Raw genomic sequence first — 72089 nt, 5'->3', positions numbered from 1 at the left:
CAAGAACAGAGTCACTTCACCGTTTCCACCTGAACGTTGTTCTATTTCAACCTGACAATGAAGCCAAATGTGAAGCCAATTCCACAGATTTCATCTGCAGCTTTGTCATATCACAAACAGACACTTTCCCAACGGTAATGGTTGAACGATAACAGCGCTTGGAGGCAGCGGCGAATTGTACTCCGAGGTGCGTCTAATCCACGTGGAGTGTCATCTCACTTTAGTTGGATAGAAACTCCCGGCGTTTCTCCGGATTGTTTTCCTAAAGACACAGTAAGACATCTAAAAACGGTCGTGACAGGCCAGGCTTGCATTAGTACGCAAAACAAGAGAACTGCAAAAAACGATGACAAATGTGACTCACGCTGCGACAGCCATACGTGTAACATTAATAACTCATGAAGGTCTGTTTCTATGCTCCCTGTCTAGATTCCCCCACGGATGAAGATGCTGCTTTCTGCTGCTTTATCTTTTTCATCACCTCAGCTCTTACACGCTGTCAGAAGCTCAAGATCCATAATTTTGTCGCCATTCCTTTTTTTTTTCCAATAATCGTGGTGTGTGTGCTTTTCCACCAGTCAATCATCTGCTTGTTCCCCGTCTTTAAATCCCAATGCAATTTTGACACTCTGCCGTTCACAAGCTCTGACGTGCAGCCCCATCAACATCTCATCTTCCGGGTCGATGAGACAGACTTTGCAGGAAGTCAATCAGCCATTCACCACTCTGTCAGACCCCACTGTGCTCTCTCTCTATCCGTCCATCCCTCCGCCCGTCCGTCCGCTCGTCTGTCTACCCATCCGTCAATCGCCTTCATCTGGTGTGAAGATAATGAAGAGAAACCTGCCAATTGACTAATTTAATACTAGTGTTGGATGAGGTCAAAGAAGATTTAAAAAAAAATAAACGCTTGGTTTTGAATGTGAATAAATCATCACTAAATCTGTCAGATATCTAGTAATAGAGAGGAAGACAATGATACATAGACGGTACAGAATTTAATAGATTGGGGAAAAGTGAGTTTTTGTCATAATGGATGGAAATTTGGACTGGAAATTACACAAACTACACAAAAGGGAAAATATTAAAAATAAATGCAGCATTATACAAGCTGAATAACTTGTTGGATGACAAAACACATTATATAATTCTCTGATTGCTCCATTACTGACTTACTGTGTTGGAGTTTGGGGAAATGCCAGTCCAAACCAACATCCAGTCAATACTCGCACTAATAAAAACAGCAGTAATCACTCAAAGAAATTAAAAAAAAAAAAAAAAAAAAAAAAAAAAAATAGTACAGATATCCAACAAACCAATTATCCAGCCAGTTAAAGTTACTGAAACGCCAGGATATAGTATATTATAGTATGCTGCAAATTATAAAGCTCAGAAAGAAACTGTATCCATCAATGTTCAGAACAGATTTGCAAAAAGAGAAAATAACTTGAAAGTAACAGAAATATTCACAAAACCAAAATTAGAAACAAAGTGAGGGAATGTTGCTTTTTGGTAAAAGGGGTCCAGTTATGGAACAATCTGGATAATGCATCAAAAGAGTGTAACTCACATACCAGAGACAAAAAAAACAACAACCCCCCCCCCCAAAAAAAAAACAAAACATAAAATGTAGTTTAATACTAAAATATAAAGAATCACTGTGATATGAAACAGAGTAGTAAAGTATGAGAGTTGCTGCAGGCCCTGTTTGTTTGATGTATTTGATGCATATAATTGTAGGAAATAAAGGTCCAGAGCATATAAGCTGCTTATTCTTTTCGTGCCCTTTTATTCAGGCATTTGAAACTGTTTGTTCTGTATTGTTTTGAGCTGATTTTTTTTTTTTTTTTTTACAATGAGTTAAATAAACTAAACTGGCTAAATATGATTTTTCTTAATTAGTTCTTCTAAATAGTTCAGTGCATACATTGCATTATCACTTCCTCAAAGCTGATCAAAGCTCACACTTGTTTTGCATCATTTTTTAATTCAAGCCATCATGTCACCAGAACAGATGAACTTGAAACCGTTCCAAGCTGGAGATTAGCCCCAAGGCCAGTTTCCACAAGTGCAAGTTAAAATAGCAGGAGATAGAAATAATACCAATATTTGCGAAAGATTTGATAAGAGTCCATTAGTCATAATGCAGGAAGTGATCTAAACCTATTTGAATGATACTGGAGGCTTCAATGTCAGCATTGTCTCGAAGTTGGAGCTTTGAAAGTCACTCTCACAGGTCTCATCAGTGGCAGCTGGTGGGAACATTAATTGCCAATCAGTTGATCCTCGCAGTTTGCAGAGGTTAAGACCATCTCATCTACTTAATGTCATCCGCTGCCTCTCCCTCCTCACATTGATCGAATGTTGTTTAATTACCAGCCAACTGTAGAGACTCAATGAACTATTAAATAACTTAATGATCTGGCACTTTCCCCCCAATAGTTTGGATCCGTCGAAGCGGCTCCGCACACATAATATACAAATGACTACCGGAGGTGAATCAGCCGTGCTCCCCTGTACTCACACCAAACACACTGTAATTTAGTTTCTCTGGAACACAGAGGCCAAACAAGCACCCTGGAGATCAAAACACAACAGAGGAAATTGTTGTCTAAGACCTGCTCTTTAGGAGGGTTTAGAAACACATATACGACATTTATTAAGCGCGGTGGCGACTCCTCGGAGCTTTCACCACTGATCCGTTTGAATTCACCTGCATTACACGGGCCCTCCCCGGAGGTGTTGTATCACCAAAAGAACAGGAGCGCGTTGGCTTTATGGATCGGCGATGAGATGACTGCCACGGAGCCTTGCTGTGTCAACACTTTCGGAGCGGGATTCGCTGCCACTGTTTCATGCTGTTGCTACCTGCTTTCTCTAGCCGCTTAAGTGGAAAACTGAGCGCTGTGGATTATTAAAGGCATCTAAAAGGTAGCCGTAGTAAGTCGGTGCCACTGGAGAGATGTCAACCCAATCTACACGGTGGCCGAAGGCAGCTTTCATCTTACTAAAGATTCTTTTTAGTGCTTATCAGCCTGGAACCTGGAGAGCTCACACTGTATGGTATATGCAGCTCGCCAGCCGGCCGGCCGGCCGGCCCGCCTGCGTCACCGCCAACAGTTGCTCAATGCAAATGCACGAACATCTCGCCATAAATCATTCAAACATCTCTGTGATCCTACCAAAGACTGAAAGGGAATGCACAATGTACACGCTTCTTACAGGACCACTCCGGCCCTTTCCAGCCAATTAAATGCAAATTGCACATGATAATATTACACTGTGACTGTGGCCCACTTTCCAAAGAATACCACTCGGCCACAGAGCAAAGAAACACAAGGCTTCTTTTTGGATGGAGTTACATTAATATTGCATGGTAATGCCTTGGTGAGAAGGGACTGCTTTGAAATGTCTTACTGTTGGAAGGTTGAGTTGGTGGATGACGACTCTTGTTTTTTAATCCAATGCAGGACCATATTTGCACGGTTCTCTCTGTGTTTGCTTATCTCGAGCTCACTGAGCTTGATTTTCCAAGAGTATTGCGAAGCCAACGAAAACAAGAAAACAATGCATTAGTCATGAACTTTGATGAAAATACACCCCCGGTGGCAATAAGAAATGTATCATGAGCATCTTTTGTATGGTACACCAACAGATCACTGTAAAGTTGACCCAGATAGTTTTATCACAGTTCAAAGGGTTTATTTGAGTGTTATTCACACATTTGAAATCAGTTTCTGTTCAAAACTATGCATTTTTTGACAAATAATCCAAATTTAAAATGGTACAATCATCCATCAGACCCAACCCCGCCTTAATTTCTGCCAATAATGAGGATAAAACACTCATTTCTGCTCAATCGCTGACGCATGGGTAAATATGAAAGCTTTCATTTTATGTTCCAATGCTAATTTTAGTTGAAATAATCGCTCAGTGCTTTAAAATGTCATGAGCTCTATAATTGCTGTTGTCACTATTGCTTTTGTTGTGTGTTCTTTGTGTCTCGTTCCACTCGGGTCCAGTGGCCTTGCCAACAAATCAATAATAAATCAATGAAGATTGCAAAAGGAAGAGTGTGTCAGACTCTTCTCTTGCAGAGCAAATCTATGTGGCACTAAAAGGCTCTCGGATCCGTCTCACTGCAGACCTGAGCTGCTGGACAGGACACAAAAATCGCCCAAATTTCAAAACTTCTTGTACCAATGATGATCAACGTAAACTTTTTTCTTTTATTTTTCTTGCTGTGCCAACGAGCCTTTCCAGTTCCTGTGCTTAAAATGAGCAACCGAACATGAGGCCATTTCCTCTGAGAAGTTAAATCACATAAGTTACAAGACAGCAGGTCAAACAACAACACGGACACTAGTGAAACCTCTCTCTGTGAATTCACGTTCATAAGAAGAGGGAGAGTGTAAATCCAAAGGCAGCTCTGCAGAGAGGCTGTATGTACAAGTCACTGAAGCAGGTTATCAATGTCTGCCTGTCAAAAAAACATGACAACACTGTTTGAGCCACAGTCACCATGTGGATAAACCGATTCCTCCGAGCTGGACTGGGTTTATTCTTCAGACAAAAACAAACAGAAGTCAGTTACTTCCACTCCAAAACTCAGAAAACAGCTGGGACTTCTGAGAGTCACAACTGGAAAGCAGCAATTATGGTTAAATATTAAAATGATAAACATAATGAAGGTGTGCGACTTCCACAGAAATGCTGAATTCTGGGCTTGAATGCAATTTCAGGAATAGTGTTGTGTCTTTACTGTCTTTACTGACAGACAAACTTTATAAAATGCATAAATGACCCAAATAAATGCCATCACCAGCAGTGGAGGTGGCCCTGATCACCAGGGACAGAAAAGAATCCAACTTAACAAGCTCAGATAAGACAATATGAACTTTACACATCATTAGTAGAGCTCTGTACTGAAACTACCTGATTGTATGTTAAACTCAATCAATGCCATTTATTTGTTACTGTTAAAGTGTTGTGTTAATGAGTGAGCGGCTCTGAGAGCTCTAGATTGGGCATGTTAGTGTATTTATTCCCACTTACACTTCACACTTGATTGTAAGTTGCTGAATATATTTTCGTCACACAACAAAAGGCACTTCGTTACCGGGCAGCCAACAAAGTGTGAAAGGTATGTCTGCTGAATACCCGTCACCACTTGACTTTGTATCCAAAGACAATAAAGACGCAGAAGGTGAGCCATTCATCGTCAGCCCTTTCCTTGGTGTTGTGGCACACTCTGACCATCCACCCCTTCTCTTTCCTCCAAAGAAAACCTTTCCATTCATCGCTGCTATGCTTCAGCATGACCATCCATCTTCAGCAGGTTGCAACAAGCCATTAGCATCAATGCATCATACATCTTTGATGTGTGTACAATAAGGTGCATTGTGCAATGTCCAAGTTGAGTTGGATGATTTATTTAGTCCCGTAATTTTGAACAATACAGCTGTCTCATGAGGGAAATAAAAAGCTTCCACATCAACGATGATGATGGAGCTGATTATCAGAAGAAATGCACCTGCGCAAAATAGCTTCCGGTGCTTATGTAGGGGAATCAAGTCAGTCAGAGCTGTAGGCCATCCCAAAACTTCTCTTCCTCTTTGTACAGTCCACTGAGAAAACCGGCAACTGCAAATGTGTAACCCATTTAATGCATGGACAAAGAAAAAAATTTTCAAAATCTTACTTAAGAAAATATTAAGTGTAATTATTGTTTCAAGCAAAAAAGTAAAAACTAGAGATACACACTTTTTACACTCAAAGACCCAGTACAAATGGACCATATTTTCCAGATGAGGTGCAAATGATTTGAAGCTGGTAATGGAGAGACATCAACCACGTTTTATATACAGCAAAAACTTTGAATTAGCCTCCAAGAAAGATTTTGGATGCCTGGCAAAGCATATGAAGACATTTATTTTTTTTAATGAAATATTGCACTGTGGAAATATTTTTTGCAAGTGGTGTAACTTTTATTTGTGGCTTTATAGTGCAAATATATGGTGTCTAATTAGTGTCAGTGTGATGAATGAGAATTGAGATGTGCAGAAACATCTTAAGTGGAAGGTAATTAACTGAAAAATGCTTAGTGGACAGTAAAATTCAGTTATTCATCCTGGGGTGGATTTGAATGTTTGTAGTATATTATATGCTCTGTATTTATATAGGTTTCTATGTAAAGAGCCCTGGAGTTGCATCCTCCTGTAACTGTGCTGCAGCTGTGTTGTCTTCGACTCAGCTCTGTAATAACACACTTCGCATCTGCTGGAAACAAAGACTGATACACATGTAGTTATTAGACACACACTGAATATTCCGGGCTTTGTGTGAAATGGAAACTGAAGAAACTAAGAGCACAAAGTGAAATTTTACTTGACCTCTGAAGCTGCTCGTCCACACTGACTCAAAAATAGTAATTACACTGCAGTGATGTGGAACACCAGCAAACCGCAGAAGTGAAGTTAACGGAGGCATTCTCTCCAGGAGAAAGTCAATATTCAAACAATTATAAGTCAAAAGTTCACGCAGTTGATCACAGGAACAATGCTGAGATGAACACACGAGATGGTAAATTATATAAAAGACGATGCAGCTGGAGCCTTGCCATATCATATAATGAGCTGCGGCAGCGTTGAGTGCGCTGCACCTGGGCAGCTGTTTGGTTTCCCTGACTTCTCCTCCATTGCATCAGCACCAGAGGCCGGCATTAGCCAGTTTGAGTGAAATGTCTCAGCAATTATTGGACAGATTGCAATGACAGTTGGCACACACATCCATCATCCGCCCGGGGTAAACCGGACTCACCTCAGCCGATTAGTCAGCGTCGTCTTCAGGTCATTATTTTTCAGGTTTTGTGTTGGAGTTTGATTTATTAACAATAATCTACCATGATAACATTTTTCCAACCCATAAGTTTTCATAATTGGAACTAATTTGACCGCAACAATCTTTAAATAATAAACCCTTTAAAGATGTAAAGTTTGTCAATACACTCATGTCAGGGCCAACGATCCAATTCCAATATTTCAGTGAGAAAAATGTAATTAAATTCAGGGTCTGAGATCTCAAGATGAGACAAATGAAACCATCATTTAGTCCCCACCCCCTCAAAAAGAAATCATAAGTTCATTCTGAAAATATTCACATTAAATGGAGCATATGCAATACCTACTATGACCAACAGCGACTTTCTTTGAAAACAAAACGGTAATCTGAAATCCTTTGAGTGATTCCCTTCACACTTCAACAAGCTGCACAGTTCCTGCAGTCTTCAGTGTGCTCGATTTCACAAACGTAACATTTACACGACATGCTAATGTAATTTGCATGCAGGAGGGAGCTGGCTTTCAATGAAATATTTAGAAGCAATTACAAGTTTATTTCTCAGTCTGTCGTCTGTGAAAGCCTCAAATCTCACTAAAGTCGCACAAAAGTGGACAAATAAGGACTTTAAATGGAAAAAAAAAAAATGCATTTGATTGGGGCCTTGGATAAAAAGTCTTATAACGCTACCAAAGTGACTGTAGGTATGTCCTAGATTTAGTGTTTTTTGGATATCATTTAAAGACTTTCTGTGCTTGCGGTTTGATGCAGTGTCATTTTTTTAGGCATAACTGCCAAACAGTGAAGGTGTGAATGAAATGCATCTGAACAAAGCTCCTGTGTAACAAATGCACTGTGACAGCTGGTGCATATAGAAGAAAATAACTGAATATCCTCTGCCATAAGTGCCTTAGAAACCATGTCCTCCTGCTGTGGATAACTCAGAATCAAATAATTCCATTACCAATGGATCATGTGGGCATGAACATTGTAAATAGTGAAATAAGGAAACTAAACCAACAGGGATTTTTAAGAAACAACTCTTGAAGTGATCAGAAATGTTTTGAACAAGTGAAAACTTTTCCACTGCAAAATGCAATTCTTTCTCTGCTGTCCTCAGAGAACGTTAGAAATTATATTCAAATTAGAAATAGGATATTTATTGCATGGGATATAGTGTATTATATATACTAATAGTAAAGATACAGAGAATCATCCAATATTCACTCTGATGCAAAGTATGCTCTGCCTTCAGAATGAGAACAAAAAAAAACAAACAAAAAAAAACCTACTGAATAAAAAAAAAATGGCTTCAGTGTACTTTTATTTTGTTGTAAATGAGCTCAAACCGTTTGTGTATAACGTTTAAGTGTCACTCCAGAATCAAGGTTTTGATTGGTACTATTGAAACTCTGGTCCCTGGTCAGCAACACACTGTTAAATGACAATGGCAGCTTGTACTGTGAACCGTTTGAACTGGGTCACTCCCGGCGTGCAGAGCGGGCACAAAATGACCATGCCGCCTGATGAGAAATACTTGAAATTAGCCCAGAGGACAGCGGGCTCATCGAAAAGGAGAGAGCCATCAGGTGCTTTTAATGACTATTTATCCTACGGTTCAGTTTGCACGCTTCCAGAGGAAAAGGCACAGAGCCAAAAGCATGCAGACTGTGAAGAGAGCAAATGGCCGGAAGGAAAACACGCAACTTTGTTTCTGTCCCAAATTACTGAGATGCGTCTCCTTTGAACAGCTCGATTTCTGAGTTTCAAGTCATCTCCAGAAAAGTGTTCTTCCTGCAGCCGAGGCTACCAATTTGCAAGACAAGACCTTCTGCCTTTGAGTGACACAAGCGCAGGTACAAGTAATTTAAAACTTGCATCAGGTACCTCGGTGCATAAAAATTTGGGATTACCAAAGCAGCATTTCCCAATGCCGTCATTCCCTAAAGATGTCCTGTAGTGCTTGCCCACCTTCCCTCATCAGCCTCCTCCCCTGACTCCCAGACTTCTGCTATTGTAATGCAGGGAGAGAGTGGAAAGTATTGAAAGCCTTGTTTTCAGCTGCTGCTGTGTGTGTCTCTGTTGAGTTTTTCCTAATTACCTCCCAAAGGAGCCTTTCCGCTGTCAGACAGAGAGAGCGAGGAGGCTGAGAGGAAGCCGGATAGAAGAGAAGAGGGGAGACGATGTAGGGGAAAAGATGGGAAGAAAGACGGCACGTCGACGGGCACAGGAAGACAGCGCTACATGCTGAAAACAGAGAGAACGAAGGGAAATAAAGCACAGGGAACAAAAAAATAAAAAAAAAAAAACAAGAAAAAAAGACGCTTGCATGCGATCATCCATTTAGCTTCTTTCTGCTGTGCTGACTGTCACTTCGGATCTGGGAAACAGGTACAACGCTTGCATCTCCTGTACAGGGTTTTTAAAAATGCATTGAGCCACCGTGGAGCCACAGTATCTGATCACTTCCTGACATCTGTGTTGTTTACTCAACTAGATCAAATATACAGTACACCTAATGGGTGTCTGATAAACTATCTTTAATCAGTCAATATTGTGAGAGAGAAAAAAAAAGTGAAATCCAGAGAGTGTTGTGCTCGCCCGCCTTGACGTCAGTCTTGCAGAGTGAAGTGATGCGAACTGATCCCAGGCCACGAAACAGCAAGTTGGACACTTCAGACTCAGGATACGTACGATTGGACTGATCTGACGTTATGCGAAACTCTGGTGTATCCTTTGCAAAACTGTGCATACATAAGAAGTATCATTTGCATTTTTTTTAAAAATAATAATTGTTGGATTGGTGTTTCATGACTTTCAGTCCAATGAGACAAGATGAAAAGACATCTGAAATATTCAATAAAATGACCTTTTTATTTTGGTGATTGCTCTTCAGTGTCTGAGCTCAGGGACCGATAAGGTAACCAGAATAAATCCAAAATGACTCTTTGAACAGTAAAAGTTCCAGACATCTGCCTTGAGCACACATAAATACACATATGCTGCTACAACTCGAGATTGGAAATGTGACATATGCACTTTTAAGTGTGCATATTGATGGAGCAGCTTTGGTCACAGCAGGAAACAAACAAACAAAAAAAAAGTACCATGGCTTACATAAAGGCTTGACTTCATGTTTGTGTCCCTATTTTTTTTTACTTGAGTCAGTCTCGGCTCCTTAATATCTTGGGATTTCCTGGTCTCGGCCTTGGCTCGGCCTCTGGTGAGGTGATATTGACCACAGCTCTAACAAATCGAATCAGAAACAGCAGCAATGAAAAGACAACACAAAACTGAGCTGTGGCTCACTTGTTCTGTACACATGCATGTTTAATGCACACTAAATAAAGGCAATCATAAAATACCAGGAGGAGATCTTTGTATTGTCAGCACGATGTTCTAAAAAGCCATATGTCTAGGATATGTGTCGTAACTGAGTTCATATAAAAGACCATAAAAACACCCACAGACTCAACACGCTGTTGAGGTCTGGCTGGGTTGAAAGCAAAGCTAATTTCTGCTCTGGGATTTTACCGATCTTCTTGTTTACTTGCACCCTCACCAAGAGGGAAATTCAACAATTAGCCAAGAGCTTGGAAGGGATGTCAGCACTTCGGTGGTCCCGGTGAGCCAGGAGGCATTTACCTCACACCTACGTAAATATGTGAGAAATTAAATGAGCGTGCTACACGCTACACGGCAGCACAAGCAGTCCTGTAGTAGTTAGTTAAGAGTGATGAACTCGGACAGCTACCAATAGTTACTTCAGGGTACTCGTGGGTTTAAGTGAGGTTAGCTGCAAAATCCTTTAGGGAGTGTAATGAAACAATGGATTACGTGAAAGATTGAGCCTTTCCGCCAGCCGAAGGGAAGAGTCACTTTGGACAGACTTAATAAAACTTCTGCTTTTATCTTGATCTGTGACATTTGTCACCAAAGTAATTAAGGGGAAAATTGCAGACAAGTTTAAAGAGCTTCAGCTTTGGAAAGGAAAAATGGGGCGAAACCTCATACTGACTTCAACAGAGAGTTTTTTTTTTTTCTCTCTGTTTCACATAAATTGGCTCGAACCTTTAAAGCCGACAAGCATGATGTTTCCGTCTCTTGGTTACACAAACGAATATAATAATCTGCCAGCGTGGGTCTTATAAAACAGGGTGATCACAAGTTCAGTGGGTTGTTTCATTTTGACCTGGCCCTCCTAATTTTCAGAGGATTTGTGATGCCAATAATTTTATACTGCAGTGAAAACGGTTTCTATGCCACAAATGCATCATGGGAAAAACTGTCTTCCTCACAGTTGGAAGATGATTTCTTTTCCAGGTTATTGTAACTCATTTATTCCCTTGCGCATTCAGCCAAAACCAGGTTACTGGAATAACCAGGTCTACAATGGAGTTCTTTGCGAAAAGAATTGAGGCCAAAAAAAAAAAAAAAGTGACTTCACACTCCAGATGGGGAGGGTTTTTTTGTTTTTTTTAATTAACATGTTATGTGGATACAACATGCTTTCCATCTCAGCTAATTGTCACTCTAGCAGCACCAGGCTTGGGACTTCGATTATTGACTTCCTGTAAGAGACAAGAAGCTGAAAACAAACACATAACAGTACATCTCTTATTTCTTGGCTTTCACTTAGAGCTTCTTTATTCTAATAAGAATCATATCACCACCGACCACAAGATGTGGTTGAGCGATCAATGATGCAGGAATTACAGTTGTTTACTTTAACTGCATGTTAAGGATATTGAAAGGCAGCATTGGGATATAATACTGAAGCTCTGTTTACACAACGCTTCTAGTGGAAATGCATTGTCTTCAGAAAAGTTACAGATTAACACGACAACATTTTGAAAGCGATGTTAACATGCGAGGCCACTATACCACCACACACACGTGCACACGCAGAGATGAATGCGCTTTAAACATTAACAATGATGAGAACATGGATATTCGTGTGGACAGACGAATAAGCTGGATTACTGTTACGAGTGACTCTCAAATGTAAAATTGCCAAAGTTCCAGGAGAACGTGAACAGGAAGTCATGCCACTCTGGAAGACACCGCTGTTGGTATCGTCCAACTACTGTGCAGAAGAATTTATTGTGGCCTTGGGGCGCATGCATAGTGGCAGAGTTTCAGAAAAGCTGTGTTTTCCTCCGTTTACAGAGTCAGAGTGTTTTCAAAAAATTGAGTTTCAGTGGCTCAAAGCACAGTTTTCAGATAAAATAAAATGCAATACACAAAATTTTTTTTTTCCTTTCTTTTTTCCAAATTAAACACACTGTTGAGTAAACTGGGCCCGAGTGCTTTGAAAATAAGCACAATAAAGAAATCTGTTGTTCTGGAAAGTGACAGTTTCACTTTTCTTTGTTGTAACTTAAGTTAGTGAAAATGTACCGTGCCTTCAGCCACAGTGAGATGGGACTGGCTGGCTGGCTGGATGGACAGATGGATGGATAAATTGATGGATGGATGGATTCTATACTAGACCTCTGAGTTTGACACCTCTGATCTCAAATTTCCCCAAAATAAAGGAATATTCCAGCTAATAGTATCATTTTAAAGAGCTACATTCCCATCACTGATATGACTTTGAAAGTCAACAACTGCACTTATCTAATATTAAGTACATATTTATTTGCTTAAAAAAATGATATGCATAGTTGTGTTATGAATCACAGTTTTTGACTTTGATGTAATACCTTTCACTCAATTAATAAAAAGTGTGGCAACCTAAAATAAAAGCACATTATATGGCCAAAGTATTCCTGTCACTGCTATGGGAGCTGTCCGTGGTGCTAGAAATGTTCATTTAATTATTTCAAGCATGTGTAGCCTATATAGAGAAGATGGGAGCCAAATGTGACAATAGGAGCATCTGTTTAATTATTACACTGAGTACATTTTGAAAATACAGCCTCCAGCCAGAGCCCCCAGCTTGCAGCCTCGTCTGTAATACATCATTTTGCAGTGCTGCCACTGGATGCAGGTGTCATATTAAGCAACCTGCCAGAAAGTAATACAATATTCTCACTAAAACAAGAAGGAGAATGTGAACTTAAAAAAAATAAAAAAAAGATGCTAAAAGATGTGTGTTTTTTTATGTCATCGTCCAAAAAAAAACCAAAAAAAAAAAAAAACCCAAATGGATTAAAAGAAATGCATACTGGCTTCTACAGGATGGATGTTTACTTACTAAGTGCCACAAAGTAAATTAGAATACTGATTCGTCGTTGGAGATTTGGATCCTTGGGTGTTGAATGGGAGGTCTTTGTGTTGAATGCGTGTCTGATGCATCCTCAGAGCCGCTCTTTGAATCACATTGAGAGCAAACCTCAGGCCAAAAGAAAGCACTCCTACATTAAAATAGGGCTCGGGTGTTATTTCAGAGTCCTCCTACACTCAGTATTCTCTTTGTGGGCTGCAGTGGACAGTTGCAGTTTGAAGCATAATGCATGAAGCTTAAATTGAAAATGCAGAGGAATGTTTTTGGAGATCTTTGTGTGTGAAAAATAAGCCGGGTAGCTAAGCTATCTGGGTTGTATGTGCAATGTAGCAATAATCCATTTGGATGCAATGCAGGCTTAAGTACACACTGACAAACCACCTGTGAAGCTTAACCAATAAATCTCCCGCATGACATATCTTGCTGAGCCCGGTCCAAAAACACCATTTCGCTATGTTGATGCCACATCTTGAAGGTATTATGTAATATGCCAACGCGGAGGATGACTTCGCTCCATTACACTCCCTGTTATCTTATATATGAAAAATTAATGAATGTACGCCTTATCTGAGGAGCAGTAGAAATTTTATTTTGACTCATTACCACATTAATTGTCAGATTTTTGGAGCTATAAATGCTAAAAGTTTCAAAGCCACTGCAGTGCTTTCAGAAAGTCTTTTTTTTTTTTTTTTTTTTTTTTTTTTTAAGTTATGTGCTTACTTGGCTTCCCAGACTTATGTATTATGCAGTGAAGACAGTTAGGAGATCTAATCAAGTGTAAATGGAAAATAAGCTTCATGTACACAGCTGATTTTTATCACAAGTCTTGATGTACTTTTAATTATTGATCAATTTCACAGCTTCACAAACACACACTCAAGTGCAAGGTGCTCGTCCACACCATCCAGAGCGACTCTGGGATGGAAAAGCTTGTTCTCTGAGCGTGCGAGTCTGGATTAATTACAAAAACAAACTGTAAAACCCAGTGACGGCCCAACAGTAAAACTACATCTTTTCCAGAGTTTCTGCAATTTTTGTGAAAACGGATATAATTTTCAAAATGTGGTGTAAACATTAAACTTCTCTGAAACACAAAAGCGATGCGTTTTTACATTAAACGTCATGTAGATGTGGTCTAAGGATGAGGAGTTTAACACACCGTTTTTTGGTTTTTTGGGGTTTTTTTTTCAAGTAATTTGAGACAAGACATACTGTAAGGTAGTGGGGCTGACGTATCTGTCTTGAAATTTATTTAGAACTTTTTCATATTCACAAAAATACATACTAGTATCAAAAAAAGGTAACTTAACAATAAAAACATCACCCAATCACTCTCTTCCTCCCACCCAACCCAACATGCATTAGATAATACATAAAAAATAAAGAAATAAAAAAATCTGCAAGTTTTACAGACATAACAGAGCAATACCAGTAATACACTTCCTGTATGTGTGTGAAGGCGTTTCCTCAGCAGCCTGATGTCTATTGAACTGTTTTGTGAAGAAACACCAGGTTCCAGATTTTAAAAAAGTTTTGTGGCTTACCGGCCAGATCATACCTCAGCTTTAGCCAGACTGAAAAACATAAAAACCGTTCAAGACTTGGCTTAAGACCTTTCTGTTTAGTAAAGCTGACAGTTTGGGCTGGTTCAGGCCTCCCTGGACCATTTTTCTTAGTGAAGCTGCTGGAGGTTAAGACCATTGGAGGACCTGCACTGAGCTTCTCTTCAACCTTCAGTCTGTCTGTCCCCTCCTTTTCTCTCATTCTATCCCCTCACCCCAACCAGAAAAGCAGAAAGCTGCCGCCTCCAAGCCTGGTTCTGCAAAAGTTTGTTCCATTTAAAAGGGAGTTTTTCCTTTCCACAGTCGCTTATTCTTGTTCATGTGGATCTGTTGGGGTTTCTCTGTAAACGGTGGTGTTGTAATATAAAGAAAACCGAAAGCTGAATTGAATTGTAAAATACCTGTTAACTCATTGAAGCAGTTTTCAAAAGTAGGAGCAGATTCTGATTTCCATCTTTTCAAAATACATCATTTAGCTATTATCATGCCACATGTCAGAGCAGAGGATTCATTTCTTCCATCTCTAAAGAAAGTTCAAATAGGCATCAGGACTGATACGATGATCATAGTACAGTGGAGTTCTGCTGAAAAAATATTGGACCAGAAATGATAAAGATGAGGGCAATGCCATAGGAGGTGAGTGAGAGTGCCCTCTGCTTTGCTCAAGGGCACTCTTCTTGGGAAAAACTCAACGAGCTAATTCACATGAACAATCATAGGGGACGATGCCATACACATGCAAGCTTCTTTCTAAATAGTTACTTCATATGTTTAATGTATGTCTAATCTACACTGATCTGCTTTGTTTCATGAGGCATGTACTTCACTGTGTATTCTATAGAGGTTTTGGTTTCAATTAATGTTAAATGCAATATTCAGCTTGAATGAATCAGATGGATGTGTATTCACCAGCAAATAAATATTCCACTAATAACTTATAACATCTAAAAATAATTTGCAATAAAATGTAATTTAAAATGTTTCAATGTAATCAAATATCAATGGCCAATGCATGCACTGCTTTAAGTTACAATCACAAAAAAAAACATTTTTCCTGTAGTTATTATCTTTGGATATGGTCCGTTTTTGTGAGAATATTCACCAGTTTCACTCTCCTCTTATCAAAATCCACTTCCAGCTCCTTAAAATGTCAGGACGACATGCTGTATTATTCCACTGGTCACCATAGTGAAGTCAAAAAAACACAGATTTCATGCAGTTTTCCAGGCTTTTGTTCAACAAATACTACTGACTAATGTCATAAGATTTAGCTTAGAGCTAAAAACTGGGTTTAAATACAAGGAATAGTGAGAATTTTAACGTAATGCATGAGCTTTTTGAAGAAACGGTCACATTTTATACTCATATGTTTGTATACTTAGCGTAAATCCTGTCTCAATGTCACAAGTGTGTCTTGTTTCTTTCTCGCAGACAAAGGAACAAACACGCTGCGAAACGTGGTAATACCTTCACTTTGACATGAAAGCCCCACAGAAAGCGGGAGAAGGCTGAAACACGGGAGCGAGCGGCCGCTGGTGGGGCTTCCCGCTGCAGGAAATTCAGCTACTGTATGGAGGAATCCAAGGTGGGTTTCTCCTTTGTGAATTTACTCATGGAAATGAAATGGGATCAGGCAGCGGTATTTATTTATTAATATATCAAGCGTGGGGCATTACCTCTGTGGCATATTATTTTCTTTTTTCCTGGTGCCCCCCCACACACACCCCCGCCCCACCACTCCGCTCGACAGGCGGCATTAGTAAATGTGTGCTGACAGCAGAGGTTACCTTGAGCATTCTGCTGGACCTGGGGGCTGTATGTCTTCATTTACCCCAGTATCTGCAGATGCCAGGAAAAAGGGAAAGTTATTTTCTGTGTCTGGCCCAAAGGGAAAACTGAGGCTAACGATCTTGGCCATGTTGATTGTTACCTCGCTCCTGGAATAGCACTTTACTTTTCGGAACAAGCGCCTGGGAATGCAAGTGGGAAGGATGAGAAGGAGTGTGTGTGTGTGTGTGTATGTGTGTCCAGTGGAGACAGCAGAAACGATGGGTCTGGATGGGAGTGCTGGGATCACACACACACAGACACACACACACGAGGGGAAAAGCTCGTGAACCCAGGTGCCAGGAGTCATGAGTGTAGTGTGATTATACTGAACCTCAGCTTCCACCTATTAATCATCAGGATTATTTAGGTCAGCCTTGATGTAAAAACCTCCCGTAAAGTTACTACAGAGTCGCAGGTTAGCATGACGTTAGAAAACAGCTGCTGAAATGAACAGACAGTCAGCAAACATCATCCTTCAAGGGTGATACTCAATTTTATTGCTACACAGGGGAAGAAAAAAAATAGAAAGAAGCATTTTACTTCTGTTTGTTTTTTTTATTTTTATTTTTATTTTGGCTCATTATTTCTCACCAGTTTTGATCTCAGTCATTTTCTAAACGGTTATTTCTTCCCTTTGTCGGGGTGAAATGGCTCTCATTATTCATCTTTTTAATTTCTTTTCCTCCCTGAACAGTTATTTCTCATTCATTCTAGTAAACTGCATGTTGACATCCATCCCAAACAGTGTGTACAATAGTTCACAGTTTTCACAGTAACCATCTGCTCATGGCTCGCTGTTCAAACACAGATATTTAGGTGATTCTCAGTCATTCTGGCACAATTCTCTCGGCTTTTTCTCTCATTGTTTGTGATTCGAAAAATCCATTTCGTATGTCGGAGTATATCACAGGGACACAAAGAATTAATATTCTAATATTCACAGCATGGAGAAATGCGTGAGTAATTGCTGAAAAAAAAAATGAAGTGAGAGCAATGAACCTGAAATGTCCATCAGCCTTTAAATAGACATGATGGAAAATTATCTATCCAATCCATATCGGTTTGCAAAAATTGTGTTTTAGTACATTTCAGAGTAACACACTGGTAGATCATTAATGATCTATGTCCTCCATGAAGGTGGTTGTAGAGCTGCTGTCTCTCTACAGCACATCCTGCGAATGAAATGAAATGAGTGAAAACTGGCATTTTTCAGACAAAGCTGAGATAAACAGATGTGACAGTTGGATAAATGTTGATGCAACTTTAAATATCTGCCCAATTAAAATACTGGGGGAAAGGGGGGGATGGGCTCATAGACACGCTGTGTTGAATCTCCTTGTTTTAATAAAAGTGAGACATGTCAGTGAACTTGCCAAACAGCAGCTGCTGACTGTGTGCCTTGGCCGCGAGGACATTTAGCTTTTGCCTGATTTATTTCTTTATTTATTATTTGGCAGCACAGTAAGACATCAAGTAGTTACAAACTGTTCTTCACAGGAAATTCAAGCTTTGAAAGTTCCCTTTAACACATTCTTTTAAAACTTCCTGTGTTTTTAGACTTGCTACATAATTTATGCGATTAAAAAAAAAAAGTCTTCTGCTTCATAATATTAAGATGTTAGAAGATATTTTTAAAGCGACTTTTTTGTTTTTAAACTTCGCCTTCAAAGCACAAACTTTAAGGCCATATCGTGTTTTTTCCTGCATCCATGTTGCGATGATGTGAATCTTTTGGGGTCTGTCTGCAGACGAACGAAGCCCCCCTATCATGAACACCTCAAGGTCATCTTCCAACTGCACGCTCTTCTTCAGGCTTGGTAAACACACAGAGATGCCCTCAAGAAAAGCTTCCTCTATTGGGTCATCTGACAAAACACCGTGTCCCCGGGGCAGTTGGGAAAAGGTCAAAAACATATGACACTCACATTACCATCACAAAACAGCAAATCACGTAACCTAATTAGCACACACCAGTGGAGTTTGTCTCTCATGTCTTCAACAAGCAGGCATGAATCTTATTCTGAAAATTAAAGAATGGGAAGAAGGTAAGAACTACAAAACAACTCAGTTTGTCATAAAAAGGTAAAATTACATATGATTACAAAACATAAGAAGGGGTTCATGTGACAAATGATACGTTCACTGTGTTCGAATCTGTCATGCCACTCGGCCAAAACCAACAAAGAAGTGCTGTACTTGCTGCTGAAAGCCATTATTTTCCAGGGTGCATGTGTGGGACATGTCTGCGTCCACAGAGCCCTGATTGTATAGATGTGCACTTGCATCAGCAGTTCACTGTCTGCAATTAAGTCCACAGATGTCTGTACGATAGCATAATTATGGCTTCAGCTTTAATCCTATATGTGGGATGGAGAGTCGATGGACCACTTGAATGGATAGACGAGTTGTAAGCTCCAAAGAAAATCCTTGAAGTAGCCCCTTGCTTAATGGATAGACGTTCAGATGGACAAATGAATGGTGGCTGTGTAGATGGATGATAGACAGATAAATGGTTGAATAGATAGGCAGATATTCAGGCTGCAAGCTATGAATCAAATCCTCGACGCCGTCCCTTGCTTAATGCCGTTGTATCTTTATCTGCGTTGAGCACAGCAGTGCCCTGCAGCTCTTTATTTTACCCAATAATGGAATAGATAAAAGGCACAGGTGGATGGTGGGGAGCAGAATTCTCAGCCACCGAGCCAAAATGAAGGGTTATAACAGTTAAATACAGGCTGACACTGAGGCAGCTAATCCTGGGGCGGCCATTATGGAGAAAACTAATAGGCACATCAGTAATCAGGGGCAAATTCATTGGTTTATCCCAGTTTGAAAAGTACCTCCAGAGAGCAGGCTCTTTCCCAGTGTTCAGTAAGAAATGTACACTTTATGGCCAGTCTGCGAGGTGCTACGGCAGTGAAAGTAATAGGTAATTATAGTTTGAGTCAAAACCCTTCTATTCTCATTTCTTAAAAAAATGATCAAATTACAATGGTAGCCAATTATTGTAGACCATACCCTGCTACCTGCTCTAATTCTCTCTCCTGTGGAAGAAAAAAGAAAAAAAAAATTGGCTGAATTAATAGGGGAATACAGCCAAATGATAAAATATTTAAAGGAAAAAAGAAAAAAAATAATAATAAACAGCACAGTGCAGGAAAACAGAAAGTGCCTGACAGACTGTTTGAACAGACCAACTGGAGTGAAGAGGAGAAGAGACATTGCTCGACTTAAAGCTTGTTGGAAAAACATGAAAGCACAGGCTAAAGCGGGAGTTGCTCATCGCAGGAGGAGGCCCTCCCTCACAGAAAGATGATGCGCCCGGCCGAGGAGGTAAACAACCCCGTCCCCCAGCAGACAGAGCCTCTTTAAAAGATCCATTACAGTGTTCTGGATCAACGCTACAGCGGCATAATGAGGCCACATTAAGGGGGGGAAAAAAATGAGACGATGTTTTCTCTGTTCTTCATTTAATGATTAAAGTCAAAATGCTGTGACTGAAGTTGAAGTGTCAGAGGTAACGATAAAATAAAGTGAAAATAAAGTCAATAGAAGTCTAAAGTTCAAATATGCTTGACACTAATTATACAGACCGATACCTTTGGACAGGTATCTTGCCAGGGATTCTGTGTATTGGACAAAATCACACCATTGATGGCCTGTGGGGGCAGTGTTGTGCACTGGAGCTCATTTGACACCAGCAAAAGGACCAAAGAAAGACAATAAGTTACCATAATTTACTTGAGTCATGTATTTGATGATATGTATCACAAGTGTGTGTGTGTGTGTGTGTGTGTGTGCGTGCGTGCGTGCGTGCGTGCGTGTGTGTGCACGTGTGTGTGTCCGCGTGTGTGTGTGTGTGTGTGTGTGTGTGTGTGTGTGTGTGTGTGTGTTCTCGTATTTCTATCCTTGTTGGGGCCAAATGTCCCCACAAGGATAGCAAAACGTGAAACGATGTGCCTTGTGGGGACCTTTTTCCGGTCCTAAGTAGGAGAAACAGTGTTTTCTTGACCATGTTGTTGTTACTGAAAAAAGTAAAAGTGCAAAAACATTTCTTTAGGGTTAGGCTTTGTTGTGGTGTGGGTTAGGGTTAGGGTAAGGGTCAGGGTTAGGGGCTAGACATGAATGGGAGTCAATGGAAGGTCCCCACAAGGATAGAAATATGAGACTGTGTGTGTGTGTGTGTGTGTGTGTGTGTGTGTGTGTGTGTGTGTGTGTGTGTGTGTGAGGTCCCAGCATTCCGATGCAGACCCCATCGTAAAACATGAAGATAATGCAAAATGCAAATGAGCTGTAATTCTGGGGAAATTCCCGCAGGGGGCGATGATGCTGGTTTCAAAAAGAGACCAGGGGCCTTACCTATAAAGCTTGCGGCGCACAAAACGAGCCCCAAACCTTGCGGTGCCGCCCCTCTGCGCCAAAGCAGGTACCTATATACATTTTGCGAAGGGAAAAAATGCGCGTGACTTTGCGGTCCTCACCGCCAACAAAATAGCTGCCGTACTGGACCGCACAATTCAGAAAAACTACGTGGAGACAACTAAGCAGAAGGAAACGGAATTGAAAAGCCTTTATTTGTCCCGCATGGGGAAATGCAGGGCTGCAGCGGCAAGAAACGTAGAAAGAAAAGTAGAAAAATACAAAGCCCAACCATACAAGGAAAAGTTAAATATAGTTTGTATGCAAAATTAGATATAATTGCATAACAGGAATATACTGACCGACACAACTAATTATTTAAGTTGAATTAAATATAACGGAAATAAATTGGAAGACACATTTAATTAAATAATAAATAGAAGCCGACAGATATAAATCAAACTTAATTTACACCAATATCCAAGACAGATATAACGAAATAAATAACAGACATAAGTTCGATATAATTTAAATATACATTTAAGACAGACAGTGAGTGGTGATGAGCACATGAGGGGAGACACTTTGAGGAAATCATGTTCAGTGCGCTTTGGAATGTTTCCATCCTGTACCATCTCCTTTCTGCATCTTCTAAAATAAACACAAAATAAATAGTTCACAGTGAGCAATCAGACACATCACATATAAACATGTACAATGTCTTAGTCTCTGCACTTACAAATACCGACTGTCCCTTGTATGACAATTTTTCTCATGATACACACTTCAAATTGTTCACAATTAAATGGCAAATTGACACAAAAAATGTTTGCTATTTTGCCATGGCCATATCTGACGTCCGAACCCGAATCATCCCGGGTTCACAGCCTCTATGCTGCAGCGCATTAAATCCCGCTGACTCCAGAGGCAAAACAATTTAGATAATGCCTGGACGCACAATCATACTGTGCAACCATTTCCACTACATTTTTATGTTAAGTTTTTTTTTTTTCCTTTTTTTTTAAAAGGTGTTTCCGCAATGTTGAGACTCTATGAATTATGACAACTCACCTTCAAGTCGGACCACTTTTTTCACTTCAGCAGTAGTGGCCCGATGGCTCTGACCACGTTGTGGTCACCTGCTCCCACTCAATATTTTTCCGTCTGTCCCTCCACTGCTGTGTCCTCCAGAGAGGACAACAGACCGGCTCTCCACCTCACCAATAACGGCAGCAGCATCACCTCAATCCTCCTCAGCGGCAGATCCACCGCCTGCATGCGGCGCGTCTCACCTGCCGGCCGACACTTGTGTTCTGCAGCGAGACGCTGATCGCCTTGAAAAGGAAAAGCTGCGTTGTCCTCTGCTGAATGTGCTATTAAATTGTAAATGCCATGATTATGCACACTTTTGCTCATTTGGCTGATCATAAAGTGTTTTTCTATCGTTTTCGTTCGTTTCTTTATGTTTGGAATAAGATTTAAAATGTTGCTTTTTTTTTTTATTTGAGTGCTTCAACACAACCCGCCCGAATGTCATTAAAATCTTAATTTTTCGACACTTCATCCGTCTGATCTGCGATTATCTGCAGGCTCCGCGCGTGCGCCTCACCGTCTAATATACCCAAATTTCATTCATGAGTTCATTTGCATACCCATATATGGTGCCAAGGGGTGGAGTTGGGGCGCGATTGTGGGTGTGATCGGCCACCGACACGTTCTCCGCAGGATTTGAAACCGTGACTTGGAAATTGCGAACAGCTGTGCGGCGGACTTTTTTTTGGCTCCCGAATTTTTTTTGCGGACAGAAGTTTGCGTTGCGTTCCCACGCACCATTATTGTCAGATTTTCCCACAGGGTTTTATAGGTGAGGCCCCAGGTCTCATTGACACTCATTCAAAAATGCAGATATTCAGAGTGAAAATAAAGGGCCGGTTTCAGAATATATTCTGGTCTCTGTTATGATTTTCTACTAGCGTGCTGGCTTCACCAGACTCTGATTTTCAAACAAATCATCTGGTTGTTTGTTTTTTTTTTATTTTCCGAGTTAAAGTGTTGCATAAATCGCCCCATCACAGCGCCTCCTCTGTCCACGTGATGCGGTCACATGACAGGCTGGACCAATCACATTTCCATCCGGTTTCAAATGTTCAATATGGAGACGTCCTGCTGGACTCGCTGAAATCTTCAGAACGGGATTATGGAATGCTATGAGTGACTTCACGAAAGGTCCATCCACTGTACGAATCGTATTTACTATCTATGGTGTGTACATGAGCGTATCTATGAGCCTTTGATACCAAAGTGAAAGGAAAAAGACAGAAGTCTGAATTTCAATGTTAAATTTTACTTTTCTTCCTTATTCTCGAGGTTGTTATTTCTTCAGTCTAATTTCCACTCTGTAAGGCTGTGTGTTGCCATGAACAAACTGAACACATTTTGTTGTATCCTCTTGTCAAATTGTTGATTTTTTTGAAGATGGCTGAATGGTTCAAATAATCTGACAAAGTCATAGAAAAAAAAAACGCCTCTGCATATGACGGACTTTACTATTTAGCCTCACCGTTTCGTGGAACTCCACTGCAACTTTAAAGATGAAATGCACTCTGATAGTGGTTGAAAAAGAACTGCCTTTGTGTAGCACAGCTGCAGAAGAGTACAAAAGAGCAGAACCTTTGCAAAAACAATCACTCTGTGGCTGATAAAGCACTTGGTAGACATTTTCCTCCTGATGCCAGATACGTGGGTTACCTAATTGTCCTGACATCTTAAGAAAGTCTATAAAATGTCAAGGGACTTAAGTGAAAACACTTTCATTAAATGCCCGATGATGCACAAATACACAGCGAACTGGAAGGCATACATCATTCAAATGAACCTTGATGCACTGCTGTTAGTGCACTCAATTTATTGAATTGAGTTTAGTTTTAATTTGCATCCTAATTTGACCCTGGCACCTCTGACTGAAGCTGAGGGTGCTTTTATTGCTCCCCACTTTGTAACCAGTCAGTTATTCATGAGTACTCTGAATACCAATGGTTTTACTTCTGCCAACACAGAGAGGTGGAAACATTTCAGACGAGGGGAGCTGATGTGCTCAAAGTGTGTGAGGATTTCACATTTGTTTCATTGTAAACCACCTACGCAAAGACAAGATGAAGGTCTGCACGTTTTGCTGAAAGAAGCATTGTCAACGCAGAAGTGTTTTAAAATACAAAATAATGCCGTTGATGCATCAGGAGTTGAAAGACGACATCTTTCATCCACTGAGTTTAATGTGAACTTTCCCAGTTGTGAAGATTTTAACACAAGTTACATGCTTGTGTACTCTCAACTGAACTTTATCATAAACTGACCTATATTCCCCACAATGCCTTTAGGCAAGTCAAAAGAGTGAGCCTGAATGAATGATCCTAACTGTAGGAGGAGGATGCAACAGTTCTGCTGGAGTTCTTCCAGTTTCAAAAGCAAAAGTCACTCTACCCACTCAAAATGCAACTTGTTATAAACCAGAGCCTCATTCAACTGTGAAGAAAATCAGCGGGGCATTTCGTGTGTGTGTGTGTGTGTGTGTGAGTGTGTGTGTGAGTGTGTGTTTTTACTAACAAGGTATGACAGGTAAATATTTGATTGAAGTGTTATCAGGGTAAAGTGTGTTTTCATTAGTCCCACAGATATGGGATAGCAGGACAAAAAGACCTGACAAAGACACGTGTAGATTTTTGTCAGAGAGCAACAAAATGATATAATCAAGGTGATGATGAATCTCACTGAATGACAACTTTTTGACAACATAATGTGGTGATACAGGTAAAAACAACCCATGGCATTATTTTCTTGTCTTTCAAGGCTATGAGTCTGATTTACTAAGCTCCTGCATGTCCATTTGCATACATTCACAAATAAACTGCATTTACCTGCAGGTGATCCATTAAGCAACATTATGAGCGGCATCGCTTCCAAACAGGGAAATCCAGAAGAGGTTTTCTGTGTCTGGTTTACATGATGATGTGCTGCAAATGGTTTTCTTTGTGTTTATTTGATTGTGTTCACTAAACTGAAATGTAATACCATGGAGTTGGACATGATGATATCTAACGAATGGCTTCATCGCTGAATATATCTGTAAGTGGAGTCATTTTAACCATGATGCAATCTGACTACCGAGGAAATTAAAGGAGCACTAGATGAATTAGCCGAAGACGTATCGACTGTTATAACAGCGAAGCTCAGCAGACAAAGTTTTCTTTGTCCAGTTACTGACAACGCTAAATGATGTGTATTTTCAACATTGCTGCAAAATATTTTATTTTGCTTTCCTCCTTTGATCATTTCACAGTCAGCTGAGCGTGGATACAATTTGAGAATGTCTTTTTGTGAGTCTGACTGTAGAAACCCCACAGCTGCAAGTTACCCTGCAGGAAAATACAACTATTTCTTTCTTTCTTTCATATAAATAGTTTTTCCATTTTATTTTCTTTTGAGATGCAAGAAGAGCTTTATCTGTTCCGAAGCTTTGAGGAAAACAAACAGCTGGAGTTGTGGAGGTGAGACACGCATTCATCTAAGTCGCAGACCACAGACGGATAACTCCTGGCTTTGTGCATGTGCTTCACGGCTTCTGGAGGATGACGAGAGCGGCTTTATCTCATTGTTCACCTCAACGTATTTCTCTCATTGGAGCGCTGGCATTCACTGCCATGATAACTCACTCCGCTCGAGTTGCTGTCTGTATCTCTCCTTGGCTTTATAGAAAGCCCACAGGACCGTCCCTTCTGCTTGCCAATGCCAGCCACACGCCGAAACCCGGGCCGTCTCTCTTGGTCTTTTCAGTGATTTTGTCCTCGTTCCCTCTCCATGCCTCCCCATGGTTCCCCATGGCTCTCGTCGGCAGTGGCAGGTGCACTCGGGGGGTTTTGGAGGGTGTTTGCCAGCATCTTGAATGAAGCCATTATACCACTGGCTTTCAATGTACCTCCTGTCCCCCCCTTCCTCCTCATGCCATCTTAGGAAAACCCACTATCATGTCTCTTATGATCTGCAGCCCTCCAATCATAACTTCTCAGCGCCAGATGAGTGGGGGCTTATAAAAACCTCCTTGTGGGGGGGGGGGGGGGGGGTCGCGATGCCCTATTTCAATCAGCCGCACCACCACCACCACACACACACACACACACAGATTTACTACATACACAGAAACTGTGTAACTTCAAGACAGTCAGGCTACAGTGACAGAGAACAAGACAGACACACGAGTCTGACACCACAGCTTTCAGAGGAATTAACTGCAGAATTAAGCTGGTGAACGGAGAGGAAAGAAAAATGAGTCAGCACAGCCTGTCATTGTCATTAGTCTAGCCTAACACCACGGCCGCTGTAAACCCAGAGATGAGAGTTAGCTCTTTCAAAAAAAAAAAAAAAAAAAAAAAAAAATCTGCAGTGTTTTTATCAAAACAAACATGTTACGCAACCACCGACGATTGCTATGCAACAGCAATCCAACCTATTTTCAGCTTTTGGGAGCTTTTATATCAGCTCTTCTAAACATTCAGTGTCTTTACTGGATTATCTGGTGCACAGGATGCAATGTATTTAATATACTGAGCTTTTGGGATATTACATGAGATTTATAGTCACAATAAGAAAAACTGGGAGATAATTTGGTGTTACACTAATGTAAAGTCCAAATATGTGCATTGCGTAGTTAAAGTTATCAAATTAAAATACTTGTTATTGAGGATCTCTTGGGTGCGGTATTCTTTTAAATTTATTTATAAATACTTTTTTAATTGAAGCTCTTTAATTAGTTTAAAAAATATAATCCTATCCAAATACATTCTTGTTTTCCCTGTGTTGCAAAGCGACTGTGAACCACGTTCACGATAATTAATCAACCTCCTGAACTATTTCCCGTGTGTGTGTGTGTGTGTGTGTGCGCACTGACTTCAGCAACATGCTCTTTGTCATTTAGTGTGATTGCAGCTCACCCCTTTGTCCTTGGAGTGATGAAGACGCAAGACGATTATTGACAACTGCCACACACAAAAAAAGCCATTTGTATTCAGCTGTTCCAGAGTGCCACGCTGCCTGAAACAAAAGCTCTAATGAATTGGATTGCCAAATGGAAATAAGCATGCATTGAATTCAGTAATTTTTCTATAACGAGCACTGAAGGCGGGCCCCGGTTTAGCGGGGTCGCCTCGTACTGATTCACTCGAGTGCTTCTGACCTGATGGGTTCCAGGTCACCCAAGATATTGATTCTTATAATCAATGATAATCTACAGGATGAAGTCACCTTTCTTTTGATGTCTGCGATTTCTATCCTTCAAATCCTTCACTCATGGAAAAAAGTTTGTTTTTAATGTATTGTGTATTTTGTACAAAACCTTCTATTGCACCAATTATGTAATCAGATTAACTTGTCCTGATTATTTATATTGGGGTACTTTACCCTCTAAATCCCTTCTGCCATAGCGACTCTGTAGATTTACTGAACAAAGCCCGAAATAACATGAGCTTATTAGGTAAACATTCTTATTAGTAGAAACCTACAGCAATGTCTGTAGTCACAAAACTAAAGTGGTGTGAAATTAGAAATGTCAAAACCAAAAGACCTGAAGAACTCAGTAGGAAATATATTGATTTCACACCATTATAACAACCAACATTGAACTCTGTGTAATAATGGTTCTGAAAGAAAAAAAAAACAAAAACAAAAAACTTTGAAACTCCACTTGGGTGCAATAAGGAAGAATGGTTGGCTTTGAACCAAAGCATCTAACTCTATGAATAGAATTCATCATCATTACAGATAATTACTGCACTCTACTGGTAATAGTTTTTTTCTTCTTCTTCATCTTTCTGTTAATTACTTCCCTTTAATCAAAATCGAGTTTCTCCAGAATTGTATGGGAATAAAGTCATGCAAAAATAACAACTGTTTACCATAATTCTCACATTTGTGCCATGTTTCATAACTCTGTTACACCATGAGGACACATTTACCCAAATTTCCCTAAAATTGCTTCTGAGTTTTTAATTTTAATGCAACGAAGTGGAGCTAATGTTGCTATGACAACATTCCTTCTCCGATCCTAACTCCAGGTTGATTGAGACGATGTGCAAAAATTGCTTGGAGCATTTTTGAAAGCATTCCTGTTGTTTAACACCCAGTCAGTCACATAACGGGGTGTGAAAGGAGCCTTTCAGAAAAGAAGGAAAAGTTGTCTTACAAGTGATGGAGGCACATGCTCAGCAGATCTGTGAAAAACAATTTTAACAAATGTAAAAAAGTTCAAGCAAAAAATCTTCTTGAATACGGTTTGCTCTACAACCACAAATAGAAGCTATAAAGCCAGAAATCAAAACATAAAAGTCTTAAAATACAATGCATTACAATTCCTTTAATTCTATCTATTTTACAAACCATCCCATCCCTGAGCTCACACTGAGCTCTAACTGACCAAATTAGGTGGAATGCGGTTTATTGATTTTTTTTTTTTTTTTTTTTTTTTTGGTTGCAGAGATCAACCAGAACCTTTGATATATTGGAAACAGTAACTGAAAGAAAGACAGAACTCACTTTGCCAGCATCTCAGTTTGCGTTAAACCCTTAAACCTTTATACCCGCCCATGAAATGCACGTGTGATGATTTAATGTGACGATCTCACATTAAATCAAGGCGTCTGCAGCCTTTCTTTGGCAGTATACACTGACAGGTTTTAGTGGTCACAGAAAGACAGGTCAGCAATCATGTGATTGCCACTGAGCAAAGAGAAGGAGAGAGGTTAATCCCGCGAAGGTGTTTCCATCGTGTCTTCCTCTCACTTGGAAATGAACTTCATCCTTCATCCTTCGTTGTGTATTCATGAAGGTCCTTTAACCATATGCAAGCACCACTTTCCATTTCGTCCTCATTGCCAATGCTGTTTTAAAGGAAGACGCCCTCAGATGGGCAATTTGTTAATTATTAATCAGCCCATGCACTTATGCACAGTACTGGTGATTGAACATAAGCTTTTAGGAGCCCATGCAGCCTCGTTCCCATCCACATCATGGTTTGGATTTGAAGACATTGACGGAGGAACAACGCAAGTACGAGCCAAATTGCAGAGCTGCCCTTTGCACCAGCAGGGGGTGGGAAAATGTACCGAGCTGAACTTTGCGGGAACAAAAGCCTCCGCCCACCCACAGCGATTCACAATGATCTTTTATCAAACAACGCTGTGACATTGCCCTCTATCAAATCGGTTACCCATCAGCCATCACTCCAATCCGGGGATTTTAGAGTTGGCACTGGTACTCAATCACCTGGTGCCTCTGTGGATTTCCCCAAATGTACTGATCCTGCCAAAGACTCCATTGCCTTATTAAAGCGCAGCGGCACAGCCAGAGCCATCCAGATGTAGGATGCTGCAGCCTCGGGGAGGCGAGCGAGGAGCCCGTGACAAGTGAATTCATTACACCACTTTGGTTGATGGTCTTGTAAAATAGAGTGTGAGCTGCCGCTCAAAGGTCAACTGTTCACGCATTTTTGTTGTTGGGGAAGGATCTGAATGACTGAGTAAGCTAGTGGCAATATCTTGACCCTTCACCTTCAGCAGGATTATTGATTTCCCACGAAGATTCTCGGGCCGTCTGAGTCGGGAGGGGCGGGTTGTGTGACAAACACTTTCAGGGTCAAGTTGCCCGTCTTGAATAGCAATTTTCACTTTTAGAGGAGAGGAAAAAGGACTTCCTCGAGATTTTGTTGGTGTGCTACAAAGCTGTGCCTCATATTCGGTTGACTGCTGTGGTCACACATTCTCAGCCTCGTGGGCCAAAGTGAAATCGGAAAAACTCGGAACGTTTCTGTTTTAAGAAGAGGGAAAGAAAGAAGCTCAAATTCACACAGGAGGACGAACCAAAAAAGAATCAAAAGCAAGAAACGAGACCTTCCTAAACAAAGAAGGGGCATGGAAATAGCAAAACAGCCTAAATGAGGGAAAAGAGCTAAAATGGACACAACAGCTCAAACGGATAACAGCTGAAACATCTAACTGACTGCAATGTGTGAGATTACTAAAACAGCTGAAATACCGAAACAGCTCAAAAGCATACAATATCTGGACTGGCAAAAACAATAATAACATGTCAGCAGTTCATAAATGCACTCTTTTATATTTCATAAAATGCAAGCGGAACTATATATTTTTCTGTAAATATAGCAAAAAACTTGAAAAACCCCAGACAGATTTAGTGAAAAGTGTCCAAAACATGTCTTTTTGTCCATCAACACTACAATCTGCTGCTCTAACTGAACACGTCATGACTGCATGTTTTCCATCTCACATTGCTAGAGGATAGTTCGTAAAGCAGCTTCTGTCGTCAAATTATTTTTGGAAAATAGTTGGCTTGAATTCTAAGCAGCCTGATGTCTCTCACATCCAGACTGTTTGAGTTTGAACCTGAACAAGGTCCAGCGATCCATCTTTCCTGGGCCTGTAGACCAATTAGTCACTGACAGTTGAGTGAACAGCTGTCGAGGATCAAGCGTGGCGCCATGCTGGGCGACAAAATGCAGAAACCAGCCCAAAAACTAACAATCACACGTACTCTTTGACTTGAGACATCAAGCGGATCCCATAAAGATTAAAAGAACTATAATCAATACACGTCGCTCGAGGTTGAAAAAGAATTCAGGATCATACAGAAGAATGCAGAACACATTTAATGCACACAGTGCAAGACTTTGTGGAAAATCCAATATCTATTGCTGGACTATAGTCAAAGTGTAATTGATTAAGCTATCAGCAATAAACTGCTCACACTCCGGTCCAAACTCATTATAAAAAGAACAAATGTTGACACTTTGAACACACAGCAAAAATATATATAACCAAGAGGCTCATTACATACTTTAAGATATTTAATTGATCCCTGGGTGATGAAAACAATTGGCTGGATCTGCTCGTGCTTTAACTCCATGTGCCGAAAGTGCAAGCGGAGCAGAAATGCAGTAATTGCCGGGCAGCTGCAATGCAATAAATGCTTAATTGGTCAGTGTTTTGTGATGTAGGACAGAACATCACGTATGACATTCTGCACAATGGTGCCATTCTGCCAGGAGTTCAAAGCACAGCAAGGTGAGAGAAGAAGCAAGGCTGCAATTACGGTGCAAACTCAACGCGTGGACTCTCAGCATAATTAATAAACCCTTTACTGTAGCGGGGTCGCCGGGAGGTCGCTGGGAGGTCGCCGGGAGGTCGCCGTCGTCACGGAAGTATCGAAATAAGCTTTAAGATGAAAAGGAACCGAGTGACTATCTGTCAGCTGACCCTGACCTTCCTCCTCCTACACCTTCAAACTCTATAATTATTCAGCCCTGTAAAGAAAGTCATTTGTAGATTAGTGAATAGGTTTAATTGTGTGTCGCTCCCAACTGACGAAGCCATTTATTCACACAGGTTTAGGCGTTGAACACAATGTTAGCAGATTATTCACACAATGCTGTGCAGAACGCTCATTCTGTGTTTTTACAAATGCGAGGATGAAGAGGAGGTGGGCCGCTTGACAGCGTCCGCGCCTGCCAGCCCGCTATCAGGGAGGATCGAACAGTGAACGCTCAGAGCGGGAGGCGCGTAATGAGGAACGGCATATGTGTTGATGCATGTTGCCTCCGTGCTGGATGAAAGCACACGGCGTCTTTGTCACAGCTTACTGCAAGAATTATGATTCACGCTTTCGGTGAGTGGACCGCACGGGCAGGCCAACGGACCGCCAATGAATAGAAACGCCATGAAATACCAAACACTGTGTCAACGTGTCAAAGCTGATATCAGACCAAATGGTGGAACAATTTTTCACAGTGAATTAGGTCAGAACATTTTCAAAAAAAAAAAGAAGAATTTTGATAAAGAGTTTGTCAAAAACTGCCCAAGCAGTGTAAGAAGTGTGTGGATGTTAATTAAGCGAGCTGGGCAGGACCGTGTCACAATATTATGACTGTAATTCCCCTCAACAAGCATTGGGAGAGATTAGATATTTATTAATTGCATTACTATTACTAATCCCCGTAAGACTGTGACTATGACATTTTGGAGGGTTGATCTTTCTATCCGGTTAATCTGTCTGCATGGACAGGAAAGGCTGGCCCAGAGGCTGCTGGGAAGGGACAGGTTGGGAAATTCCAGTTCAGGAGAAACAACCAAGAATCTAATGAAACCAAAACTGTAGATACATGAAAAACAGCACTGTCAACATATTATCAAATGTGTGGAAGACTACTGGAATACATCTCTGCACGTATGGAAATAAAATTGGTTTGGTAGTCAATAGATATGTATATTTCAGTTTTCAACATGTCATTTGTGAAAGTTTAGATTTATCACAGAATGCATCATTTAGATATTCTCTAACTTACAAAATACATGAATGATCACAAAAAAGTAAAATAAGATTGAATTTTTTTGTGTATATAATTTTTTTCTGTGCATGTTTTTGTTGTACAACTGGAGTTTCTTCATTCATAGACAATGAACTTGTAGTCATAATTCATATTTCTTCGCTTATAAGGGTGAAGAGCTGATTATCAATACATCACTTAACCAAAATAAATTCAACCCGATTTTCTTCTACATGCTGGTTCAGAACTTTTTGTTCTCCGTTAATGTTCTCCTATGTGAGCAGCATGAACATTGCAGAATGCCGAAATTCAATAATATGACGTAAATATTCGACAGTCATTTAGCATCTCTTTGGAAGGTCGCATGTCTTTTCAAATTCGACAAACTTATTAATACTTTACATCACATTGTAAATTGGACAGCGTCGAACTGTATTTCTGCTTTCGCTTGAAAACATGTAATCGGGGCATAAGCAAACACGCCTTGGTGTGCCACTTTAGCATCTATCAGTCAGGAATGGCCACGGATCAGTAACTTCTGTAATTTTGCATTTTCTCAGCTCTTGTTGTGGATGTGAAGCGTGACGTGGGGACGGCAGTCCTGACTGCGACGGCTGTGCATGAAGCTGGTGTCTGTGGCTGCAGATTACGGTTTGTTCATGTGTCTCCTGTGCTTACATTTGCTGTAACGTTCTTTTGGCTACAGGCAAATTTCATTCCACCAGACGTGCTGCTTACGTTATCTCACGTGTCGCTTACGCTCTTTTGTCAATTAATAATAAGTTGGAATTGTTCATTATTGTTAGAGTTGTACTTACAATTTTCCAAGACCACACAACATTAAACCACATTAAAGCACGTGACTCGTACAGCTGAAGTTATCCTCGCAGGCTGTTAAATTATAACGTCTAGAACAACCGGGAGTACATAACGTCTTATTTGCTCTTACGCTGTGAAAACCGAATCACTCCCACATCCTGACTCCATGTTTTGATTATCCACCCAGTGTCTCAATTTGTCCAAGTGAGATCATAAATTAGCTTGAATGACACCGAAGTACAGAACTTAACAGCCTTGAAATAACCGTTGAGCTTTATGCAATTAATGCTAATATTAAGAGCAGACTCATTCCAATTAACAGCATGTTTACCAAACGCCCGGCGCTGACAGGAAGAGAGACGCCCCGGCGAAGAGACGAGCCAGTCTCTAATCAGTGTGTCAAATCTTCACTTGCAGCCCTTCAGACAGAGAACTGCGCAGGCTGAACTCTGTAGGAAGCACCACCGCGTTGTCCTGACAGTTTTACTTTGTGAAAGATGTGACGGTTCTGAAACTGCCTTTATGCTTTACAGCTTTTACCCTCTGTCGGCCGCCGCCTGTGTCTACAGGGAGAAGCCAAACGAGGATTTAGAGAGAAGCAAATATTGACAGCCTGAGACTTTACCAATCGATGCCTCAAAACGTCAAACAATTGCGCAGAACTTTTTATTATCGAGTAAACGAAACATGTGTTGCCAGTTTGTGGTTGAAACACTACTTCTTTTGCAAGTTATTTCACAGAATTTCCCCTGATCTGCAGCAGAAGAAACAACACAATCTCACATTTTAAGTTCCTGCTTGTTATGATGTGCTCAACCAACAAAAAAACCAATACAGTCAGTTCATACATTCTAAAACGATGCAGTAGACCGATGTTCACAAATGCCTTCAGTGCAAGTTATTAATGTATATGTGGCCGTAGGAAATACCAATAACATTAAATATGCAAGACGTGAGCCATCTGGAAAATATGACTTCAAAAAAGTTGAGTTTTCTTCGTTTATGCTCGGCTACTCTTGAATGAGGATCAATGCTTTGTTCATTCAGCCACCCACCCCTGACCTGTCTGCCTGTATCAGTTCTTTAAAGAAACTCTGATCAGACAGAACACAAAATGTATCTATTGAAAGGAAAAAAAGATTGACAGTATAACAAAGAAATGTGCAGATTGTTACTATTTTAATGTGAACTCTTATTAAATGACTCACGCTGAGTCATACTAATGCATTCTGCTGTTCTCTGTGTTGGCATTAGTTTCCACCAGCTCCATTTATTGTGGAATTTTCTTATGAATAAATGAAATCTGAAATTAATCCGTCAGTGAAATCTACAGTAAATCTTCCCCCATGTTTTTACCGAAGACTATTACCACCGTGTTGTCTGATTTTATGGCCCCTTCTCTCCAAGCCCACACTATAAACAGTATTTTAATGAACAAGTGAGTGAATCCAGCTCCTGGTGATTTTCTGCACCGGAGAACACACATCCACAGTATTACAAGCTCAGCAAGAATGGCGTCAACAGAGAGCGAGTGTGTGCTTTGTTAAGATTGCCAGAAATTCGAAATGACAATTGGATTTACTTAAGAGAGTTATTTCGTCGTTGCATAACTGCAGGGGGAGTGGCAGGGATGGTGTGTGAGTTTTAGGGCTTGTCTGGAAGTAATACTGACAGAAACCAAACTCAAATGCTTTTCTGTTCAATGTGGACTAAAGCTAACAGATGTAATCCTGTCTTACAAGTCAATAATTCCAAAGAGTAAACAGTGTTCAATTGGAGTTAAAGCAGGTTATTATTATTTTAATTGTGTAAATTAAAATTGTAGTTCAGCCTGCTGGACGTTCCAGGCTGCAGGGGCAGAGAACATTCACTCCCGTTTGCCAAGTTCAGTGTGAATCTTAGGAACAGTCAATACAATACTGCCATTTTGTCCTTATTATTATTAAAACATCTTCTGAATGATTACAATGGAAACAAACGGCAAAAGGTATGTAGACATATCACCAGAAACTACTGCTATATCAGGGGTGTCAAACATAAGGCTCATGAACTAAAAACAGACCCACGACAAGCTGCCATGATGTATTTTTTCACAAAAGCCACAATAATATACACACATTTCAATAGATATGAGTTTTAATGTTCATTGGTTTACAGGTAAAGGTCATTATATCAATAGCGTCCTAAATAATTAAGGTTATTCTAGCAGTTTGGGGAGCAAACACATGCATGGTGCCTGTTAGAGCAGATTTGCATATGACAGAAACTTGGCAGGGGTTTCCTCTCTCTGAGTCCCTTCCTTGTTTACATTCGCTTTCACTGCCGACTCAGACTGACTGACATCTTGGATTCCCGTAACGTCGATGCAGGAGTTTCCGAAGGGGTTTTTTATAAAGTGCAGGTCTCAGAGGTAGCTTGACAGCTGTGCTGAGAGTCGCAAATGACATGGCCTCATTGGAAATGATTTCTGTCGCTGAGTGATGGAAATATCTGCAGAGGGGCCAAAGAATAAAGCCTGACCCTCTCTTTGTGTTTGCCCAGGGACAGAGTGGAGACAGCTTTGGCCATGTTAACCTTGAATAAGAACGCATGTAAACATCTTATCGCTTTATCCGTGAGGAAGTAATAACACACTTGATTGTTTTGCTGTCCTAGCAATTTAGACGAGACTTTTTTCTTTTCTGCATTTCCAGCTAAATGCTCAGCGACTCTCCAAGTACTTGAGATTCATGTTTTCCCACTGGGATCAAGTGGCCCTCAAGTCAAAAACCCCAACATCGGTGAATTAGCTCTTGTTCATGAAAGACTTTTCGCCCACTAATTCGGTTTTTACAGGACTCAGCTTTTATGCAAACTTTCTGCTTATTAGAAGAGTTTGTTCTCCTCGCTGGCTGTTTTTACTGTCTCATCATCCAACCAGAAGATGAAGTGCTTCACAGAACAGAAGAAAGAACAAGCTTTAAGTAAGCATGCAGAAAGATCTCAGTGGATTCTTTCTCAATCTGCGGAGTTTGCTGAACAGTGATTATAGCAGAACCATATTTACACTTCATGAGGTGCGTGGCGTGAGCCGGCGCTCCAGTCCTCCGTGAATCGGCTTTGAACTGAGACGCCATAAACTCTGTTGCGTCAGCACGTCAGCGTTACATTGGAGCGGACCGCGAGACAGGACAGTAAATTTGAAAGGTTTAAGGGTGATGAGAAGCCCTGAATGTGAGGGTGGCCTCATCTGTCTCCTTAGTCATGTTTGCTGAGCTGGTGGTTTCCACTTTAATAACTCAAACCCCGTGTATAAAGGAAATGGACCTCCCTGACAGGGATCAGCTCCATCCAGGAGACAGAGAGCAATGGAGGGCAGAAAGAAAGGATGGCGGCACGGAGATGGAGGAAATCTTGGAGTAGTTTGAAAAAAAAAAAAAAAAAAAGACTACAAAGCCAGTTGTGGATGAAAGTGACTACTTGCTCTGTGAATTGGAATTGGAAGAAGGGCAAATTGTTAAAACAGGTATAGAAGGCCAAGATACCCCGGAGAACACTCGGGGGTGACTGTAAGAACACTAATTTACACCGAGCTACGTGGAGGTAAAGGAAAATGACCTGCGCAGAAGATAATATTAAAGCCCATCAAAGTGTTATTAGCAGAAGAACATTAACAGCTCAAACCCTAATAGCTGCAAGATGCTGTAGTGTTTATTAATTCATGTGATGTTCGCCCTTGCGTGCCTTGCAACAAGAAAGGCCATTAGAAAAAAAAAAAAAAAAAAAAAAAAGATTTATTCCTTTGGGAACATATTTGCACCCAGTCATTTTATGGCAGTTTGCCTCGTGTGCTTTATGTTCGGTGAGCAACGTCCTAATTAAAAATTGAGGCATGCGACAGAGGTCAGGAGGGGTCACAGATTGATTAAAAATTACCTTCTAAAAACCAATTCTGAAAACATTCTTAAACACCTTGTGTGCTAACATGCATCACAAGATAAAGTTTTATTTATTTTTTTTTTTTTTAAGATGCTGCCAAGCAGGACTTTCTATTAAGCTATTCCAGTTTCCTGTCACAGACCAAAAACATGCAATTAAGACGAATCGGTGACTCTAAATTTCCTCAAAGTGTGAAAGTGAGAGTGAAAGCTTGAGCGTGCAAGATGGATACTCGTTTTTAAACATTTTTATCCATCGAGAGTTTGTTCAAATTTTCACATGAATTCATCGGACTTAAATATTCCCAGAACCATATTTCACTGTCACAGCCGCCCCCCGTTACAAATACCCTTCTGTCACGGTAATAAATCTTAAACTTGTTTTTGACTGGATTGAACAGCAGGACGAGTGCAGAAATGACACTTTTTTTTTTTTCTAGGTCAGCCCAAAAGTTTGCATCACCCTAGTTCCCCGAAAAAATATCCAACATGGTTCCTCTACTGGTGCATCAGCTGCCACTGAAAATGAGAAGCTGGGAAAAGGAGAGATTTGAATCACACATTTCATCAAGCCTTGTGTATCATTTTAGACACTTTTATCCATTTTATCTTTTTTTTTTTTTCTCTCACTATAGAAAGTCCTTCTTACGTTTGATGATTTCATGTCTTCCAAAACAAAACGCTGCTGTAGATAATGTTGAACTGGATTCTTAGATGATCTTACAGTGTGTGCAACAGGAGGAGATTGATCCATCCATATTCTATCTGCACTTTAATTAATAAGCTTCTGTAGGCAGAGTACACCCTGGCTGAAAACAGGTGAGGAGCAGGCTGCATCCCGGAGGCCATCAGTCACGCTCACACCTGCATCCAATGCACCCATTAATCCAACATGAAGGCGTTTGGATCATGGATGACTAGTGAAAAACGATGCTCAAGGAGAACATGCAAACATGCAAGAGTCTGCAGACTCAGTTATCTAAAAGTCTCTTGCTTCGAGCCAGCCGTGCAAACGACTCCTCCACCGCCGACTGAAGGACAGAGAGTGCAAACTGATTTCCCTCACCGAGCCTCTCGTGAGGTGAAACTCTGCTTTTATCTGAATACAGATTAAATGAAAGATGACAACTAATGAACATCTGAACCTTTCCTACTTTTTCCTACTTCTTATCTTAATATTACAGTTTACGGCTCATATCAATGTCTTCTGGTTTACATGAAAAGGCGGTCTCAGACCTCCAGACTCCCTCGTATGAACCTGCGGTGAGTCAGTATTCATCAGCGTGGCCACTTTTTACTGATTTATTCACTTTTTTTTCCAACAAGCAAAAGCTTTGCATAACTTGTGCATTGCAGACACAAAACTTGTGGAAACTTTACTAATCCATCATTGCCAAAGAACAAACCGACTTGTAAAACATGGAATGAATAAAACCAAATTTTACTGAAGGACAACCATTATGATCTCCTGCTGGTGAAACACTAACATCCTGGAAGCATCCTTCAAGGATTTAGGAAACAGGAAACTATACAATTCTTTCGCATGATTGTGTTCTCAGCCAAAGAGAAGGGCAGAACCCCCCTTCTCATCGAGCCTCAGCGTGAATGATTCAAGGAACCCAGAGCTGGTGAGAGCGCCTCAGATTTGTTATGGGGATTGTGGGTATTTCTGTGCTGTCCAAGCTGGAATTGTTTCTGTTTCATTTTGTTTCAAGGATGCTGACTCTTCCAAAACGCTCCTGGGCGTGAAACTGCATTAATTTGTCAAAAACAAAATGATCCCAGTAAACGGCATTGGGCAGGAAATGGCCAAATTCTCTAAGCTACAGTTTACTGAAGTTTAGATCAAATCTCTGAGATGAAGTGTTCGTGCACGGCCCAGAATATTAAAAACCCGGGAACCTAATCCGAATATCTCCCTTCTTCCTCTTTAAACTCAAATCACACTGCAGGCATATATCATTCAGCATGTTGCCGAGGAACAGCTATAAATCTGTACTGTTGACATCTTCACTCTTGCTCTTAGCCAGCATTGCTCTGCACTGGGGGAAGGAAAAAAAAAAAAAAGCATTGCAGAGGAATCAAAACAAATTGATGTGCTCCTAATCTGCATATTGATTGGAACTTCATCAGGCATCCCTAATGAGTACACAAAAATACAGACACTGCAGATGAGATTGGTGATTATGATGAAGTTGCCATTCAGAATTATAGGTGACTCTCCAAATCAGCATCCACATATATTTAAACATAATCATTTACAATGTTTCTTGTTAGGATCTACACAGGGGGACCGCTCCCCGCAGATCCGGATGCTTTGAAGCGGATTTGAATGGTAACAAGTCATGTTTATAGCAGAAGTCAATCAGGAGTTGTGCCGAATTTCCTGTCAGAAACCGCAGGATAAATCATGATCAAAACGCAGACTTCCTGTCCTTTTTATGGAGTATGGTGCGCTTGAGGCAATGTGATAGGAAGCAACCATCAAGTGAAAAGCAGCAATACAACTGTTGGTTGACAGCTGAGCTTTCCGCCGCCTAAAACAGCTGCGTGGAGTCATTTCTGCAGGTCTCTGGTTGTAAATCAAAGTCTAAAGCAATTCTTTTCACGGTATAACGATGCTTCATCAAACCAATAAAATGCACGAATGTCACTGCCAGATTCCCACAGACTCAATCGAATACTTCATTCTGAACCAAAAACGTCAAAATTCATGGTGAAACTCAAGGGGGGAAAAACAAAAAAAAAAAACCTTAGGCTCAGTGCAGTCGGTTGGATTTATTCTTCAGGGAACAGAAACGCCCGGACATGGTGATCCATGACATATTTGTTGAGATGAATCAGTCTGGAGCAAAGTGGTTTGTCTCAGCCAGCATATACTGGAGAGACAGAGAGAACGAGGGACATAAATTGACAAAACTTCACCATTGCATCATAAAGTCAGCAAACAATAAAAACAACGGAACAAAAACACAGAAGTGAACCGGCACTGGCTATCCATTGTGACAAATCCCTTGGCTCTGGGGGTTTGTGCCTGAGAGACTGTACATATTTCTGAGAATTGGGAGGATTTCAGCCATGCAGCGTTGCTCGTGTGTCCTCTGTCCCCTGTGTGCAGTAATCCCATACCGAAGAAAGCCTTTTTCTTCCTCCCTGGGCACACATGTCCCCTGGTGTCCCCGAGTCGGCCACGGCTGCAGCAAACCAATTAGGAGCTGCTCCGGAGTTCCATCCTCACCTGACTGCCAGCCACCTATTTTCAGACACACAGTGTTGTTGTTGTCCCACACTGAGGAGACCACCCCTCCCACGGCCTCCTGCAACTAACCCACTATTAACTTCACTAATTAGCCGATGAATGGAAACAATTTAGAGAGACAGCTTTTTTACTGATTGAAATTAGCTTCACTATAAATCAGAATTTCTGTCTCCTTTTCAGTTTACAGAAAGAAAAACATTCTCAAGAGATCAAGTTAATTATACTGTTAGAAAATTAAACTATTATTACAATTTTGGATATTTGAAAATATTTCAGAATATTTTTAACTACCACGCTGTGTGCGGGGACCCCATTTGGATTCCACTGGGAGCAGGAAGGGCGTCTGGTTGTTTTGTAGCACTCGAGACCGATCTGAAGATCGATGGAGTGACGAGTCATATGGCGTTATTAATATAGTGATTTTGGTTTGTGGTGATTTTTACGCTGGTTTGTTTAAATCCAATGAAAATACAAAAACTAAAGAATTCTTATCACTATGATTAGCTTGAGATTTATCCATTAATAGCATCTATATAAAAAAAGAACAATCTTACAGTTAAAAATGAATTGTCTCATTCCTCGACTGCAAGCAAGGGATGCTTCTTGATGCTTTCCAGTAATGCCACTGAGCAAACTCTTAATATTCAGTCAAAAAGGTAATTTACAAAGAAGAACCACTCTTAAATGTATCAGTATGCTTTGGGAATATGATGCTGCACAAGGTTATACAACTTCAGAGACTTGTTAGTCATGTAGAAACAGGAAAGAAAAAAACTGTTTCTCATAAAGGTCAGCGGCAGAATAAAGAAGCAGAGGGGAAGCTGCTCAGGAAATAAAGAAATGAAAAGACTTCTGAATGCTGAATTCATACAAAGAGGAAAAAAGGTTTGGCAGCTACTTCACGATGCATTTGGCTGAATTCTGATAATAGGCTGTGCATCGATTTTTAGATTGAGTTCATTGACTTTCTGACGAGGACCTTCACCTGAACAAATGTGGCCACTTCCGCACGCCTCCCCCAGCTGTAACAAGCCTGTGTTTCATTTAAAATTATGAGGTCAGAGTCTTAATGCTGAATTTCACACTTCCGAGCTCTAAACAGGACAACAGAGGAGAGTTTTGTGTTTGGGTGCAAAGAAATCTGTGTGACAGACAACTGGTGAGTAATTTATTTCCTAAGAGTTGTGAAATCTGTATTTTCCAGACTATATGTTCCATCTGAGTAGCATTTGCCAAAAAAAAAAAAAAAATCCATCATGAAGAGAATAAAAACAGAAAGTCAAACTGGTGTGGAGGACACAGATTTTTAACTGCATCAGGTCAGTTTTACCCTACTGATGATGTGCTGTTGCAATAGTAATGCTGCCGTTGAAGAACTGTATGAATTTGTTTCTCTTTTTCTGTTGGACAAAATGTTGCTTTTCCTGTCAGTCAGTTATGCTTTTAATGGACGTTTTTCTGAGGAACAGGAGCAGCATTCTGTTGTGTTGTTCAGTAGGCCCAGTGGCTAGTTACTGGGAATATGGCCAGTCAAACAACTTCAAAAAAAGTCTGAAGTCAAGAGCATTTGGGGTTAAAGTAAAGTTGAAAATGTGATCAGTTTTTTTTTTTTTTTTTTTGCACTGTCACAAATTTTTGCTTTCTACAGGGTAAATATCAGTGTTTTAACCACAAGTTAGAGAAAGGAAGCCATTTCATGACGTTGTATTGCTGTCGTCAGATCATTACAACCATTCATGTTTCTTTATTGTTAATCAACTGATGCTTTCCCCTTCCTTCTATTTTAGAGCATTCTTTGTGCAAAACCCTTCCAAATGCAAAGCTTTTTGGCCAGACTATTGTTTTAATGCAGGGTGCATTAAAACCGGGCTTCAGAAAACAGATAATAGTTCAGCTTTAGAGAAGAACAAGGATGTCTTTCAACATCATTTATCTCACTTTAAGTTAGGACTTGCACTGGAACAGAAACTTCTGAAATGCATGTCCTTTTAATTACACTCTTAATTTGTCATTGTACTATACTCGTCAGTGGACATGAAGATTGTTAAAATAATGATGCAGATCAAGAAATTAGTAGATACCAATGAGCCAGACAAAGGCATAACTCACATGTGAACACAGGAACACTCAGAGAGTCTTTTAAATCATTATATTCACTCCAGTTTTTGGTCTGTGTGTGCTTCCATTCACTCGCAGCAGGTTAATGTACGACCGAAATGTCTGCTGCCAAATTTCAGAGTGACATCAAGAAAACTCCAGCAGTGTAAAGGAGAAGCAATGCACTTAAAGGTTAACAGCTCAAACAACTGTCCGTCCAAGTCAGGAAAATAGAGGGTTTTTATACAAAGATAATCTGTTCACCATGGCAACAACAGTGCAGTGTAGCCCAAGGCCGGCTTAGTGATTTGGCTTCTGAGTGCCAATATAGTGGGCAGCCAGTCATTGCTTCGGCAGAAATAACTGTCACTGCAACATCAGCACTCAATAGCTCTCTCAGCCCACACTCATTTCCTGCTATTCACATTTGTAAAACGTTGCGCCGCCACTTGGCAACTGTCAATGGCGTTTAAATTCCATGATAGGTGCCTACTCAAAATAAATGAAGACATATCAGAATAAGCTGTCATGTTATGGTGCGATCCATGCACCAGATTAGAAATTATTCATAATATGTGTCATTTTTAAGTCATTTTCTTTATTTTCATGCAACTGCCAGTTTTACGCTGCATGATCCATCCCCTTTTGTGGCTTTTCTGCCACCATTATCTGGCCCTCGGGGTAGGCTGGTCTATGAATCACAGCACACCCAGTTTTCGTCATAAATGAAGCCAGGCTATCGCAGGACTCAGTCAAGCTCACTCAGTTTGAAACCGCCCTCCGCACAACTCCCATCTCAAAGGATCTTTGATGGGTCACTTGAGGCCAAGCGCAGCAAGTCACCTGAACCTAAGCATTGACATTTATCACACTTGCAGAGCTTTCCGAACCACTGGGAGATCTGAGGGATGCATGGAAGAGATAATACAACAACAATAAAGACTTTGACCTCCCAGGGGGGAAACCAAAGCCTTCCACTTAATTATAAACACCTTCATGTTTGCCTTGCCTGCCATGCCGTGTGGGGCTGTGTGCTCTGCTACCGGCCCAAATTCTTCACCTACCAAGAAAAACAAACACGACAATACGCTTCCAGCTAATACTGAATAAACACACGATCACACTCCCCATGTACTCATGTTTCAGTCATGGTGAAAGCACTTTATAAATAAAGATGTTACGAAAATAACATTATGACCATTTGACCAATCCTGGTTCTTCCTTTGACCTGCTGAGGCTGAGACGCCACAGGAACTCTGTGGGTGTGTGGAGATATCTGGCATGTACTGGAAGTTGTGAGGCGAAGCATTTGTGGAGTTTGTTTGTCCAGTGCATGCTACATATGGTGGATTAGGCTGAGAAGCACTGAGGGAATGCTGTGTTAAAGAAGTATATGAAGGTCAACAAATTCCTGCGACTGACCAACAGGGAAGAGTCTCATATTAAAAAAAAACATGAAATGAATTGTGGCATATTTGAAACTAGCAATACCCTTTTCGGCAATTTGATCCTGAGTACCTCTCATGCTGAATTGTACAGACCGGCCTTCACCCTCTCAGTAAGCCTTCATTACAAATGACCCTGTCACCAGTCCAAGGTTTTCATCCTTGACCCACTTGTGGTGGAATCTGAACAGCACACCAAAAGGCCTGCACAAACTCAGTTATGTAACCAAATCACCCACATTTTAACATGCGCATCAAACATGTCCACTCAGAGAGCGAGACGTTCCCTCACTGACGAGGAAGTTCAAATCATGACCGGGTCGCTGCAATGAGCTGGTGTCATTGTGCTCACCTGCACCTGCCATAATTTTGTGGCTGAACTTTGAACTATAGATGCAAAGTGGTAGAGAAAGCCTAACAAAAATCTTCTTAAGCATAAATAGAAACAACACTCATGGACCCATTACTGAACAATCCTGTAGCTAAAGAAAAAGAACAAAAAAAAAAACTGAAAGACAATTAAATCTATGTATGTTGTCATTTTTCCAGATTCAAACAATAGCATCAGGTCAACTGGACTTGGCTATATATCTTAGAAAATATTCCGGCCTCATTCAAGTGTCTCCATCATTTCATGCTGCTCCATAGAGGAGTCTGGTCAGTAGTGATGAACTGATGAAGCAGATTGGATGGATGAAATGTCTTCCAAGGCAAAAAACCAAGTCCAGCTGCCACCTTTTCTACTGCGTTCAGATAAAAAAATAAAAATAAATAACCAACCCGAGATGACAACAAGATCAGCACTATAATTATCTTGTTTATAAATAAATAAACAGGTCCCAGAAGTGTACACTGTATCAAAACATTGTCTAATTTATCATTGTGCAAAATTACATCACATGTCCTCAGTGCATGTTTCATTTATGTTCCTGACATTCTGTATAATGGCGATTTACTTGAAATCCCTTGTCTTAAATAAATGTTTACACTTTTGCTGATCCATCACTTCTTTAAATGAGGCTGAAACACTCTTTATCCCTGTGGCTCTGTGACGACAGCGGCGATAAGAGCCGCGAGTCGGGCTGCCGGCCTGGTGAAAACACTGCCGTGAGGAAGGGGATCGTTCACAGAGACCACTTATTAATAGCAGCTTATTAATTACTCACTGTAGTATTAAATATAGAACAGACAACAGGCGCCGCCTCAGCTGGAGAGGGGCAGCCATGCAGCGCTGCATCGCGTGGATCTGGCCCCGGAACAGCTGCGCGGGCCTCGACCACCTGAGTCCACGGCAGGCCGAGCAGAAGCACCCCGCCCTCCGTCAGCTGTGGACTAAACGCTGCGCTCGCCTTCTCCTTGGCTGTGCATAATTCAGTGGCACCACCAAACGGAAGATCCATAAATGATATTCACATGCTGTGTTCTCAACATTTCATCCGTTGAGAACACAAACAGTGGATTCCCTGGATCGAATAAAACAATTTACATTTTTCCAATTTTTGTCAAATAAATTTCGGTTGGTGTCTGCAACTACATTTTATTATCATGAGAAAGAGACACAAAATAAACTAAAGTAGGAAAACAAGCAAACAAACTCAAAAGGTCACATTCAAAAGCATAATCATTGCTGTATCCTATCCCATGCTTGAAGCGATTTTTAGAAATAATCAAAATGCATAAATTTACACATTTAGTTGCTCCAAAAACAATTACAATTACTGATTTTTGCATTTAGCTGCAAAGCTTGTGTCACTGTGTGGAAGCTAATAAAACTAATAGGTTGTGGTTGCGTTGTATACAAAGAAATGACTAATTCTATAAAAAGTGTGCACTGTAATGAATGTGTATTTACTATATATTATTTGCTATTAGAAAAGTTTCCTTCTAAATTACTCAAACCAGTCATGAATGTATTTACTTTAATCATATTTCTAAAATGAGCTAAATCTTTATGGTGACAAGCAGCAGTAGTATATTGGAAGTTTAAATAATGACTTTAACTTAAGTTCTCCGAAATGCATCAAAATCCTCCAGAATCTGTCAAGTTCGTGTCTTAAACCTTAATATTTTTTTCATGACCTATACATGTGACCATCAAATTGCTGTCAAGTGTGATGGTCACCCAAATGTAGCAGCCATTATGGCAGACTTTATAAGTACACATCTTGCCTCTCAGGTACAGCAAAATGCTTTTACACTGTGACAGAACAGTATGTTCTTGTTATTGCAGGACGAACGTGCCAGACTGGATTAGAGCGACTTCACTATTTGCATGAAGTGAATATGCATTAGCGAGAGTGGAGGGTATATGGATGCACCATCTGTGTTTCCTGTGTTTCCTATGAGTGGACCATTTGCTGATGCTGAGTGACAAGCACTGCGGTCCATATCATCAGCAGGTTTCCACAGTGCATGATGGGAAACACTCCCTCAATTTCCCTTTGAAGAAGGTATTGCTTGCACTTTGCTGTTAACACCAAACTGACTGATCCTTGAACTGCAGTTAGCACTTTCTTTCAACAAGAGAAATGAAAAACGTACATGAAATATTTAAAACTTAAGAAGGGGTTCTGCACAAAAAAAAAAATACCCCGAAAAACCAAACCCTTGAAGCATATAGTACTCCACACATCAAGTTATTACTGCTCAAACCACTTGTTCAGCATAGAGAGCAGATCTGCAGTTCACCATTTGATGCTTTTAGAGAAAAGTGGTAACAACAAGCAGAACCAACCAGTCGTGAAGCCCCCCCGCGCCGCTCATTAGGATTGCTTGTGCACTACAGCTTTGCCGGTACAGCCTTGGACTCCATATCTGTAACCTTTTGTGGAACGCGATAAAGAATCAATGAAACTGCAACGGCTTTGGTGCGCTCCGCGTATCGATCGCGGGTTGTCTGTGGCTGTAGTCAATAACCTGCAGATGTAACTAGGGACCAGAGGCGGGACAATCAGCACACTCCCACAGGACCTCCACAATGTGCTTTTCACATAGGTCTGCCATTAACAGATGATTGTGCGCCTTGCGAAATGCTCGATAACAAATCTATAAGATTAAAAGTTGCTTTGCTGCTCTGATGAAGTCCTGCAGTCCTGAATGCCAGCAGGCCTGTGAAAGGAACATTAGCAGATCTAAAAGTTTATTGACCCGTCACATTTATTGACCTTCTTTACCAAACAGATTGAAATGCAGGCCTCAGGTTTAGCATACTGTGTCACATTTTTATTTCAGCACTTTTTTTTCATTGACAATGATTAGCCCCTTTTTTGTATTCATTCAATGCTTAGAAAACTGATTTTTCTATTGTTTTGGTGGGAGGGGGGTATTTTATGCATATAAAATATTTAACTTCATTTTACTTTGTTTTCAAACTTTAACTCTAAATCATAATTATTCATATATGTTTAAAACCCTTCCAGGCACTCTCAATCTCAAACTCCGCAAAACTTGAAAACTCCATTTAAACATTAAAGTGACATCTGAGGTGGGTTAATTTTTAAACATGACTGCAGGAAATGCCAAGGTGGAACCGAGTTGCATTCATTTTCCAGCTCTGATATTTCTGGCTGACCAGCTGTTCCAACAAGCTCTGTTCAATCAGTAATTATTTATGGGTGGGAACCAATTGCAGTTTCATGTCGTTTTAAAAGTCGTTGAGTACAGGTACAGAGGGAATCTCGGACTGGCCAGTAGCAGAGGATGCAACACTGTCATTTACTCAAGCGAGGAAACCAATCCAGAAACGTTAAAATACTGAATTCTGAGTGAAAGTGTCACTTTGAAAACCCATCTTTGATAAAAAACTGACTCATTTATGCCAACATGTCAAATGGAACTCACTTCATCTGCATTTAAGCGACTGTGACTTGGCTGGTAGAGGGGTCGACTCTTAATTGGAGCGTTGAAGGTTCGATTCCCCATCTCCCCCCATCCACATGTTCAAATGACTTTGAGCAGGACACTGAGTGCCTTGCGTGGCAGCCACCCCCACTGGTGTGAGTCATTGGTTGAATGGGATCAACAGTGTTTTTGGGGGCTGCTCAAGCTGCAGGGAAGTGGTATCTACCATAGGTGTGTTCACATGTGTGGACCAAGTAACAAAAATATGTTGAAAATCAAAGCAAGCAACACCGACTGCTGCAGGAGTTGCTGCTCTTTCCTCAAACTGTGCATGACCCTGGTCAAAGTCTTGGTTGGGTTGTGAGCCTTTTTGTGGAGAGTTTGCATTTTCTGCCTGTGCGTTTTGAGTTTCTCTGGGTACTTTTTTCTTACAGCACTCTGAAATCATGCACTTTAGGTAACTAAACTGTAAGCGTGCCTGTTTAAAATTATTCCAGTCAAACTCGATGGTGTCACTGCAGAGATGAACGAGGAAATCTTCCCTTGTGCAAAGTGAGCTTTAAAAGTCTTCGACTCACCTTAAGCTGCAATTTATGTAACCCCCCTTCATCTTCAACAGAAACCCGTGATTCACAGGAGGTTAACTATCCTAAGCCTGCTTGATTCAGGCCTTTGCAGAACATCTGTATGATTGTCAGCACTCTGAGGTTAATAAACCGATATTCGGTGGATCCTTTCAGAGCTGCATTAAAGCTGTTCGGTCCCTAAAGACTGCGCGAAGCCCCTAAATCTCTAAGTAGCAACTCAATCAGCGGAAGCTCATCATTCTGATACTGTAATTCCTCAGAAACAAAACTGACTGATCTGATGTGCGAGGCAGGTTTTGGCCAGAGGAAAACTTGCGACACCCACGGCCACAAACCAGATCACTTTGAGTTAATTAGATTTTTTTGTTGTTGTTGTTGATCAGATATACAATCTCGGAGTTGTTTATAGCCACAGAGGCGACATGTTCCCTCTAATTATTATGTAGTATTGTTTGTGTGAGCCCGTGTAGAACAGTGGCTGCATTTCTTTTCACAGGCAATTATCGCTCCAGTGTGTTTATTTATCTTACTGTTTCTCCAAGTTGAGCATAATAAATATGTATGATTAAAGTAACCAGGTCTTTTGTTACTTCATGTAGAACTAATTAGAATTTAATGGCAGCTTTTAATGCAGCTGAGTAAGGCTGGCAAACACTAAATCACGATTTTCTAAGCAATATGTCTCCAATTCTGTCATTTATGTTAAGATAACAGAATATTTGCGAACAACAATGCTGACAACCTGCTGTTCTGTTGATGGGCTGTTACTTGTTTTTGTCTGGAACTCGTTGTGCCATCGGTCAAAGCAAAATGTGCATTCGAAACAAGTAAGCACAAGGATTTTCCTACTGATGCTTATACAGTCTAACAATGTCTTTTCATACTTAATTATTGTACTAAGTCATCATAGTCTTGGTTTAGTCTGCAGGAAAATGGAAAAAAAAAAAGCCTGAACAACAGCCTGATGTAGATAGACCATTAAAAAAAAAAAAAAAAAATCCATGTGTTGTGCAAGGGATGAGACTTTTGCTTGAAGAGAAACAGCAGCATATGTTTTAACTGTACTTGTTTGCTTGTCTGTTCACTTCTTTGCTCCTTTCAACTTCTGTCTGCTCACCTGTCTTCCTGTCCTCCTGTCAGGTCCAGTAATATCATGTATCAGTGCTAAAAATAAATAAAATAAATGAAGAAAGCATGTTAACAAGAGGAGCTTTATGCTTATGAGCTCCTCTTGGAAGAGCAAATCTGTCGGGCATATAACAGCCAGAGCTCCATTTTGCTGCTTCCGTGTTGGACAGGACAGGTTAAAAAATAAAGCGTCTTGATGGAAGACATGCGTTGTCGTGTCACTATCGAGGTGGTGCGTCATCAGATACTGTCTGGAAATGAGAGAGTAATCAGTGCAGATTACGCCATATTGCAATACATCGTATTGCTGCAGTTTATATTGATTATGGCTCAGTTCACACTAGCTGGTGGATGGTGGACACGAGGACTCTGCTGTAGAGCGGGGTTGATTACTGTGTGGGAGCCAACTAACTGGAAAGAACACAAAAAAAAAAAAAAAAAAAAAAAAAATCTGAAGACTGGGTATGGGTCCTGGGTATGAAGATACTTCAGCATAATGACAACAGTTTAACTTGTCCAAGGGTGAGCTCACTTGTAGAACAACATGATATGAATAGTAATTTTTTTTTTGTTTTTTTCAATAAAAAATGTGATGTGATCCATTCTTTTTTCTTGGCTGTCTTTCAAGTTCCTGGCTCTCATGCAGTTTTAATATTGACCTGGCTCCATTTTAGCACAATCTGGTTGTTGCTGGGCTGCACAGTGGTTCGTGCTCTCGCCTCACAGTGAGAAGATCCGGGTTCAAATATGAGCCTTCGTGATTAGGTGTGTGTGTGTGCGCGTGTGTGCGCGCGTGTGTGTGTGTTGGCCATCCCACTCTCTGTGTTTGGATTCTGATGGACTGGCAACCTGTCTAGTGTGTTTCCTGCTTTCGCCCATTGTAAACTGGGATTGGCTCCAGGGCCCGGCAACCCTGCACAGGATTAAGCGGTATAAAAGACGGATGGCTGGATGATTGTAGCTGGCTGTGTTGTTTAATTGAGTGAAATGGCCTATATACAGCTGTAATATTAATGCTCCGGCAGCTTTGTGCAGTGATGGACCGAGGAGCTTCAGGTCTGACTCACATGTGAGAGGAGCAGGGTGTTGATCCTGATTCAGCTCCGGGTAGGTAAAGGTTAATAAAAACCATAAATCTGTGTCTAATGATTTTCTTTGCTCCAGTCTGGTTCCCAGCAGCGCATTGATCTATGCACAGTCCCCCTCATATCTGCAGGGACCGTAAACCCCAGTTAAATGAGTGTATTTGTTGCAGTAAAAAGTCATATAACAGAAGTCTGTTTTTTTTCTTCCAAAGCCGTGCTGCAGCTTGAAGCTAAAAAATGACCAATTCAAAGCAATCATTTGTAGAAAGTAGATCCATGGCACCAAATTGTAGTCCCACTGAGCCGTCCCACCAGCGTTAGAAAGAGTTCATTGATTCAAGGTGTGGAGCCAGAGAGAATTGCAGCAGCCTGAAGGCTACTTTCACCACAGGAGAGTTTGCCAACATAGAAAAGTGTCTGACTTGCTCATTTGCCAAATGTATTTGTGCCAACAACAAATCTTTCCTATAAAATAACTTATAAGTTGAGGTCTTTATAATTTTTTATCATAAGCTTAAACTCATTTTTCACAACAAATTCACAACTGGCACAGTAGAGAGTGTGATGTGAATTCTACAATAGATGAGGCCAACTCCAAATCCAGCATACATCAACTCTTTGCTTGCCACTTTCAGGGCAAAGCTCAGACAAATAAACTCAGTTTGATGGTAAACTTCCATGTGATTAGTTCAAAATGAAAATCAGAGTGGAATAATGCGGTCGACATAATCTAGTGATTAAAGATGGGATCCTAGAGTCGCGAGCAAATGCCCTGGTATTTAACTAAAGCATTCCCACAAAGTGGTGGATAAACAGACTGTCACACACTAAAAAGTTGGGAAGCCAAATAAGGTAGCAGGATTGAAGGTATGATATCTCTCAAGAAAAAAGGAAAAAGAAAAAGGTTCTTTCTGGGGAAAAATATGGGGAGATTTGACACGTTGAGTTGTCTGCATTACATTGCTGCATTGATGTGAATCACCTCCAGTTTCATCGTGGCTCACGTCCAGCTGCCTTCAGATGGGTTTTATTGTAATCTTTTTGACTTGAATGCCCTGGATGGGGTATAACTTTGCAAACAAAGATCATCGGAATGATAGTGAGTGAACGCTGACAGTGGTGAGCAATGCTGTCAATCTTCTTTTCAAGGCCCCTCAAGGACCCACACTACAGAGAGTCACAGGGAGGACATTTTTTTGGAGGACCGCCCAGAAGATACAATAACTCCAATCCCCTGGACACAAACCCAGAGGGATTTTTTTTTTTTTTTTTTGTCTTGGAAATTAGATTGTTGCAGGAAAAGGAAATAAAACCTGTGACATAAGTTTACCCACATACTTTGGCCAGTGAGATAACTTTAGGAAAGGCTGAAGAAACCGATGAAAGAGGCTTAACAGTCAATATCCAACTCAACAACCCAAACAAAGTGAGCAGTTTGATTTCAAAATATTTGAACTATGTATACAACAGGGCTGCAAAGTGAACAGTGATGCTGCAATTTAATTCCAATTTGGTTTTAATTAATAAGGGCCAAATAAAATTTAGTTTAAATTAGACCATCAAGAAAATAAACAGAATAATCCCACAAGGGAAAGTATGGAGAAGGAGGTGGAGAGGATTAACTTCCTTTTAATCAGAATGAGTGGTAATGACCATCTGCTACATGTTAAAGAGAGAAAACAGAAAGACGGGCTGAGGCCCTCTCCAATCTAATTTGGCTAAATGCCACCAGAAATCTTTACTGAAGATACATAAAACCTAGAATAATAATCTCAGAAGTATTTTATAATGTGTGTTATGGCACAAAATAATATCTGAAAGTATGTTCAGAAATGATTTCAGGCTTTACACTAAAAATCCTATCCCAAATCCTCCATCTTCCATCTGACGCTGGAGCTGATGGTTGTTTTTCTTTCCAACACTGCAGATCATTGTTGTGACAGTTCAAATTCCAACAATGTTCTTTTCAAGTTGAAAGTTGAAACTTTAAAGGCAAGAATTAATCTACTGCAATTTATCAGTGAGATCACATCCTGCTCTTCCGTTGATGCCATCTCCATGCTGCTGTTTTCCTTTTCCTGCCCTCCAGGACACAGTGTGCAGAGGAATAACAGAAAAGAGAAACTCTATGTTTCTGTATCGGACGGCACGATTTCAATTTGAAAAGTGTTGCTGCCTTCTCAGTGTTTGTCGCTGCTCCACTGTCTGCGGGAGAATCTTTGCTGATGAGACCATTTTCAGTGGCGGAACACAAACTGCCAAGCAAATCCTCTTGGTAGTAAAGATTAATTACTATTGAGAGCGCTGTTAGTCTTTTCACTGTCTTGATATGCATGCAAGAGCTTTTGGTGAGTAAAGATATTCTGTAACGGGTTTAGTGAAAATGACTTCATTTTAAAATAAGAAAGAACAGTTCTTTTTTTCAGATTTTGGGACACACTTACTTCAAAGACACTGAAATCAACGTGCTGCTCTGTCAATTCACACACTGCTTCTTTTAAGTCTTTCCGTGTCTGCTTTTGAAATAAAAGAGAATTTTCCACTCATGCCGAAACATCCCTCCTCTCTCATTTCTGTATCTTTGCCTCAGCTGGCAGCGCCCTGAGCAACTTCACGTTTATTGCATGTAAATTCAGCCTTCTTTCTCTGAACACAATTCCATGCTGCCGTTTGCTTCGCTCACTCACGCGGCTCCGTGTTGGACCTGCATACTGCACAAGTGCACCATCACCTATCTGGATAGTTATTTTGGACTCTAGCAGAGAGGCATGGTTTTACTCTTTACAATGAGCATGAAGTGCTGCTCTGGGCCCCTCTCAGGTGGCCCAGCCCTCAAACAGCAGGAATCTTGCCTATTTATGTTCAGCACTTTATTGCCACAATTATTGTTTAAAAGTGCTTTTTAAACAAAGGTGAGCTGAGAATGTGTTTTACTATAAAATATATTCGGTTTTTAACTGACTGATTACACACTGTGAATTCTTAAAAATCACAAGCACAAAAACCATGATAACAAGCACATTGCATGCCATTGCATGGTGCTTATCCACATACGTCTGATATTCAGAGATAAAAAAAATGTCCACAGTTTATTCAATACTGTAATTCAGTTCAGAGAAATGACTGTCAATATTCCCTAAAATAGCAATAACCCAAGATCATGCTGCACTAAGATTTCAGACTTCAAAAAAATAAATAAATAAAATCAACAAGCGTGACCCTCGTGAATGAGTCCCTTATGTTTCATGAAGAGCTTTGCGACAAGTTAGGATTGATGAGGGAATTTCATGCATGGCTGCTTCAGTAGAACGAGCATGGCGCTGCAGATGCAGCGACAGTAGTTTTCTTGACCAAAAGAAAGGAAATGCTGCAAAGTCGAATGGATGATGAATGGTTTAATCTGAATCAGAAAGGAAAAATAATGCTAGGGAAAGCACATTTATATATTCCAATTCAACAGCAAAAAAAAAAAAGAAGGGATTACTTCACTTCAAGTTAATATTATTTATAATGCACCAATTCCCACGCTGTTTGCTCGAGGCTCTTATTAATTAAATGAAACTTTGGAAAAACTAATCCCACATGAGTGAGAATAGGTGAGCATTTAGGAGCAAAACTCACTTTTAAAAGTAAGAACGCTCCTGCACACTCAGGGGTGGCAGCCACTTGATTCAGACAGTTTGGGTGATGGGATGGTAACAAACAGTAATCAGCTGAAACAGTGCCGGCGCTAAGAACTGGGAACGACGAATCAGGCAGTTTTCTCCACAGCCGGCAATACTTACAAAAGTTACCGAGTGAGTTCAGACAACACACTGAACAGAGAGAGTGAAGAGAAGGCTCAATGCATTAAATATAGCCTTACGACTGTGTAAACCTGTGGCGGTCTAATGGAGACGATGGTCCAGAATAACCTGAATGAGTGTTATCGTCCTCCGCTGAAACTGATTTCCAGATAGATAAACCTTTTGGCTGTATGTCATAAGAAATAGATGAAATTATGCCAATGAAAAAATACACAAACAAAAATAAAATCCCTGGCAGTGGTTAGAATTTGCTTTGTTTCATTATGTATCAAGGCATACGTGTGTTCTTACATATTTTTTTGACCAACCTAATTTTCTTCTTTGTAGCTCTGTCTTCTCATCTCCCTTCATGCATAGATTTGTTTCAAGGGGTTTCTTTTTGAGTTCTTTGATTTCGTATGCCTTGTATTCCAATCAGGGGCTCGACTCTTTGTCTAAGTGTTTATCAGGCTTTTGATCTAGTGGTGTGATTGTCAGTATTTTTTGCTTTGCTCTTAGCTCTTCTGGATATATATACCGTGTGTGCGCTGATACATGTATTTGTATTATTCAGTAATAACACTGTAATAAGAAAATGCATGCCATTATCATTAATGTCTGTATTGATTAAACTCGACTGATAAAAAGGGAGCTATTTATAGGCATGAATTACATCAGAGGAACATTAAAAAGTATATGGATTTTCTGAAGGTACAAACTACCTCTTATTTGTCTCCTTATGGTGTTTGAGAAATATTCACCGCAGGACTCCTCCCTAGAGACGATGGTCTGCCCTGTTCTGCTGATCATCTCAGTGGTTTTCCTGAAACATTCCTGTTTCTAGTCTTTCTTTCCCTGTTTAGACCGTTGTCAGTCCCCACACCAGCGAACTTTTAGCTGGTAATTGAGTTTGATCTACTGCCTGTAAAATAAAACATTTGATCAAGCGAGGCTGTGAAAGCAACACAGTCCATCTGAAGAGCATATGTCAAAATCAGTCGAAACGTAACCCCAGCTTCTGCTTTACATTCGGTTAGCCGACACCTCGCTGCATTATTCATAAAAGTTATAACTCTCACCCATAAGGACGCCGATCTGACTGCCGGTTTTGGCGACGTGGATTATGCCACTTTCCCATTGTGGAAGAGCTGAGATATTTGCGCTGATAAATTAAGTGGCTGTGTCATTTGCAAAGTATAAATGGAATGAACCCCGGAATAGAGAGGTCTTTCATCTTTTCTGATAAGACTGTCCTGATTACATCTAAATGTAGAGCAACATTTAGAGGACTATCAATCAAGTGGAACCATGAAGAAAGGGGTGGGGACTGAAGGAATTATGCTCCAAAATGTCTTCCCTCTCTTTAATTTCCTGTGACAGTGTGCATTAGCTCTCATCACTGCCTTACTGCCATTAGACTAGCAAATGATTATGGCTACTGCCTCCACCAGCCGTAGAGAGGGAGCTAATGTAGCGTTTTCATGGTGTTTTCATCTCACATCCCACCCCCGTGATGCCGCCTTTGCATTTCTTGCTCTTTAAAGTGTCTTTTTAGACTTTTTCCACTCTATCAGATTCCATTCATTTTAACTCTTCTGAGCCCCATCTGCCTCCCGGGCCCTCAGGGCGAGCCTTTAAAAAGCTGTACGTCTTTTTTGTGTTCTTCCCCCTGCTAAGTACAGTAACTAGGGTCAGTCAAGCTTCAAAGTCACTCTTCTTGTTCGAGATTCCTTGCACAAAGGAGGGGACTTCTTGTGTGTGTTGTGACATGCTTTGTTTAGCTGGTTTCCGTCGCAGCCTTTGAGGGAGGACAGCTTTTTGTCATCGCTGTGGAGGGAAGAGAAGGCAGCGTACTTGTGCGTGCATCGCATTGAAGGGGAGACGGAGAAAGAAGCTTTCTGTGCACCAGAGAAAGACGCATTAGGCAAGGTATTTCTAAATTTTAAGGAGCTGTGAATTGCAGCTGCAGTGTCTTCCATCAGTGATGATGAGGTTTGTCCCAGTTTAGATCCCCCATCGGACACCTAATTAGGATCTGACGCTAAAGCCTTGTCATTTTCTGGCATTCGCTGAATAGTGGAGCGTTGAGTGTCGGCCATTATGCATGTATGAGCGCTGATGTTGTAAAGAAAATGTCCTTCATCACTGCATCTACGATGCATCTCCATTCATCACAACGGTAACTAATAGCCAGAGTGATGGATTGCAGCAATGCTGCGTCTATCACCAGGTCCTTAAGTCCTCTTACTTTATATTGTGTTCGTAACCCGCGTCATCTGTCTTCCCCATCCAGGCTCCCAGCTGGGTGATGCATGGCACGCTGTCCGTGGCCTTGGTCGTACGCGGCGCCGACAGGGGAAACGCATCAGGAAACTACATGCTGTGCTGTATGGTGGCTGACATCGAACGCTTGTTCGCCTGATTTGCGAGGATCCGCAGAGGGTTTTGATTATTTTGACTAATAGGAGGAAAAGTCCTTGGACGGTTACGCTTCAGCCTTCCGCTTCATGGTCAGCATATAAAGTGTCACTAGGTTGCAATGCTGTATCCATTCAGATTTCCCTGATATATGTATTTTTTTAATCAACAGCAGGCTTTTTTTTTTTTACAGATGTAACGTCATGTACAACAAACTAAGTTTCTATCATTGTGGTTCGAATATTGAATTCGGTTATAATGATGTTGAATATTTGCAGTCAAGAAGGAAGGTCTGTGTTTATTCCCCCACAGAAAAAAACTATTTTTGGTCTACTTTCTTCATCGCTTCTAAAATCTTCTAAGCTGCAATTTTGTTGTTTATTGCTTGAGTCTCAATATTTTTTTTTTCTGCTCACATTTAGAGCCAAACAGTCCCTAATACCCACCCTTCAAACAGTACTGGATTGTATTTCTGTCATTCTGTCCCTCAAAACCTCTAATCTGCGACTCACTTTCTCCCCATCCACACCTCATCCCTCAGGTGTTCCAAGGAGCCTTTCTAACATCACCGTCAGCGATCCGTCTCTCTTTCTGGCCCTCACTAGCAACTAGACTCTTTCTGTCTGCATCGTTACTTTGTGGTATTTCCTCTCATGACCTCAATCAACCTGAAAAAAACCATAACAGTCATTTTTTTCTTAATGACTGTCATTAAAATATAATATTTGACTATAAAATGCATCTTGAATGGAGATGCCGGAGCACATTATAAAACAGCTCTATTCATGGAGTGAAGTCTGCCTTCCTTATGTAAACATTTTCTTCTGACAACTGTTACTCTGAGCAGTACAGTGATACGGCACCAGATCCGAAGGCTAAATGTCACGATGTCTGTCATTAAGTATGTCCCACACAGCCTCTATGAAACTGCTCAGTGTGAACCGAGAACCTCAGGTCATCTGAAACGACAGCTTAATGTCCTCATTACAACAGCAGATATGGGCGCTCTTCCGAGCCATCAAAAGGCAAAAAGCACTTAGACAGATGTGCATTGGACTGAGGGCACGAAGGGCGTTCACACTACTGAGAGTCATAAATTACTTCAAATCCAAATGAACAAGAAATACTGCTGTCAGTCGTGAGCTGAAATTGAGATCTGTGTTAACAGGACACGAGGACAGTGTGTACTTAAAATATCACACTCAAGACGAAATGCGGGTTTATTAACTCGGGTTTCTTGTATCTGAACTGATGGTGCGGGCGCAACAAACTTGGGAGCTTAGCTCCGGTTTGGTGGCTCCTGTTTTCACAAAGGCAGAACAAAGCACCCGTGTCGTCCACTCACACAGGGATTAGGAAGTGTCAGGCATAGCATTATGTTGCTTGAAATTAACCTCACATTTCATCCGAATCCCATCTCACCCCACAGCAAAACATTTCATTTTTCTACTCTGCGTCCTCCAATAACATTCTTGAATCCATATCCATTAAAACACATCTGCAAACAAAAAAACTTTATTGGATCAGCCTCTAAGCAGCAACTGACCAATGGCTGGTTGTCATGTACCAGGCCACAAATGAAAATTTTCATTTATTCAACTCCTGTAAGATTTTCTAACAGTGCATGCTACATTTGCACACCTTGCCTTCCAATAATGAAAACTTCAAGTAATTTGGCAAAAGCTGGCAGAGGCAAATATATATATATATATATATATATATATATATATATATATATATATATATATATATATATATATATATATATATTATAACAACCTTCGTCACATAGTAGCAACTATGTAAATGCTATATAGTAGTACAATAAAATGATGCAATCTCATTTTTTTTCCTACAATGACTGTAAATGCTGTTCACTGTTGTCAATGACAGGTTCAATTCAGTTGGAGTCTCTTGTTTCATAAAAGCTGAAGTAGGGAATAATTTCAAATGCAATAATCGTCAGAATGATGCAGAGACTTCAACAATAGTGAAGCGAACCACCTTTGCAATATCACTTTGTGCAAACAAGATGGTACACTGAGTCACTCTGCTTCTCTTCCTGCATTTAGTCTAAGAAAAGAAGCAGCAGCACAATCTCACACAAGAGGAAAATGAAAATTGACAAGCGCTCAAGCTCAATTTAAGCGACTAAAAGCAAACTACGTGGCAATGACTCTGTACCCACACTCAATGCACGCCAGCTTAAACATGACCTTTAAAGAATAAGCTACATATTCTCTTTCTTTGCATCGCTCCATCTTTTTCCCCCACCAGCCAAGTGGTAAGGTAAGCGTCATGTTTCCGTCACATTTTAAACCTTTCAGCTGTCATTTTAATGCTGCACTTCCACAGTCTGCTTCCCCCTGTGTTCCTCAGGCAGTGACACAGTATCATTAACTCCTGGGACCAAATAAATAAACCATGCAAAGGCCATTTCTCCACATAGACAGCGCTATTTATAAAAATTACATGTGAAAGTGAAAGTTTGTGTACATCAGCCTTTTTTTTCACTGAGCCTGAGAGAGTGCTCATGAGGGGAAATATGGCAGGATGAAGATAGACAAAGTGATAGAGGAACTCTTATCAACACAACCTCGGATGTCAATCAGTTAGATTATTCATTTGCAGTCTTCCTGCTCATCTGTGAAATGTCAATCACAAGTGCAACATGACTTTGTACCTCCTGAATTATCCCAGACAGGAGGCTAAAATATGTCAGCGTGTCTCATCGGCTGATAATTTGTGCTTTACCTCCGACAGGTGAGTAGCTATGTGGTCACAGTAATAACAGCACTCGGTACTGAGGTACAGCATTCATTTCATTTTCCTTTTGCTTCCTCATAACAGCAACAGGCCGATGTGTCAGAGTATAAAGACATAAAGTAAAAATCCAGTTCAGGAGATCAGCTGGACAGACACCTGGGAAATGGAGGGGCCTTGCCTGAGTTTTGTAATGAGAGCCAACTTCAAACAGTAGTTTGGAGAAGCCCCCAACTGCTCACTATGTCAGGCACTCACTTTACTCTATTTGTAACAGCAGGCCAACCTCCTGAACACCACTAACACTGAAGGACACAAGATTTCTGCAGACCGTAAGGGATTGAAAAGAAGTGAATCTGGGCGAGAGGCTGTTTTCCCCCCAGATACTGTTATCACAGTACTCTGACTTTACATAATATTGAGGTCCACACCATCCAAGATATCAGTTGTAGTGGACTTGACATTTTCTTGGGAAGATGGAATAGAGCATCGCTATGAGAGAAAAAAGATCAGGTGCTCCCGACAAGCGCTAGAATAGGGGGAATGCAATTGTTTCCCGTCGAGGTGGGATGAAGGGAATTCACTGCAACATGAACAACTTGCTCACTGGAGAAGATTGGAGTTAGAGGGGGCACATCCCTCCAAAAACAGCAACAAGGATCGGTCTAAGGCTGCAGACAGCTGGATAAGAACCCAAAAAAACAATAACATGGGCTACAAGATGAGAGAAGAGGGTGAGAAACTGAGGTGTACCTGGGATGCCAGACGCCACTGTGGAGCCCTCCAGAGATGTCACAGGCTGAAGGACAGTGCTCACCCGACGACCCGACTCCCAATCACTGGACATTTTTTCAGTGTAGATCATGAGCAGCCCTGCGAATGAAGAACAGTTTCAGATTGTTTTTCTTTTTAGAGTGTTGTTTCATTTTCCATTCCTTGTAACCGTCTCCTTTCCGAGGCCATTAACAGGTGTTCTGACTCAACGGGACTGAAACTGGAACATCAAGACCCATTAGCTTATTTAAAGAGACTGGTGGATGGCATTAGGAGATGTGACGTGCCAAAGTTCTCTTTTTCTTATTTTAGATTTTCAAAATCACTCTCATACATTTTCAATACAGTATGCTAAGTTTTTTTTTTAATGCCCTTAAACTTGGCGAATGAGTCTCAAATGAAACTCACAGAGGCAAAAACAATTTCTATAGTAAGAATCTCAATTATTGCTCTTGCAGAAAACAATGCAAACCTTTAACTCTGCAAAAGATAAAGCTGAACTTAACAGAAAACTTTGCTGTAAAAGTTGAGTATACTGAAAAAACCAAAATCATACTCCATAACAACAGAAATGCTTTCCCTGTAAGCGCTCATTCCACACCTAGTAATACAGACACTGGGTGTGGGATGAACAGTGTTTTTTCATACAGCGCCCCAAGATTGCTTCTAAGAAATGCAGCAGACCCCCTCTATGATATGTAATTTGCCACAATATTACAGAAAAGCTAAAAGCTGTTGGAAAAACCCATTCTTACCAACATACAAAAACCAAGACTCTGAGAAGCACAGGCAATAGGTGGTTTCCCAGGCTTTTTTTTTTTTTTTTTTAATTCTTAATTGACATTGGCAAATCAAATAAAAACCTCAGAGCGGGAAAAGCAGCGGACGCCTTTGTGATTCAGTCCAAGACCGAGTTCCACATCGATGTATAAACCATTTACATTTTGGTAAAAGTGTTTTTTTTTCTCATTGTTGTCTACTTTGTTTTTCCTACTTCATATCAAATCATAAAAAGGAAGATTAAAAATGAGTTAATGAGGATAAGACTATTTAAAGTCTGCACTTCATTGAAGTGAGTAGAAATATAACACGTCAAACGTTGAAACTGAGGAATCTCACTGCACTTGACGTGTTTAAGTTCATATTTAAGTGGACGCTTATAAATGCGGTGGGACAAATGCTCATGAAGTACTTCTCAATGTGTAGATCACACCAGCAATAAAGCAACTTGGAAAAAGATGGGAACATGCTCTGTTAGCGTCAAGCACATTCACACACACACACACACACACACACACACACACACACACACACACACACACACACACACACACACACACACACACACACACACACACACACACACACACACACACACACACACACACACACACACACACACACACACACACACACACACACACACACACACACACACACACACACACACACACACACACACACACACACACACACACACACACACACACACACCACGTTGAAAGCCTTTCTGCATGTGAGGGAGCAGAACAGGCACAGAGCTGACTATTGTAAAACATCCAGTAAAATTTTAGTGGTGTGTGGAGGAAGAATTAACAGGCTGAGTTATTGAACAAAGCGATTGCGCAGAAGGATCCACAGGAGACGTATTTAGGTTTGGCTGGGTTATTAGGTTTTGACACAGCGAGAGTCTTTTCACTTAAAAAAATGTGACTATAATGGGCTTATTTGTGCATTTACAATCTTTTGTGAGAAAACACCCAATGAAATGTATTTCAATATGAAGTGGATGAGTCATTCATGAATCTCTCGTGCTTACATTCTTTTCAGCATACATCAAAATGTGTTCACATGTTTCTCACAGGCGTCAGGATGTCTCTGTTATTTATTATAAATGTGCATTCCTCGGCTATTCAGCCATCACACCTCGTTGACAGGTAGGGGACATCATTATGACTGACTTCAAAAGGAGCGGAGGGGAAAAAAAAAAACCCAACGCGTCACGGCTTTGAAATACAATTCCGCAGGCAGTCAGAAAGAATACCCGTAACACCGGTGAGCAGAGACATTTTAATCATCATAATCTCCATCTCATATCTCTTGTCATGTATAGCAGATAACATTAACAGAGATGGCCAACATCTGCCACCCAGGGGTATAATGCGAGAGCCCGTGGCCTCCAGCTTGTTGGGAGTGCGGGGATAACAGACTGTGACAAGAAAGATGAAGAGCAATGAATGTGACTTCAAAGCAAGAGGCAGACATAATGTGAACCTGAATGACACTAAAGAAGCCTCGGTCTGAATGGGAGGGGGCTGCCGCTGGTAACAAACCACGAGATGTGTTCCTTTACCTTGTAATCCATTTCATACAGTCTGCCTCAAACACTGACGATTTCACATTTAGTTTACATGGGATCACTGCCACACTGGAAATTCTATAAAGTTCAAATAATTTGGAATAATTTTTTTTTTTTTTCATTCAAATTCATTTATGAGATCAAATAAAGCTCTTCCTGTGCAGGATTCAGACCATGTCCGATTCACTGTCACTGTACAGGCAAGAACATGGAGAACAAGAGCAAAGAAAAAGCACACTACCCACCTCAGAGACATTTACACTGGCGGACTACAAAAGAAACAAGCAGTTTCTTAAAAGGAGCCCACCTGTTCTTCCTGCTACCCTCTGGAAGAGGATACAGACTATAAATAGACCAAAAAAAATGTGTTCTTCCCTCAAAGAGCCAAACACTGACACTTCTGTGAAACAGACAAACTGTCCTCACTAAGAGTTCTCAGGCTGTACAGGCTGCCTCTTTCCTATCCACAGACTCCACCACAGAGCTTCACCCTGTAAGAGGCATCGGATGACAGGAAAAATAATGTTTCTGAATGAAAAAGGAAAACTTTTGTTATATTTTGGCCATCCGTTTACATGAAAACCGTGCTCAGAGCCAATGAAAACACACCTTTTTTGAAAATAGATTTTATGAAAATGTTCCAACTCTGCCTCTGTGGAAATGGGGAAAATGCAACTTTTCATGTCGTGTTTTCATGAAATTTACAGCACCCGGTAGTGACCGCTAGTAAATGCATTATTTAATATTTGCGTACAATTTTTGAAATGGTACAACTGTAGAAATTTGAAGAGAAATGTTTCACCAGTATAGTTTACAGTAGGAAAGACCCCTCTGACTTATGAGGTCCATGTGACGATCTCCGTCCCCTTGCCAAGACAACTCATCTCAAACACATGTTCTTGGACAATGGGAGTAAGAAACCCATGCACACACACAGTGAACATGTAAAACCAAAGAAAGGCCGCCCAAGCCAAAGCTCCAACTGTGGAAAATGTGCCTCTTCATTTCCCAACAGTTCCAGAGACTTCAGTCTCCGAGGCCAAGCCTGCAGGGCCGGTTCTAGTAATCTCTAACCCGTTCGGTTGTTGGTATGTGGCCCTAGCAGTCGACAGGACTTCAGACACCAAGTTATGGCTTCTACACTGTGGAACCGGTTGGACCTTCTTTTCCGGTTTGGTGACGGTCCTGTTCGTGAAGATCAGCTGCTGGACATCTGTCTTGGTGAAAGGAACTCCCTCTCTCTTCGTCTTGAACAAAGAAAGCCAGATCCATTCCTGTTCATTTGATGAACTTCATTCCCATTTCATGTGATGCCAACACTCTGCTGATGAAGGATCAATTATAGTGCCATCGAGATAACCTCCGCTCTCCTGTGTGAAGTCATTAACTATCAGTAGGCTATGAAAGACCTTAACAAGCCCCGAGAGACCAGAACAGATGGCTTTGATTCCAGATCACTCTGAAGCATAAAGGGAATACACTGGAACAAGCATGTGATGAATGTTGAGCTGCAGGAATGGATCCAACAACCTCCATCCTCGTGCCTGTAGGCCAAACAAAGAGTTCACTGGTATGGTCACGCGCTCCATGTGCTCCCTATGTATCCTACCATGGTGATGATTAACTTCCAACCTCAACAAGTACTGTGGAGACGCTCATGTCGTGTCCCGCACAAGAACTGGATCGGTATGATCGCAGTGCGGCGTGACCCCCGAGTCAGCCCGACAGGTCACCTAGGATAGGTGGAGAGGACAGGCTACCGAGGTCAGCTCTACACAAACGATGTCATTTTTTGAACAATGGCAATAAATTACATTGTGAGTCTGATTCTTGTAGAACCAATTCAGATGGACCGCCTCTGATTTTCATACAAGGTAAACTAACTTTAATAAGATCTCTTGTTTAAAGGCTTTTCTGGTGGCAGATTCAGTAACAACCTTTGCTCCTCTCCCATCCTCCACGTACCACTGGTGTCAAAGCATGACTGACCGATACCGAGTGAATATTCACTCAGAAATACTGTACAGAAATATAGTATTTTTTGGATGGTGAAATGTGAGTTCTAATGTTTATATCACAAGTGAGACCTCTAAACTTTGAACTGCAAGCACTTAGCGAGTTGTGAGCAACGAATACCAAGAAGACAACGTGTGACACGTTACATCGCTGCTGGACGGCTCACTGTCAGCTCAAAACGATCATTGAGTTTAATGACCAAAATAAAACTGAGAAAAACACTGCCAATAAACAGGAACACATTAAAAAAGTCAACCAGTGAGACCAGCCTCATGTGGCACTTAAAAAAAAAAAAAAAAAAGACATTTGTATTATGGCAGCTCCCTTTCTTGGCAAATAGTTCTCAGTATTCATGGTAATCAATGGAGCCTGTAGGAAAGCATTGAATTCAGAGCGAGTGTGAAATTATTTTGAGAGCACAAGAAAAACAGCATTTCCAGCAAGCAAATCCTGAGCCACCATGTTTTGTTTTGTTTTGTTTTTTCCAGTGGAAATAAATACCTTTAGAGAGGAGTGCCATTACTTAGAGCTGTCCATTTCACAAAGCTTGAGCACTTCGAAGACGCAGCAGTATGTCATCGAAATGTTCCCGTTCCTGCGCTGAATCCCTCTTGTTCTCCAGTAATTACGGCCATGTATCCCTCCTTCAGTTAATCTCTGGTTTTGGTCTCTGGCTGTGCCTTAATAGGGATATTCAACTGTGACCAGGGCAGAAGCTTCAGATTTCATAGCTCTGCCGACTGAAAGGTACTGTATTTCTAATAACCGGCTCACTTGCAACAGGCGCTCGCTGTGTATTTTCTCTGTTGTGACTCCAGCTGGGAAGGCCAGCAACGATTAAATTAACTGTGGATTTGGAGAAATAAGAGAGCCAGGATTCTCTGAAGCATTATATTCAGGATACTGCATTATATAAAAATGATCCCGTACCGCCGGTGAAGTAGTCTTAAAAACAGGAAAGTAATTGATGACTTCTGATTGATGATGTCCTTTCAAATAGGGTTTATTCACTGACCAACTGAGACCTTGCTTAATATTGTACAATAAATGTGCTTGGACCCAACTTCCTGCATGCAAAATGTTTCCTTCTCTCAGATTTTATGGCAGAGAAGCTTTGGGTGTCAATTATGAGCTGACAGGACAATTTTATACAACATCTTAAAGCTCGTGTCCGGAGTTTCCATTCATTTCCAACGTATGTATCATTTTTTAACAGAGCTTAAATGTGTCAGTCTGGTTCGATACTATAATATAATATTAGCATAAAGCAATATAAAAATGTACTTATGAGCTCCGCCTTCATCTCACAGGCCCCCATGCTATCCGAAAAAGCGCCGGTCAGTGTCAACCAATAGATTTCGAGCTTCCGCTTTGTCATGCTGTCAATCAACGTGTGCACGCTGCCAGAGAGCACGCGTACTCGCCCAGGCAGAGGTGAGTTAGCTATGCAGCAGCCGCCCCGCTTACCTTGGATAAATCCACTGTCTGCTGAACATCCACCGTAAACAGCTAAACATGGAGGATGCTGTAGGACTCGGAGGCTCTCATTTTGACACCATGGATAACGCGCGTGCACAATTAAAGGGGCATGGCTTGGTAGTTCACAAAAGCAGAGGGAGGGCGGAACCTCGAGACACTGGATTAAAAAAAAAATCCTCATTCTTTCAAAACTCTGGACATGAGGTTTAAAGCAGTACTATGCAAGATTTGCTGTAGCGCTCCCCCTACTGGTCTCCTGTGAAAGCTCACTGTCGTAAAACGTCCAATGCATCATCACCCATCAAAAATGCGGAAATCATTTGGCGGTGTGAACGCAGCTTAAGAGCTCAAGCATCAGTTTAAGGTTTCAAATGTTCTGCCAGTCAAATGTTCTGTTTGTTTTTTTCTAAAAGTTTCTGGCTTGATGGAAGATACCATTGTTTATTTAATGTTATTTTCAAGCAAATTATATTGATCCTATATGACACAAGAAGAGTTTCATTGTGTTCCAAGTGTTCCCGTCTTTAAAGGAACAAAACCCTGGAGGGCTGAAGCTTTCCTCGACGTTCACTTCAGAGGTACGTGGGCTTTAAAGAAACAACAGCCAAGTCCTGCTCTTATTTTCCTTCATCACAGTTTGCATCTCTTTTCACAGTTGCATGTCTTTTCTTTGTGTCTTTTTACTACTGCTCAATATAGTTTCAGACTCAGCCGTATCAATAATAATTTGGGAGTGGTATCGGTCATGTTTAGGTTAGTTTAGTGCAAAATCAAAAAAGAAGATTTACGATACATGATTCATCAGCTCAGAAACAACATATTACTACCTTTATAACTCTCTTTTCACACTCCAGTCCTGAAATTCAGTGAGGTTCTGATCTAATTATCCAGATTGACCGGCTGCACACCAGCATTTTGACTTTGTCCCCTCCGCTACCTGTCAACAGTTTATTTTCTGCCCGGGCTGAGCGGCAGCTACTTTGCCTTCTGCCACATGCTTGTCAGTGAGTGGAGACTTTATATGTCAATATCTCTTAGTCCCAAGCAGATAGAGATCTAAAGGGCAGCTCTGTGAGCTAGGGGGGTTAATCAATTTTATCTGACCTTAATTTATACAGAGTAAATAATGAGCAGTCCTGCCTGTATAAAACATTAACAGACAAATCATTCAGCAGTGGGGAGGGGCAGTTTCATGTCAGGGAGGGATGGGGGCTTTCTGAGGAATCTAACAAGCACTGAAATGTATTCAGAGCGACGAGAAGTCAGGCAACCACAGCCCTGAAGAATGTATGTATTTGCACATATCAACATTAAGCATCTAAATATTAATAAATGGAGTGCTCATTATTACTATTTCCAGCACTCAGTCTTGATCAGTCCAATTTACTGGTAATGATCTCCACCAGGAGCATCTCATGGTTAAGAGTCTCGTTTGAAGACATGTAAAAACTCTAACACATGATACGGGTGCAGTGGCTGGCATAGAGAAAATGACTCAAGCTTAATTAACTCCGAGTTTTCTCTGTTCTTTGGGGCAGCCGTGACGTATTGACGTCTCCCGGAAGTATAAACACTGTTTTTCATTGTTTCTCGATTAACTTTGATGTAACAGCTTTATAAATGTCCGTGTTGTTAAGCGCTCATCCAGCCGCCCGTTTCATTATATCCAATCCTTCTAAAACTCCCGTTCAATAAACCGTCTCTGTACGAGTCGAACCGCGGACTGCGGGCCGCCATCTTGGAATATTTTGTCATCACTGAGGAGGATGCGCAGAACGACTGGAATAAAATCACGCCTAATTTGCATATAATTCCACTTCCAAAGGAGAATACACCTGCCGGTCTTTTCGGATTCAAACTCAATTGCAAACAAAGTTTTCAGGCATTTACATGGTCATTTTAGAGCGGAATTAGGCTTTACAAGGGTAGTAATGTTTAGCTTTGCTGAGATCGTCACAGAGAAGGTAATGTAATTGTATGCTCATTCCAGACAATGTAGTTTGCCACTCCATTTACAAACACAAGGGAGGTCCTATTTTACCAAGTCCTCTCAATGTAATGCCATCCATCTCAACACTACTGCAAACAAAACCTCAAAAATGAACATGTTCTTAAATCAAGACTTCCGGGACAATTTAAAGTAAAAGACAGCATCCTTTCCTTTAAGAAGGCTGAAATCACTGCAGTCCTGAAACACACTCGCCTTTACAAGTGTGTTTAATGGAGTGACCACGAGTGTGTTTTCTCAAATGATTAAAGGAGATGTAATGACGGTAATTACCGTGCGGCGTCTCTTGTCTTGACTCTATCAGGACGGTCATCTTTGTCATTGCACACCACACCAAACACGGCAAAATGAGATTAGATTTAGAAACGAGGATACGAAACTCCTCACGCATATCGGTCTGGAGCAAAGCCAAACTCAATCTCACGTTTTGCTTCAGCGAAGATCAGATAACAAATTAGAAACTAATCAGACACTTTTATCCAAAGCGGCACACATCAGAGCTCTTTCCACACAATATTACAAGACAGTTGACTTTTCTGGAGAAGAAGCTGGAAGCTGCAAAAAAAACTTGAAATGATCGACTGAATATCAATTGAGTGTGCATTTTTGAAAGTAATCAGCACAACGCAGTGAAAAGTGTGTATCCAGCAAGTGATTCAAATTAAAGCTTTGATTTGTCGTGGCTTCACACAGCTCTAAAACAGAAGAATGTGTGAAGAATGAAGAACAATGTGGCTACTATCAATAAGATTCATTTGCTGTTGATTAAATTAATTCCTTTTGCAGGGAGCCATTCTGAATGTAGTATTGAAAAAGGCATTTTATGGCCTTACAAACAGAAACAGCAACATAAAGAGATAAATGTTTTCAAGAAAAGCCACTTTGTTTTAGGACAATTATGTATTTCAAATAGTATATGAAATGAAATTTGATTCAAATTCAGTAATTGGCGTCCTTGCTTAAAATGGCAACATGCACATGGACATGAGTGTTACTTGTGAGACTGTGTGAAGAAATCATTTTTAAAACCCCATTTTCAAAAGTTACAGGCACAAATGAAATTTTAAATTTAAAAAAAAAAACTTTAAACAGAGTGATTTACTGGTTTATAATGAATAAAAATTACCACTTGGACAACAGAAAATAATGATTTTCATTGTAATTAAAACATTTGTGATGTTTTTGTCATGCTGAAGATTCATTGTTGATTTTCTCTGTAAAACTGTTCTACTTACATGTTTAAGTTTAATTAAAGCATATAAGTTCTCCTTTCTGGTATTGTGGTGTACATTACAGTATATTTCCATTTATGTAGTTCAGTTAGACCTCACAAAATGCAATGTCATCCAAAAGCACATATTTAGGAATTTACTCCAACCGAAGTATGGCAAGTTGTTCTCCTGGAGTACTGCTGGTTATCTAAAGGACTTGGACTGGCTGGAGGAATGCAGGAGCCTGTACTGCATATCAAAAGGCTGAAAACGCTGCCAGGAAGGGGAAGAATGGGGAAACCATCACAGAAACAAAGGTACATATGGGGTGGCAGGGCTTCAAATTGGGTAGTTGGACATGCTTGACTTCCGTGGCCTTGGTCCTCAGTTATAATTTAGCATTTTGACTCTCCTGAAATGGCCGCTGCTCCGGGTGGAATTGGATTTTTCTTTTATATGAGCACACAGCTTGAAAATATGTACCTGTAAGTCAACTTGTTTGTGATACTGAAAGTATGTGCACTCAAAAATAAGAAATTTTCACACAGTGGGTAGAGTATATTATTCATACATTGGACTGTGGTTTCCTCTGATAAGCTAACAGATTGTGGTCCTGAATCTGCTCCTCTTACGAAAAAAAAGGATTTCTCTCTTTCTTTTTTTTTTCATGTAGCTGTTTAAGATTCATGGCAGGATCATGGCATTCACTGAAAGCAACATCACAGCTTTTCTACAACACCACTGCCTTTATTGCTACAATAGCAACAGCAATGTTCACTGCAATCATTGAGCAGAGTGTTGTTTGGTGCAGATGAAGGCATTCATGGTTAACTGTTCCTGTGGATCACTTCACTTTCCATCAGTTTAATTATGGTGTTTGTCCTGGCTGCAGCGTCCATGGAGAAATCTCCTCATGAAATACGCCGTTATTGTGGACTGACAACAGGGGCTGTGGGACAGCATTTATTGTAGGTTTGCAGATGAACAAGATGACCATTTTATCCTCAGAGAAAGTAAACAAAAAAGTTTTCTTTGTGCTTTGCACTGTCAGTGTTCCCTTATCTTAAGTCTGTGAAAATTGGAAGTGGCTGGCCTCGCTTGAAGATTTGGGGAGAGCCATCCAAGCAACATCTCTGATTTGGGGGAAGTGCTGGACGTGCGCCAGAGCGCATGGAAGCATGACTATGTCAAAGAAAAAGACTGTGGGCCTTGGGAAGTGGAGCAAAGCCAGCCTGGGGGAAGGAATCAAGCTTTTTAATTGAAGAATTCATCATAACTGGAGTGTGTTCTACATTTAGTCTACTAATATTATCTTGTATAAATACAAATGAAATATTTAAGATGAGTTTGAAAATAATGTGTTTGATGCATGTCTTGCTGGTAATTGACCCAGACACCCTCCATTGTCCTGTCACCACTTCCCAGCCTGATGAAACGCCAGCCGGATGGCAGCACCAGATAAGCTCTCCATTTGTACTCCCCAAGCCGTGAGCCTTGGCCGGGTTGCAAGCTTGAACTCAACTAAATTCACTTGGAAGAGTTATCGGAGAAAGCCAAGCAGCACCGAGACATCTGTAATGTAGATGAACAGGGCCAAGCGTCCAGCTCGGTGACAGGGTTTGCTGGCGATGCAGTGCCAAACAGGTCACAGCCTGGTGACGGCAGCGGCGCTCGTCAAAGCTCTGAATCCATCTCCTCTCGCTCGGTCTTCCAGAAGAACATTTTCTCAGCTCGTCTCATCAGGGACATGCCACCAGAATGTCAGAGTGATAAAGAGGTCTGGTTATAAGCCAGAAGAAGCCGTCTGCCTCCGTCACTTGTGAGCAGACCACATCAGATTCTCCTTGAAGCCAGAAGCCGATGCTGTTTGTGCTTCTTGTACTGCAGAAAGTGTTTTTTCCATTAGTTAGTCAGTCATATTTGAGCCCATAACCAGTATTTGTCACAATCAACGATGTGTACCTGAAAGTATTATCCAAATCATATCACAGACGGGGCTTGATTGCATTTGTATTGCTGACGTGATCAACAGAAATCCTATTAACGGAAGAGAAATGATTACATCAATAACATGCATCTGAGTGTATTTCATTTATAAGCAATTTGTTTTCAACTTCAGAGAAAAGTGTTCAACTGGGTCTCAAAACCACCAGCCTACTAATCAGTCAGACACTGACCACCCAAAGTAACGGGGGATTGGAGGAGCCTGAACCATGAACTGGAAGCTGAAAAAAATTAAACATTAAAGGATATGAAGCAACCAAATCAACTCTCAGTCAGGACATCCCCCACACTAACATTGGACATTTACTATTTACAAATAAATTTAGAATACCTTGCAGAACTAACGTGTTACAGAAAAATCACAATGAAAGCTGACAAAATGAAATGTTAAAATTAATTTAGTGTTCTTGATATTACAGCTAAAACTTTAATCATTAACTATCTAGTTGTGGGTCTACATTTTTAAACATACTGATACATGACTCAGCATTTCTTCCGCTATTATTCAACTCCCCATCTCCTTGAGTGGAATATAAAGTTGTGTTGAATACTTTCTCGCCTAAGTGAAATCAAGCAAACTTTAGATTATGCGTCGAGCAGATCTATCAATCAGTGACAATAATAGTGCTACAATCCACTTTACTCATCCCAAGATGAGGAGCAGTAACCTGCAGTCTGTAATTGCACAGACCAAGGGTACCGAAGTAATTTAAATCAGTGGAGGAAGATAAAAAAAGATGGATGGGTAGAAAAAAAGAAATGAGCAGGGAGTATTTTGCTGAAGGAGTTTGTGGGGAGGTTCCTCAGAGGGTGCTCTGCATGAGCCTCTAATTTGAGCTCCTCACTGTTTATTGAGCAGCAGGACTGGTGGGCCAGGCCAAGGGTCAGGAATGAC

This window comes from Salarias fasciatus, chromosome 20 (genome assembly GCF_902148845.1).
Source record: "Salarias fasciatus chromosome 20, fSalaFa1.1, whole genome shotgun sequence".
Classification (NCBI taxonomy): domain Eukaryota; kingdom Metazoa; phylum Chordata; class Actinopteri; order Blenniiformes; family Blenniidae; genus Salarias; species Salarias fasciatus.
This window is presented reverse-complemented; position numbering follows the sequence as displayed.